Genomic DNA, 72,089 nt, shown 5'->3' on the forward strand with positions numbered 1-72,089 from the left:
TCATTACCCTGATGTTCATATTTAAAATCTGTCTATGGATAGATTTTGTCTCTTATCGCCAGAGCATCCCGCTGTCAAAACAATTCAATATCGCTCTGTTCATTGTCCTTGGCACAATCGCTTCAATTCGTTTTGTCTATTCGTCCGCTCAATTGGTGCGCTTCCATATTTGTCAGGCATTTAACTTGACCTGTCGATAAGTTTGTATGAAGCAGTTTGTCATGTGGTATCAAAATATTTCTTTTTTCTTAACATTTATAATATGGGAGCTGTTGGGTGTTTCCTACATATATATGTATGTATAATATGTAAGCAATTTTTGTTCTTGAAGATGTTGTGGTTCTTTGAGTTCAAAGTTTGGGTTATTTTTTTTTGTTCAGATTTTGCGTATTTCTTCCATTGAAGTATTTGTCATTTGCCTCACACGGAGCTACATGCCGAAGTTTTGGAACATGGTCACCTAAAGATTTCAGATCAATCAGCCCCTTTCTGTACATTCGGCTTAGTAAAAAAATAAATGTAAGGCGCGATAACCTCCGAAGAGATCTAAGGCCGAGCTTCTCTTCCAATTTGCGTCGTGCTCGTCTTGATTTTCCCTACAAATTGGCCGGACGGGACCTACATGTTTTATGCCGACTCCGAACGGCAGCTGCAAGGCAGATGAGTTTTCACTGACAGATTTTCATGGCAGAAATACACCCGGAGCGCTTGCCAAACACTGCCGAGGGCCGACCCCGCTTAGAAAAATTGTCCTCTAATTGAAAAACTTTATTTCTAAAATTTTGATGTTGCTTTGCCCGGGGTGCGAACCCAGGGCATACGGTGTGGTAGGCGGAACACGCTACCATCACACCACGGTGGCCGACATTCGGCTTAGTACTCCTTTACAAAACTTCAAAGCTTCACAGCTTCAACCCAATTGTCAACCTCCCTTCCCGAGCCGAATCCCGTTACAAATATGAATGTTTCAAACACATATTTAATAGGCGAGTACTTCCGAACGGAGGCCAACTTAAAAATCTCGTGTCTATAAAATGATAATCAAACCCTTTATACTCAATGCAGTGCTGGTCTGGCGGAATTTCCTGGTCACGGCGACTCTTGACACCTACCTTGGCATTGAATGTCATGCTGAACATATATCCCATCGATAATTCGGGCAAGGCGGCTGTCGCTAACCAGGCTTCAATAAATGATAATCAATAAGGATATGGGTTATTCCACTTCTGAAGCTCCAGCAGTTTTACCAACTTCGACTTTATTATAGTATGTATAGACAATGGTGTGACGACGGGGGAGAGAACTGAAAATACTAACTTATCTGTAGCAGCGGACTGGAGATGGGTCGATGTTTGGTTGAAATATTTGGAACTAAAATCATCTGGGCAACAGTTCGTAGAAATATACAGGGCAACTGTAACGCGTATCTCTTGCTCGAAAAGGTACAACTGAACCGGATGTAGAGAGTTCCAAGTTCTTCTGATCACCGGTGGTCTAGGGACGACACTAGACGCTGACGCTGAGCAGGCATCATATCTTGGAAAGTAGCGAGATCCTTCTGGCATGAATTGGATAGAAGGCAGAATCGCCAAGGTTCAGCTATCAATGGTGATTTTATTTTTGAAGGGTGCTGTCAATGGAACCTGTCGTAGCTGTTTGAATCATTCAGTCGCTTTGTGCTAAACAGCCCAGTTTTTGCGAGAGCTAGGAGCCGATTCCTTCCTACTCTGCGCGACTTTTACTTTTAAGCCTCAAGCCTTTGGAAAATCGTAGATGTATACTGTGCTTTTCATTCATGTATAATATTATTAATGGCTACATTGATTGTCCATATTTGCTGGAAAGGATTCGATTTAATGTCCCCCAGATATCTCTCAGAAAATCCTTTCCATTTTATTACGATTATTTCAGAACAAATTACGCTGGTAACGCTCCCATAACACGTACTATTCGGGAGCTTAACTCAATAACTAACTCCGCTGCTCTTGATTTTTCTATACAAAGGGCTGAATTTATGAATATTTTGAAGTTTGTTTTCTAGGTACACCGATTACTTTTAGGCATAAGTATTTTTTAAATTTTCATTGTATCATAGTCTGTAAGGATTAAAATTCATAGACTTAAACAAATAAATAAATAAATAAATATATTTTTGGGTGACCGAACAAGTATTTCAGCCCGGTCACACTTTCCCTTTAGGATTACTCCATTCGAAACTGGTTTTATTCGAAATTATATCGATTCTCGTAGTACGTTACCGTTGTCTTATGTGCTATCACAACGGCCCTTCATGCTGTCCATGTGAGCTTCATCGATGCAAATGCACATCATTAACGTAGATTCAGTCAGGCAAAACGTAGACCATTTTCTGCTTAGTCGCATAAGGAAACCTATGACCATCTTAACAACCTCTCGCTCTGGCAGGCAAAGTGCCAAAAGCTCAATGCGAATAGCGGAACAAATGACTGTCAAGTGAAGTGTGAAATTGAGATTGGTTTTTATTGCACTCAATTATTTTTGCTTCATTTTATTTACTAATAAAAGCGGAATAGCTGCAATAGAAAAAAAATTTACACGCTCGCATATCTAAATCGATTTCCATGGATATTAGCGTGAGGCGATACATACAAAACTATTCAATATTCATACAAAATATTACGTAAGCTTGATTTATTACGGCAAATTTTCTTATGTTCACTGCCGTTGTTTTTTTTTAAGGTCAAACTTATTATTATTCACTTTAATAGAATTCCACGCGATCAATTACAACTCAATACCAAGTTATTACTACAACGTGAAAACAAAAACAAAATACGATGAAGCGCAGCATGCCAAAGCGAGTAATGATACAACAACGCCCTTTAAAAGTAAACACAATTCAAAAACAATAACATTTACCACGTGCTAACAAAAGAATTATTTCAGCGCTTCGACAAAAATCACGTTCGTTCCTTCAGTCTTTCGTTTTTTCCGTTGAACTTAGCAAAGGCGCCAAAATAATGACTCGTGCACAGCTGGCAAACTTTTTTTTGATTAAATGCCGCTAATTGCAGCAAAAACAAATACTAAATACCAGGGAATCAAAATAATTAAAGTAAAGGGCATCAGCACCATTATATTTGTAAGAGAAGAGGGTAGACATGAACAACTCAAAGCTTGTACAAAACAATGGGCGAAATTCACCGCAAGGCAATGAAAATTATGCGATTAAAAAAAGTAAAGCATCAAAATGCTCCTAAGACACTGGCCTAAAATGCGCTGGCGAAAAATAGAATCAATAAGCGTCATTCCATAGTAATTGCTTACGATCAAGACCGAAATAAGCCTACGGAATTTTATTGTATTTAGCCGAGTTGTAAGTAAATAATTTTTCCCTGAAATTTTTTGCTGATTTATATGTAAAAATGTTTAAAGGCGAGGAAAAACTACCAACGAAAATATATTTAGAATTGGGTTGATCGACGTACTATCCACAAATTTAATAACGAAATATCCAATTTGTTTATGTCACTTACGTCACAAGGTGCATACAAAAAGCACAGTGCAAAAATGTATGCAGGAGAATATGTCTGAATAGAATCGAATCCCAAAGGACTTGCACATGGTCACTCTATCGTTGCAGATGCTAACTGATTGGAGGCCAGTGCGACCGTTATGTAATGTAGTATTCTCATGAAAATATTGCCTAACTTAGCCCAGCCTGAACAATGAAACTCAATCCGTGGATGGTGATGAAGAGTATGAACGGGCAAGCTTTAGCAATCTTGGTCTTTGCTAGCAGACTCTTCGGAGTTGATATAGCTGTTATCTAATCGTTTTAGAAGCAAAGCTAGTACATTGTGCAATTGCTTTAAAACTTCTAAATTTATTCTTCGCTTGTCATACCCATCACAAAATTGTGTCACATTTGTCACAATTTAACTAAGTTCATTTATATAGAAATTGTGATCTACTAAAGGCAAGGTCAGTGGACATAGCTCGAAGAAAAACGCCTAATCAACTAACTTGTCACACCCGCCACAATTAAACTAAGGTCATTTACATAGAGATCATGATCACGTCAGCTTATCCGGATTAACTGTTACGGCTTATCCGGTAAGATGTAACTAAATTGTCTGCGCACTACAAAAAGCCGTAACAGTTAATCGACACGGATCATGATTCATTTAGTTTTATTGATTTTTGACAGGGTATAACTGATGAACAACTTAAATTACTAACTTCTACCTGCCTCAGCTAATCGCAGAATCAAATTAGGCACGTGATGGCAGAATATCTTTTGGTATGTTTAAAGAGTTTCCTCTCATAGCCTAACCCTCTTACTGCCGCTTAACCTTAACATCTAAGTTCATATACCACTCCCCTCGTCATGGAATGTGCCATAATAAAAGTAGATAAGCAACAGTAAGCAAACAGTAAATTTCAGCCAAAAATAACGCTAGACATTTCTGATATACCAAAAACGGCGCGCGGCACGCAGGTCAAACGGTCGTCAGCCCGCTGCTTTACTCCCGCGCTCGCACACTTACCATTGAACTGCAACCAAGGCAATAATGAATTTTGTTGTCAAGCGGCTAAAAGCACTCGAGAAGTTTATAAACAAGAAAAAAAGGTTTTCCTCTCAATATTTCTTGCTACGAATTCACCATAGCGCACATTTGAAATCCGCTTTGTTAGTGGCTTATACGAATTATTGAGGCAAAGCACCAGCAACAACAAAAGGCCAACTCACCGACGACTGTGCGCTAGATCCCCAACAGCGCAGCCTTGCGCTTGTATAAATATTAGTGGTGTTGGTGGATTGTGTTGGCTGCTTTTCATGTGCAAATTCAAGTGAAATGTTTGCTTTAGCTGCTTGGCTTTCGCAACAACGGTAACTGTTTGTTTGCTTTTGATATGCGCTGATATCAGCGATGCCACTGTCATGACTACCAGTACACCAGCCCAGCTGCAGCACGTCCTTCGACCAACACCTCACTGGTTCGTTTGCGCCACTTCAGTGGCTCGCAAAAGACGCAACGTGACAAGATGGAAATCTCTGAGACGTGAGTGAGTGTGTTGTTGTTGCTGTCGTCGTTGTTGCAAAATAAATACTCGTAAATTCAATAAATACGCCGAAAATGCTTGAATACTTTAGCAAGAATAAAATATGTAGGGAAGAAAAGCCGCGGCACACAACTCCGTCAGTGCCAACTCTAACTCTTTTTATCCCAGCTCTTTGTCAGGTTTGTCGTTGCTTTTTACATAACTGTTTCTTTGTTATTTTTTTTTTTTCTCTTTTTGGCCAAACTGAGTTTTTTATTGAGTGCTCGTGGTGTTAATGGTATATAAAACGTGGAAGCGGTCAGCAAGGTCTCGCCAAGCATATGGTCTCCTACCATTCAAAACATTTGCCATAACAATAACAAAGCAATAACAATAACAATTTCAAATAATAATGGCCAATTTGAATGGCACTTAACACGGCATTGACCTAAAGTCACATTCTACATCATTTACATCTCCACGTGCATATTTCACTCATGCGTCAGCTATAAAAAGAGTTGGAGGAGTTGAGATTTTTATGAGTGCTGATATCGCTAAGTGCTGCGATTGTTTGATGAAGTTTACTTTTACCTCTAACTCTATTCAAATTGTTTGAATACACGAGAACCCTATTCGTATATTGGGTAAGCGTAGAGAAAAATCACTAGCAGGGAAGGGCCGAGTACTCGGTATCAAAAAGCTTCAGCCTAATCAAGGTCACATCTTTTATGCAAAGTCTGAATGTGCATCAGCTTCTTTCGAGCGGGGGTTGCACCAGGAGACCTCACAAAGGAGGACTTTTAAGGGAAAAGAAATAAGGCCTTTTCTACAAAGACAAGTCGAGAAAGGAATGCTCTTTGACGACGCACTATCGTCCGTTTCGTTAGGTTAAGCTATGAACTTTCTTTTAACGAAAATACAAGACTTAAACAATATTTAGAAAGCGCCAGTGCAATTTGTGTCCTCAGAGCTGGACCAGGGCATATAGAATTAGACTTATATGCGTCACACATTCCTTAGACTTGATGGTAACTGTAGAGAGGAATTTGGAGGATATACGCCTATCCGTGCTCGGAGATCCCTTTCTTAGGAAGAAATAGAAATGGTGGTGTTAAGAAGCTTACTACGAAACTTCATGCCCTACATTTTTCTAATATAATAATATGTAGAGTAATAGCACAGTTTCTATGCTGGACAGGCTGCGTAGATTGTATGTTCTCACTAGGCTCTCGGAATGCTATAGTGCGGTGGTACGTAATGAGTGGAAAAAGTTGTGCTTCCACTGCTCAGTTATATCGCCATGTCGCAGATTACTCTCGCTGAGCAGGTGTTATAGCCCCGTGGGGGTATTGCGAGTAGCTTCTCGACAGCAAGCTTTCTACGTGCACTTTCTTGGCTGCAATGTCTTAGCTGTCACAAGGAAGTTGTCCTGGAACTTGCTACCGCAAATAGTACGAATTTTTCTAATCACCATTTCTAGTTTTATACTCGACTGTAATAGAAGCTGCGAATTTCATACGAATGAAGTCTAGAGTTTTTCGACAGTAGAACCAAAAACATCTCCCTTGGGGTAATGAAGTCACAAATCATGATTTATTGGTGCGTAGACGCAACTAGACATTATTTTGGGAAAACTCGCCTTGATGCTGATCGTGGCAGGCCTCGCACTCACAGCCTCGGTGGCGTACTTGACGGCGAAGTCTCTTTCCCTCCACAAAACCAATAGCGACCATTCGCGTGGCCGCTGTACAAGAGGTCTGGGCGTTCCAGGAGCATGTCCTCAAATCAGAGTCCTTAAACGTTTGTCGTTTTAGTCATCAGAAGAAGTAAACTCATTCAAGGTTTAATACCTAATTTTTTCATTGATGGATCTCAAGTCTAGCTTTCAAAATTGGTACCGGATTTGGATTTTATATGCCTCTTACAGCAGGTCAACGGAAAGACCTAATTCACTGGGGGCAAATCTGCACAACATCCATCATCAATTCACAAAGAAATATTATTGACAGCAGAATTTTTATGTGAGCGTTTGAGTTGTAGCAGCTTGCATTTGGAAGCTTGACAGCGCTATGTGATTCCAACGTCATGCAAAAGATCTCGCACAACGTCACACAATTTGCTTGCCATCTTTTTGATTCTTTCGCATATTTATAAAACGTGTAGAATATGCCGTTATTATTTATGACTTCTGCTAATTTTACTGATTTATTACAACTGAATGATGGCGATGACTTTTCCTGAAGGTGAGTTAGGTTGAGTGCACTTAGATCTGTGGTTGAAAATAAATTTGAAATGCTGTAAAAGAATATAGATAAAATAATATAAAAAAAAAAGTCTGCTCATTTTAATGATTATTATATAATGGTTAGATATAACGGTAAAAAGATGTACATATTTCCATGGACAAGTCGTAAATGAATTTCCAATCAGTCACCATAACCTAGCACTTGACACTAATAAACTTAGTAGCAAGAAAAAAGATAAAAATTTGAACTATTGGTTCTAGAGGGTATCTGTCTTCAAGGGGCTCACTTTATTTTCGCAATTTTTGCCTACCTTACTCTACAGACTTACGGTTATATACTCCTACAATCTTCTGGCCGAAGTCCCGCATTTTACTCATTCATTCACCTTCATAAAATTGACAACTCTTCAATATTTTCTTAGAGATTTCTGTTTTCGGTAAGTAGAGTAAGCTTATCAGACAATACATGTCGATGACCAGAAATATTTAATAAAGCATTTAACGTACAATCGTTGTCCACGAAGGTTCCGGGTTTATATTTATTCTAACATCAGAAGGAATAGTTATGATTTGGAACTGGTCACCTCTCAAACTCTCAATTGCTGAGTAATACGTTGCCCAGAAATTGCAGCGTTATCAAGCGAGGCCAGGCAATCTTAGTAGAGGGGAGTGGAGTCTCAGGCGCACACCTACATACAATTTATTTATTTCCGATTTTTTTTTTCTGGGATTCGCCTTTTCTTTTCTCTTTTCGTACTTTAATACCCATGAGCAGAGCCGTAGAGAGAAAATCCGGGCCCGAGACTAAACAATTTACGGGCCCCTAAAAAAAGCCACCAATACATTTGATTAATTTGAATTAATGACGTCTCAGTCATTAATCATTATTGATGGATTACATCAAACAAAATTTTGCAACATCAACTAAATGATTTTTGGACTAAGGCTGTGTGCGAGTTGACCTAAATTTCTACCTAAATATGGAAAAAACCTAAATCACTGGAAAATGTCGGTAAGGCAGTGCAAAATAAAATTTTTGAATTTTTATGAGCATAATTTTCAACCTAAATTCAAATGTCAAATTTCAAAAACAAAAATATTGATTTTTCAACATTGTACATATATGCAAATATGTAAATGGCTCCTGCCCATTCAATTTAAGTAAATCATAGATCATAGAGCGATGATCCCTGCTGCGATTAAGGCCCGATAGATTGTACGTGATGGTGAGCTCAAATTTATTCAAGCTGATGTTGGCGACACAAGAATAGGATCTTTCCCAAATATGGACCACAATCTGAACATATTTGGCAACCAAGTGGACTAATTGGCCTGAAGAAGTTATTGGAGGAGTGCCAACATCAAAGTGTTGAATTCGAGATTGTGGAAAAGTCATTGTGCATGTGCTCCACTATGTCCGGAAATAAAGCCTTATAATACGGAGCCACTTTTTCTTGTACTGCTATCTTGGGATATGTACTTACCGCGGACCCTAATTGACCTCTTCTCTTTCTCTTGAAAGAACGTTCTGCACTATCTACAGTGACAGGTATGGTGCAAAAGATACGTAAAACAACACAAGTCTTGGGGAAAATTTTATACAGATTTGGAACATAGATGGCATTTAGCAATTCCAATGGTGGCAGACCTTTATCAATTATATATTTATATTCACCCCTATTCTGCATTTCGATTACGTTCCCGTTCTACGCTCCGCTTAAATCGAAGTTCGGTATTCTGCATTACGACGGAATCGTAACGAGAAGAGGAAGAGCAAATGATTTTTCGAAATCAGCTGTTTGTACGGAATGTGTGAACAATGGAACAAAATAAATTAAAGAAAATTTGTAAAAAACACTGAAAAACGTTAATATTTTATTATCCAAGCCATTTTGTACAAAGAAAAGGAATAGAATATATTGCCGCCGTGTTATATTTTTTTGAGTGAAGAGCTTTCATAATTGTGTGTTTTTGTTGTTCTTTTGTCCAATTCCCTGCCGTGGCCACAAAGTTTTGTTAAAACGGATTCCTGCACGAATATAGTTGACATTTTTTGAATTTTATGGATGCTTATTTCATTGCAGTGGCCTAAAATACTTTATGAAGATTTATTTATTCTTTCCGCAAGGATTGTTTACGTTTTCCCTTCAACTTTACTCCGGCAGCATGCTTTGGCATATAACTGGACCCAACAAACAGACAAATTATAGCTGTCTATTATAATGGAAGCAATAGCCTCGGCATTATTTGTGGAGTTGGAAAGCAACGCATACGAAAATGGCCAAGCGAGAATGGAAAGGCAAATATTGCGAGATTTGTGTAATCCATTTGAGAGGAGTGAATTGTAAGATATTTAACTTAAAAGTGGTAAAGTTTAATGACTTATTTTCTTATTTAGGTTCAAAAAACTTTCAACTCAATAAGGATGCTTTCAAGTATGTGTTAAATACTTTTGCGGGGCAAATACGTCCAAGGACTTCGACATCGACATGTTGTTTTTGACCTGGAAACATATAAAAAACAATCATAATCAAACCTTTTACGTTTCTCAACAAGTTTTACTTATATTTTTGCTAAAATTCTGTTATAAATTAATAAAAAAATAAAAAGAAAATATTTTTCCGCCAACCAATTTTCAACTTAGACAAACGGAACTACGATCGAAATGCAGAATACACAAAATCGAACGATTCGAAGTTGGATCGAAAGAGATTGGAACACAGAATACCAAAATCGCCAAATCGAAAAAATTACAATCCAAGTCGAAATGCAGAATAGGGCTGATTATTATATTTGCTTCGTAAATGTGTTTCAAGTGAATTGTTTCGGATTCTAGTTCTTTGAGAAACGTTCGACCTGTATTTTTCGACAATCCATGTCTTCAAATTGCCACAAAAAGGAAAACGTCTCGTTCATATTTCTCACAGCTGCATATCATTCAGTAATGCCAGTGATTACCGAATCAACGATCACCAAGAATGTATTGTTTTTATACTCAGTTGACCAGAGCTCACAGAGTATATTAAGTTTGATTGCATAACGGTTGGTTGTACAGGTATAAAAGAATCGAGATAGATATAGGCTTCCATATATCAAAATCATCAGGATCGAAAAAAAATTTGATTGAGCCATGTCCGCCCGTCCGTCTGTCCGTTAACACGATAACTTGAGTAAATTTTTAGGTATCTTGATGAAATTTGGTATGTAAGTTCCTGAGCACTCGTCTCAGATCGTTATTTAAAATGAACGATATCGGACTATAACCACGCCCACTTTTTCGATATCGAAAATTTCGAAAAACCGAAAAAGTGCAATAATTCATTACCAAAGACAGATAAAGCGATGAAATTTGGCAGGTGAGTTGAATTTATGATGCAGAATCGAAAATTAGTAAAATTTTGGACAATGGGCGTGGCACCGCCCACTTTTAAAAGAAGCAAAGCTGTAATTTGGCAGTCGTTGAAGATATCATGATGAAATTTGGCAGGAGCGTTACTCCTATTACTATATGTACGCTTAATAAAAATTAGCGAAATCGGAGAAGGACGCCCACTTTAAAAAACAAAAATTTTTTTAAAGTAAAATTTTAACAAAAAATTTAATATCTTTACAGTATATAAGTAAATTATGTCAACATTAAACTCCAGTAATGATATGGTGCAACAAAATACAAAAATAAAAGACAATTTAAAAATGGGCGTGGCTCCGCCCTTTTTCATTTAATTTGTCTAGGATAATTTTAATGCCATACGTCGAACAAAAATTTACCAATCCTTGTGAAATTTGGTAGAGGCTTAGATTCTAGGACGATAACTGTTTTCTGTGAAAAAGGGCGAAATCGGTTGAAGCCACGCCCAGTTTTTATACACAGTCAACCGACTGTCCTTCCACTCGGCCGTTAACACGATAACTTGAGCAAAAATCGATATATCTTTACTAAACTCAGTTCACGTACTTATCTGAACTCACTTTGTATTGGTGTAAAAAATGGCCGAAATCCGACTATGACCACGCCCACTTTTTCGATATCGAAAATTACGAAAAATTAAAAAAATGCCATAATTATATACCAAATACGAAAAAAGGGATGAAACATGGTAATTGTATTGTTCATTGACGCAAAATATAACTTTAGAAAAAAACTTGGTAAAATGGATGTCACACCTACCATAAAAAGTAGAAGAAAATGAAAAAGTTTTGCAGGGCGAAATCAAAAGCCCTTGGAATCTTGGAAGGAATACTGTTCGTGGTATTACATATATAAATAAATTAGCGGTACCCGACAGATGAAGTTCTGGATCACCCTGGTCCAAATTTTGGTCGATATCTCGAAAACGCCTTCACATATACAACTAAGGCCCACTCCTTTTCAAAAAAATTAATTAACACCTTTCATTTGATACCCATATCGTACAAAAAAATTCTAGAGTCACCCCTGGCCCACCTTTATGGCGATATCTCGAAAAGGCATCCACCTATAGAACTAAGGCCCACTCCCTTTTAAAATACTCATTAACACCTTACATTTGATACCCATATCGTACAAACGAATTCTAGAGTCACCCCTGGCCCACCTTTGTGGCGATATCTCGAAAAGGCGTCCACCTATAGAACTAAGGCCCACGCCCTTTTAAAATACTCATTAACACCTTTCATTTGATACCCATATCGTACAAACAAATTCTAGAGTCACCCCTGGTCCACCTTTATGGCGATATCTCGAAAAGGCGTCCACCTATAGAACTAAGGCCCACGCCCTTTAAAAATACTCATTAACACCTTTCATTTGATACCCATATTGTACAAACAAATTCTAGAGTCACCCCTGGTCCACTTTTATGGCGATATCTCGAAAAGGTGTCCACCTATATAACTAAGGCCCACGTCCTTTTAAAATACTCATTAACACCTTTCATTTGATACCCATATTGTACAAACGCATTCTAGAGTCAACCCTGGTACACTTTTATAACGATATTCCGAAAAGGCGTCCACCTATAGAACTAAGGCCCACTCCCTTTTAAAATACTCATTAACACCTTTCATTTGATACCCATATAGTACAAACAAATTCTAGAGTCACCCCTGGACCACCTTTATGGCGATATCTCGAAAAGGCGTCCACATATAGAACTAAGGCCCACGCCCTCTTAAAATACTCATTAACACCTTTCATTTTATACTCATATCGTACAAACAAATTCTAGAGTCACCCCTGATCCATCTTTATGGCGGTATCTCGAAAAGGCGTCCATCTATAGAACTTAGGCCTACGCCCTTTTAAAATACTCATTAATACCTTTCATTTGATACCCATATCGTACAAACAAATTCTAGAGTCAGGTCTGGTCCACCTTTATGGCGATATCCCTAAATGGCGTTCATCTATAGAACTATGGCCCACTTCCTCTTAAAATAGTCTTTAATACCTTCCATTTGATACACATGTCATACAAACACATTCCAGGGTTACCCTAGGTTCTTTTTACAACATGGTGATTTTCCCTTACTTTGTCTCCACAGCTCTCAACTGAGTATGTAATGTTCGGTTACACCCGAACTTAGCCTTCCTTACTTGTTAAAATCAGACTCTGGATCATCCGTAATCATCTCATTTGCATTATCTTCAAAACTTCTTTTGGGTTTTCTCCTTGGAATGTCTGGAAACTTTGGCGAGATATTCAATTGAGTAGCAACTGTTTTGCATTCGTTTAAAATTGTTTCCCATTGGTTCCTGATCAACTTCAAATCAGCTAATAAGGCATCTAGATGTCCTGGTGACTTAACTCATTTATTCATTAATTCGTATTGTAGAGTAAAATATAAATTTGAATTATCGTTGATTAATGTGAATGGTTTGAATATGATTGATTTCTTCATAATTAGTTATTATAATCTATCAAACATTCTTATATATAGACCCTTTTTTCTAAAATATTTAATTTACCAGAGATAAAACACTTCAAATCCACGGTACAATAATATAATATTGTAACGAATTTAGAGAAATTCCGCTTATTTGCAACCTTCTACTAACGTTCGTATCGCTAAACTGTTGAATAAATAACTCCAATATTCAATAATGCAAAATGGTCTTTATTAGACTACTTTGCAAATACTGCAGAATAACACATATACTTCGCAACTGATAGCGTGCTGAAATCAAAGTGATTGTCGCTGCATCAGCTGGTGCTGCTTTTATACTCTTCGATTTCCTCGTCGGCATACCTCTAGGCGTTTCTCCTTCTAGAATTTACTACTTGTTTACCAGCCATAAACTACATATGCACGTTTGTAGCTTCTCATATGCGCGTGTATATGTGAGTGATACTTCGACCGATGATTGCATACTTTTGTGAGCATCTCAGATATATGCATGTGTTTGTGCATATCTCTATGCTTCTTGTATGTACATATGTGTAGACATAATGATTGATTTGTTTATGTAGATACAAGTGACTGCTTAATATCGGCTTAAAAATGATAGTATGCCTTAGTGTTGCTAATATTCGTCACAATATCATAGTTCTGGTCAACATTTATTTCTATTTAAAAATAAAACATCTTTCAATTTCAAATGTTTTAATGGAAAAGATATAGTCTTTACGCTACAAATATTTTTGAGACACATTTGGCAAGAAAGTAATACCAATTATTTGCTCTCGCCGATAACACTGTGTGACATCCAAAAATAGCTGGGAAACGATGGCATTTTTCTGGTAAACCTTGAAGAGCTAAGCTAGACTGCATAGAAGAAATTTGCCGAACACCCCAAAAATTTTGAGTTACGGGTAAAAAACCGGGTTTTTGTACCTTTGGACACTTATGACCCCATAACTTAGTTGCTTATAAACAGATTTTCATTTTCTTTCCGGATCTTATAACAACAGATTTCGACCTTTTTAACGATGTATAAATCAATTAAGAAAACATAATAAGACTGAGAGAACTTGGTTAAAAATTCACTGAGTTATTCAACTTTTAATATAAAGTAGTGCATACAGATAGCGCCGAAATTGTTAAACCCGAAAAAAGTTAAAAAAAATGTGTTTGTTGGACAAATTCTCACACTTTTATTATGTTATCATAATTGAGTTATCCATTGATAGAAAGGTCTACATCTTTTGTTATAAGATCCGGAAAGAGAATGAAAATATGTCTATAACCAACTAAGTTATAGGGTCATAACTGTCCAAAGTTACGAAAAACCTGTTTTTACCCGTAACTTAAGATTTTAGGGGTGTCCGGCAGATTCTTAGCTCTTCAAGATCTACAAGAAAAATACCGTCATTTCCCAAGCATTTTCACTTTTGTCGTTTTTGTAACACTGTGTAATATTTTCTATTCACAACTTACAACATGTCAAATATCACTCTGGAGTACGAACAGTACAAAAGGATATATGCCTATATTTACGTGTAATACTCTTTTATGTGGTGTCACTTCGATATTTTTTTATTTTTTTACTTGTAATTGTATTTTTCATACTTTAACTTACTCACGCTTAGTTGAAAACAAAGCCTTCACTTCGATGTACCATTTCAATGTAACGATGACATACATACATCTGAATAACGGGATATTGGACGCTCGCAATTTGATTTAACGAATTTTGCAGCTGAAACGGGATAATCAGTGCACAGTCATTACCCTGCAAAAATTGTTGGATTACGTGTTCCATTTTCTTCATGTTGGAGTACTCTAACAATACTCCTTTGCAATGCGTTTGCGGACCACCATCAGCCGATCATTGCTCGTTTTTTAACGACCGTGATCACGACACGATGACGATCGAACAGAGTTGCCAAAAGTAAAATATTGCATACAAATAACTGGTAATAAAATTTTACTATGGCAACTCTGATAAAATACAACCGCGCACTGGTTTTATATATACATATTATAGTATAGAGAAACATTAGTTTCTTTATTCACGCAAATGCTAAATAACATAAAAATATTCGTAGAATAAAATATAAAAGTTGTATTGCACCTCTTCATTTACTTTCATTTTAAATTAAATTCACTTCGAGAATTCTTTCTGACACAATTCCTCTTTAGTACTTTGGCATATGATCCTCTGTGCGTGCTCCATGGAGTACTACAGTGAAAGTACTTTGGAAAGTACTCTCACGTATGTACTCTATGGAATACTCACAAACAAAACGAGAGTGTGATCACCTACTCCTCTCCTAGGACATCGCAATGTTAATTGGAGCACATTTTTTGTATGAATACATATTAGTTTTGGAACACTCCTATACTCCTAAAGGAGTATTCCTTACACTATTTATAGAGTACTCGCGTTTTTTGAAGGGTAGGTATCATTAGGCGCTTTCAGCACACTCAGCTGATTAGTGATACGTTGGAAACATGTTTGCGTCAGTTGAGTAATAGAAATTGTGTTTTATAAACAGCGTTTCGAGCCAGCTGCCAAATGAAATATTTATTCTTAAATTTTAAGGAAAAGGACTTTTCAAATTATTTTTCACACTTCACAATATTATTAAAACGAAATGCAGATATTCGTTGCTTTTGAAATTCGGCTTAAAATTTGCACATTGAACAACTAAAGACTCTCCTGAATTAAAAAAATATGTCTTAGTACCTCTAAATCGCGGCCCCCTTAGAAACCCCGGGCCCGGGGCGAATCCCACCCCCATTCCCCCACCCCCCCCCCCCCCCCCCCCATCGTCGGGCCTGCCATGAGGATTGTAATATCAGATGGACACCGGAACTTTGGAAAAGGTAGCTTCTGTACAGATCACCCTTCACGTCAAACCGCACAGAAGGGACTTTGTGTTGCTTCCAAAATGTTCAGGCCATTGGTGGCGTGTATTTATGTAATTAAATCAATAGTAATCTAGCTTACTTTAGCAAAGAATTCAAAAGAAATAATTTTTATCGACTATGATTTACCAATCAATATTACGTCGTAATTTTCAAACAAATTTTCCTTGAGAAAAGTCTTGCTTGAGACAAAATTATTCGTCGTCTTTTTTTCAAACAAATATTGCCAAATTTTCTATGGAGGATCCAAACTCAACTCTGCTGCCTTACATTCTGGAGACGTTAAGCCGAAAACCAGAACTTTGTAAAAAAAATTTAAAATACTGTTAATGCGTGAATTTTTTTATGAAAATATTTTGCAGGTGACACTTTTGATCATATCTGTAAAGAAATTGAAGACCAACTGATCGCTGATAACATCACAATCCACGGAAACGTGCGGAATGCTTTACAGCGTGCTCTTAACGTGGGACAATCTTTAGGAATCATCACATTAAGTAATGAAACTATACGTATGCCTTTTAATTTTCGCACAAGTCCAGTGAAAAATGTACCGATTAATGGCAATCAACAAATACAGCAGCCTGCAATTGGCACTGGGAACCCCGTGAAAAACACCAACGAGAGAAATATTGTACCAACCAAGGCGTCCGTAAACAAATATAATGTATGTATATTATTAGCATACATAAACAGTAATATACAAAATAGACTTATTTCAGAATCGTAAGGGACAAAATATATCTGACCTTCGGGGTGAACATCCTGACTTTATGATTAAACCCCCGACCCGTGGTCGAAGGCGCCCGCAGGGGCGCAGTTACATGAGAAGAAATACGACAGCACGAAGTTATTCGCGAGGCAGATCTGGTCGAGTTCGTAGAGGTACTCGTAGACGTGCTCGTAGCGGTTATGTCCGTCGAAACTCCAGAAGGCGCTAGTTAAATCACAAAATTTAATGTATTTTTTCGTATTTTATTTTTAGAATGTATTTAAATAATACGAGACATTTAATAAGCAAATTCTGACTGGTTTATTTAGGACAATTTATTCACTTATTTATTCTAGATACAAAAGTACATAGTAAAATAAGCATCAGTTTATCTGAAAAAGGAGTAAATAGATAACAGAAGTAACTCGCGGGACAAACTGTTTGCAAATTAACTGTGTAATACTTAGTTTGGCTCACAGCTGGTAGGTTAGGTTGAACCGGCATGTCCGTGAATACATCACAAAGACTGGATGTTGAATAATAAACTGGAAAAAACCCTACCAAAAACAAGGATCAATGATGTAAAAAAAATTCCGTTCTCTTGGCAAATACTAGAACCCCTCTAAGACTTATGCCTCTTGCTGCTTCTAGATCTGACTTCTGGTTCTCTCCTAAGAGCCAGAGTCTTAGCCTGGCAAGCACAGGGAACGAGCAGAAAACGCGACACCTGACATTGTCACCGACCAAATCATCGGCGACCTTATTTACAACAGCGCCACGGCATATGTCGACTATTTTGGAGATCCATTTGGTTGGCATTACGCTCCCTACTGTCTTACATCCAAAAATACTGGGTGCGATGTTCGCTCCACAGAACACCTACACAATGAGGCGCGAATAATCCCCATTAGGGGAGAGAAATGAAATGCTGAATAAACAGTTTCTGTTGAATACCCAGAAACATGGGCATCCCAACAGACATATGATTGAAAAGGTCACACCTCCAAGTGGCTTAAGAAGTCATCTCCGCAAGCATTATGAGGAAATATGGCACCTGATAATTCAGCCGTAAGTAGAAAAAAACAAAACAGGTCCTCAGCGATATCCACAAATAGGTGTTGGACCTCTTTGCCAGGCATTGCCCAGCGAAACCAGTTCTCAAATATAAATACTGTGAACTCGCAAAAGAGCAAAGCACTCTCCCCAGGGAGAAGCGCGTCACTCTAGCTCAACTTCGATCTGGATAATGTAACAGGTTAAACTCTTACTTATCCAGAGTCAACCCCGACATAGATAATGTTCTGATTGCATTATGTCCCCACATGACACCAACCATATCTTTAATTGCAAGGTGGAACCAACGCCTCTAAAGTCCCTCTCACTCTGGCCCACGGACTTCATACATCTGCTATTACTCACCACGCCTAATTTAAAGATATGTGACGTCAGAAGGCAGTGTCCAGACAGAATGTCCGGCATGAGTATACTTCCTTTCTTTTTAATAATAGGTGCAACTTTGTTAGTCCAAGATTGTAAGACCTACACATAATCTTCGACACTTTACAGCCCAACGATTGGACCCAAACCTTCCCTGCTTGCAGAATGGCATACAATGCAGCCGTCGGGGCTCTTTTCAGGGCTCCTGTGGTGCTAACCATGGCCATGTCGGCGGCCACCGTGGTATGATGGTAGCGGCTCCGCCTACCACACCGTATGCCCTGGGTTCACACCCTGGAAAAACCAACATCAAAATTTTAGAAATAAGGTTTTTCAATTAGAAGAAAATTATTCTAAGCGGAGTCGCGCCTCGGCAGTGTTTGGCAAGCGCTCCGAGTGTATTTCTGCCATGAAAAGCTCTCAGTGAAAACTCATCTGCCTTGCAGATGCCGTTAGGAGTAGGCATAAAACATGTAGGTCCCGTCCGGCCAATTTGTAGGGAAAACAATAGGAGCACGACGCAAATTGGAAGAGAAGCTCGGCCTTAGATCTCTTCGGAGGTTATCGCGCCTTACATTTATTTTTTTTTTTTTACAGCAATGTCTATCATTTCACACTTTCGCTACCAAGCCCACATAAGTTTGCAGCCACTGTACTGCTACTTGCAACAAATGCAAGTCCATTTCCTTATGAATTGTGCGCATAATTGCCAGAGCAGACAACAAAAACCGTGATGGTGTCAGCAGCAAAACTGAAAAAAACATGTATTCTTGTTATTCTTATTATTGTTACATTACTATTGCTTTAGTCAATTATTGCAGTTGCAACGCTTGGTATCTAATAACAAAACCGCAAGTTCGTTAATGCTGATGACGTGGCTGCCACTTACCACTTGCCACTGTGCCACAAATTCCTTGCACTGCACCGTCTCTCTTACTGTCTGATGACTTCATAAGTAGTAAAGTGTAGCCAATTGGTAGCTTTAGCAGCATCAGCATCAACAACAACACTCATCTCAAATAATAACAAATTCTGACAAATTGGCAAAGTGGTGCCACTGCAAGTGCAATCAAACGAATGTGCAACTCAGCACTTTTGTGGCAAGTCTCGTTTACTTGACTGAGATCAGTTAGTTGTTGTCTGCGATAATAATAATAATTCCAACAATCGCGAGTTTAGCAATAACTAAGCACTACACGTGTATTTATACAGACACGCATGCGCATACACACAATTACACGCTTACGAAATCACTTGAAATTCTAACATTGTTTTTAAGCTCCATTTAATTTGTTGGTAGTTTGCTTAAATGATTACTGCCTTTGTTGTTGTCGCTACTGCAATCATCCCATCTGCAACAAGAACAACCGAACGATTCACAAATTAAAGAAAGTTGCTATCGTTGCAATTGTTATTTCTGCCGCAAATAAAATCACTTACGACAAACCTAATAATTTCTGTTTCTTCTGTTTGCTGTCCGTTGGTGCCGCTCGAATCTGTCTCTCTGCTTGTCTGCTACCAACGGACAATTGCAAACTACAAGCATTTAGTGGCTGCTTAGAAGTCGTCAAGTGGTGTCGCAATCCAGTATATAATTGCTTGTTTGTGGCTGTTGCTACTGCACATAGCATTAAAGTTATTCTTATCATTGCTAATAAAGCTATTGTTGTTGTTGTTAGGATGCTAGTTAGTTGCCTTTGTGCTACTGTTTCGCCTTTTGCCGCCAGCAAAGACGTTCATCATAATTGTTGTTGCTAGTATACTACTGCTTAGTCTATTTATTTTCGTGGTACCACCAACTGTTGTCGATTCTAATGGCAGCACCCATTAGACATCCACTTACACTCAATTACGCTTACTTGATATATATATGCATGCGCAAAGTCGATTGGAGTAAATAAGATGCCTTTAGCCACACTCAATTATAGTCAGCTCATGAAACTTCTTACAATTTAGACAAAAAATTGCTATTTACTTATTCCTTAATGGTAGTACGTATATGAGTACTTAGTGTAGTTCATATTGAACACCAACTAAACAAATCTGGAGGAAAGTAAGAAACTAGTACCCCTTTTTTAATTAGTTTATTAATTAGGGCGGCCACCGTGGTGTGATGGTAGCGTGCTCCGCCTATCACATCGTATGCCCTGGGTTCAACTCCCGGGCAAAGCAACATCAAAATTTTAGAAATAAGGTTTTTCAATTAGAAGAAAATTTTTCTAAGCGGGGTCGCCCCTCGGCAGTGTCTGGCAAGCGCTCCGAGTGTATTTCTGCCATGAAAAGCTCTCAGTGAAAACTCATCTGCCCTGCGGTGCTATTGCGATTGTTCCATGGTCCGTTCATAAAAGTACTTACAGAAGGGTTACAACGAGTGGCAGTTTAGCACCATTAACAACTTGTTTCAATAGCTGAAACCTGTATACATGGATCGGAAAGCAACATTAAAGCTTAGCTGCGATAAATTCTAATTTTTAAAATGCTGAATTTTTCTTTACTTTTATAAACAGAAAATAATGTTAATAGATTGTTTATTTACACAAAAGATGTAAAGAGCTATTTTTATTTCAATTTTCATCCAAAATGCTGGGCGTATGCTGAATAATTTTTTATAAAAAAAACTTTGTCTTTTCTAGAAAAATTATTCATTCAGCCGATGCCTTTGTAGTACATTTAGACATACAATCAGCACGAATATAATATTATGTATCCGACAATGAATATTCGAAAAAGTTACAAAAGATGATGAGCTTATCGAAAACGTTCAAACTACTTTGCTTATTGCGTTGCCGTAGACTTCTTTTGTTGAATGTGTGGCACTTGTGTATCTGGATGTTGTTGTAGGGACACTGACCAAAAAACTACAGAGGTCGAAAAACGTTGTGATATGCAAATTACGCTGCAGTATTGTCTTTAGCATGAAGAAAGGAATTACCAGAAAACCAAATTATTTTTCATATTTGCATAGACATTAAGAACAACAAAACATTCAATCCATTAATAAGTTCTTGGACTAACACCTAAAACTTAAGTAATTTCCGGACGAATAGCCACTTTCAAAACTAAACCTCTGAAATTGAGAATTAGTTAAATCCACATTTGTTGTATATAAAGAAATTCAATTAACTCGAGGTACTCAATTTTTTTTTTCATATGTATATAAAATAAATAAAATTAAGAGAAACTGCTCGAAAAAAGGTATATGCTTTGAAAGGAATATCATTCGACTACCCTCCAAACGATTTGCAATTAACTGACAAATTGATTTCCAATAAATTATAAGCTCACATAAAAAATATATACATATTCAGCCCAATGTTAAAAATTGATTATTTGAAAAGAAAAAAGCTCTGCAACAAAACGACCTTCGATTTGAGCCAAAATATGCTCTACCAAGGAAACTTGCAGTAGAAACTAAAAAGTCATTCAAAATGTTTTAAATTACACTTTTGAATTTTTTCTTTTATTTAATCAATTTTATGGTCGTGTTCGACGTTGGTTGATAATCACTTCAAATGAAATGAGGAAGGTTGGTTTTACTTTGTTTATTTACTTTTTTTATACATCGCAACTGATTTATAGACTTTAGGGTAGCGAGTGAATTATGATATCAGCCCAAAGGTATCTTCATAAATTTTGCAAACATAATAATTAGAATCGACGAAAAATCAATGATTAGTTTTCTGTCTTTTGTTTTAAATTTGAATTGGATTACGTTGGTAAGATGTACTGTATATGTTTTATTAAGACTGAGTATACAACGCTGTCGTATCATATTATATTTTAAATGCAAAAGTTGAAAGCGATGATTACTTGACTTGGAATAGTGCCATCGGCATTAAGAGGCATCGGAATATTCTTTAAACGGATCTGTATTATATCGTACAACATGCATCGTTATCCTTCAATTTCCGTAGAATAAATCAGTGCACGCGCATTCTTCACGTAAGAATGTGCACGCGGTTACATATGTCATTATTGAACGTCCAGCTGTTGTTGTTTTCGTAACGATAAGATCAATGTTGATGGGCCTTTGCCTGATATAGATCCAGTACGTCCTGGTAACAAGCACCATTAAGGTACAAGCCGGACCATCTCAAGAACGATTTAATAGGACCACATTGAACTTTCTAGGCCATCCCGCCCTACCCCTTATATCCATGAGGAACTTGGGGTTGCCAGAGCCTCGTTTGCTAATAAAACGGGACTCGACACGAATAGATAGATTCAAGGGGTTGTGTAGCGCAATATATAGCTTATCCAACCCAATTGTCAACCTCACCTTCGAGCGGCGAATCCCGTTTCACTAACAGAAAAGGCTCTGGCGACCCCAAGCTCCTCATGGAACTTGGGGGTGGGTAGGGCGGGATGACCTGAAGGTTTAATGTGGCCATATAAATCGTTTCCGAGTTGGTCGGGCCAGCACCTTAATGGTGCTGTGTTACCGGAGCGTACCGGTTCTGTATCCGGCAAAGGACCATCACATCGATAACACTCTCCAAAGCCTTCGGGGAGTAGCCTTATCGCTACAACAACAACAACACGGATAGGTATGCTTGCCGTAAGACTTCTTTAATCAAACTGTTTCCATGACAGTTTCTTGTTGGGTATTGCGGTCTTCGCTACCGTCTAAGTGAACTGACTCCATAAAACAATTTTGCCACGTTTTGCAAGCTTCAAAATGGAACGACGTCACAAATACTCTCTAAATAAGTTTCTTTCACAAGACGTAGACTTTTCTGTTAGATGGCTTCCTGTTAAGAGGGTTTGAGAGTATGAATTGGTATGGACTGTAGATCGCGGCAATCCAAATAGCTCACAGTGCACCCATTTATAAGCCCAATCTTCCAGCTGAACCTTCAATCATTTTGAAAATGAAACTTCAGTTCAAAATTTTCAATCTATATCACAATGCTGGCAGCAGCTGGCCCATCCTGCAATAATAAGAAACTATAAATACGCAAATTTTTACACAACACATTACCATGAATGTAAGATATATAAAACAGTGGCACATTAAAAAATTAGTATGCGGTTTTTCAGGAGTTTATGTTGTTGAAGCAGTATTTGTGTTTTACAAAGCGTGTTGTCGAGACATTCTCTTAGTTCTTGTTTTTAGATGGAAGTATTAATTTTTGATCAGTTTAGTTTTAGTTTTTTTTTATTAGTTCATGAGATTTATTTTATTTGTATTTCATAGCATCAAGTATAAGTCTTAAACTTTATATGGCAAGAGTTGTTTGCGTTTGCATTTACAGCTTTTTTGGTATTGTAATGAAAATCTTATTTTAACTAAATAAGCGGATATGACTAGCTAAATATCCAGATGGGGAACTAAAAACGATATTGCGAATTTACGGTCATATAAATAGAATAAACTCAAAAACTTCACTTAATTCAAAATAGAAAATTATCAAGTAATTGGGCCGTAAAAACTAGTGAACACTTTTTTCAATAGCAATCGCTTGAGTTTTCAATGAAACTCTTAAGCGATTACTATCTAAATTTGACTTCTCTAGTTTTATGCATATGGCCCATCGTTAACAAAATATGACAAAGAAAACAACTTAAATTACGCTTTCAGTTTTTGGCAAAAAAATCTTTGGGTTTGGTTTTTTTTTTTTTTTTTGGTATCTTTTAGAAAGGATATAATAAAAATAATTAAGCTTCAAAAGATTTATGGTAGGTAAATACGGTGAACCGCAAACTAGGAAAACCTAATTATAAATAATGTACGTGAGTTGAAATCATAAAATAGGCTTCAACATAATGCCTCTACTTGCAAAATACAATGTGGCAGATATTAAAATGGCACATACAATGAAAAAGTTCAATAGCAGCCATTTAGTATTCACTAAGCTACGTCGCCATCATTTATGCTTCATATACATAGTAACAATTGTATCCAAAATATTCTCGACCGACTGTTGCTCCTCGCGGAATGTCTCCATAGCTTTAGCCGGCACAATCCAATTGAGAAACTCCTCCACATTTTGACGCATGCGTTCGATGGCTGGTAGCTCCTGATCTTCGCATGCTTTGCGATTTGCCAACTTAAGTGATGCCACTACCACATTATCAATCAAACGCTTCTCGTAACCTAATTGTTTCAACTTTTGCTGCGATGAGATCTTTTTTAGCAATAAAGCCATAAGAAAACGTAAATGTGATAGGGTTTGCATATCATTATTTTTGGAATTTTGTTGCTCGACATCAACATCGCATCTGTCACATTGACGCATATGCGCTTGAAGCTCAACTTTAACTTTGAAGAATTGTTGACAGCCTTCACACATATAGGGGTTGATTTGTCTATGAATTTTCTTCATGTGAGTCTTGAGATGTGCCAATTGTGAGAAGGCGACCACGTCCTCGCAAATCAAACATTGGAATGGTTTCTCACCAGTGTGCTTGCGTATATGCAGCTTGAGTACGCTCGAATGAGCATAAGTTTGCCAGCAAATCTGTGGGTGAGATAAGGAAAATCTTTAGATGAAAACAAGACGAGTTCGTGTCCTAAGTCTTTTGTTAGCACAATACTTACTTTACATTGATACGGCCGCTCGCCAGTGTGCATGCGCATATGAACATTATATTGCGATTTCTGCATAAAATACAAATTACACACTTCACAAACGTGCGTCTTCACATTCGTGTGCGCCTTCATGTGCTTGGCCAAATTATCATCTTCTATAGTCTTCTTACAAATCTCACAATCAAATTGACCCAACTTGTAATGTAATTCGTTGATGTGAGCTCTGAGCGCTGGCTCATTTGGGAAATGTTCTTTGCATATTTCGCAATAGTGATCCATGTGAGCGCGCAAATTGGAGGGTGTTGAAAATGCGGTACAACATTTATCACAAACATGCTGTTTAGTGCTACCCTTATGATGGCTTATAATGTGTTGTTGTAGCTGCAGATAGGAAAAAATAAAGAAGAGAGCGTCAATAAAAGTGTTATTTTTGCAAGTATTTTAGGGCAAATTAGAAGAGAACAAATTTTGCACATACCTGACCGCCGCGAGCAAAACGTTTCTCACACATTGTGCACGCGTAGGGCTTCTCGCCTGAATGCAAACGCATATGTAACCGCAAACGCTCTTTCAAAGCAAACATTTTCGGGCATTGCGGACAGGTGAATTGACGTTGACCTTCATGTGCGGCTGTGATGTGATTCCTTAGATTAACCGCTTGACGATAGCATTTACCGCATTGCTCACATTTGTAGGGACGCTCGTCAGAGTGTATGAGCAGGTGACGTCTCAAATCATTATTACCACGAAATTCCTTATTACAGACATGACAAACATAAGATTTACGCAAACGTTTGACATCCAAGGATAAGGCTGTTGGTACAGTGAGTGACACTGTGTCTAAAACCGCGTTTGTTATATCCGCTGAATCGATAGCAGATTGCGTAACTTCTGTTTCAGAGAATGCTGAATCAGCGCATGAAATTGATTGTTCAGAGATAGCTGTTGTAATAATTGCTGAATTGTCTACTATTTGTATGGGATCAATTATCGCCACTGTTTCAGCATACGGTAACTGTACTTGTAAATCTTCCAATTGTTTCGATGAAAATGATTCGACCGCAGCTGGATTAACTATTATTACCGTTACAGCAGAATTCGTTGCTGATTCATGCTCAAAGTCTACTTCTGCGTTCGCCAGTTGCTCTGCTGTATATGCTGAATTGATTTCGACTGCTGCTGAATCGAGATTTACGATAACTGTATCTACCTCCTTGACAGCTGAATCGCTCTCGTCATTCGCTGAATTTGCGGAATTGCAAACCTTCTGTTTTTTCGTCCTTGGCGTAGCATCGGCAGCTGCTGTTTTACTTTTTCGCGCGCGTTTTGTTGCCTTTTCAATACTAAAACGACGTTGCGTCTGCTTCTGCTTTGTAGTTAGTAATGTTTCCTCGGCGTCATGGCACTCTGCGCCAACAGCAGGTGGCGAGGAGAGCGAAATTCCACTATCAATGTGCAGCGATGAGACATCCTCTTTGGAGACAGAACGACTACTATGTACCATTTTTTGTGGTTGTTGAGGTTTAAGAAAATTTTAAATTTTAGTAAACTTGTTTTATTAATTTCTAGTTTTTTTTTTATATATAAAGCACCGACACCAGGAGCTTTAACTGTGCTCTATAGCCGATTTTTCATACACTGGTTATTTAAATTAATTAGTAATTTTTTTTTCTTGTAGAAAATACTTATTATGTTAGAATAGTTTTAACTTATTTATATTATTTTCAAGCACTTAAATTTTAAGTTCGCTTCACCAAGAAATGTTTAGTGTCTTAATATACATAAATTTATATTTATTCACTTCAGTCAATACTTATTTTAAAACCAACACCAAAAGTATTTCTATGCTTTTTTCATGCGCCAATCCGATTTTATTTAAGCATTTGCTGTATATTTATCTTTCTATTTTGTGAAAATCTTTTTGCAGGCATTTTTTTGTTTTTTGTATTTTATTATAGAGTGGATGGTGTTTGGGTGATTAGTGTTAATTTTTTTCATTTTCATGTTTTTTTTCGCTTTTCATTAGAACGATTCGAAATTGCTGTAAAAAAGAGAACGAGAGAGAAAGAGAAATATTGTAATTTACGCTTTAATATATTTACATATGTGCATATGTAAGTACGTTGATATGAATAATTGGATGTGCACAAATGACATGCGGCGTACAGCAAGCAGCAGGGCGCCGGAGGGCAGGTGGCTAACTACCTTCTCGAATTGCTATTGAAATCAGAACAAAACCTCGATGTTTTAATTTTTAGTTTTTTTTTTTTTTTTTGTATTGGTCGCCTGTTGCCCGTTGCCAGCTTTTGTCGCTGAATTAATTTGTGCACATTATAATTTGTAGTGGAGCACAGAGCAGATACGCCAACAATAACAACAACAATAATAACTAGACTACACCACATCAGACGTTCGATAATGACGAGGGAATACTCAACTGAATGATGAACTGAACTCAACTGAACTGAAAACAACTGAATTTCTGAATTATACAACAATTACAAACAAAAATGGGCATTAAGGTGCGTCTGATAACGAAGCTTTGTTCTAGAAAGCTGGGTTCAATCTAGAAAACATGAAAATTTCAGGCAGGTGCAGGAGCTCATCCGGTACATTTAGAACTATGTGGACCGCCATGGTGTGGCCGTAGCGTGCCCCGCCTAATACACCGAGGGTCCTGGATTCATGTGCCAGGCAAAGTATCACAAAATTCAATCGGAAAAACGTTTTTCTAAGCGGTGTCGCCCCTCGGCAGTGGTTTGGCAAATTTTCCGAGTGTATTTCTGGCATAAAAAGCTTCTCAATAAAAGTGTGTGAGCAGAGAGTGTTGTGGAATAGGAGTGGAAGTGGGAGCGGGAGTGGTAGTGAGAATGATTGTGGGTGTTAGAATAAGAATGAGACAAAGAAAATGAAATTGAGAGTGGGAGTGACATAAAGAAAGTGAGAAAAAGGGAAAATGGAAACTAGATAGCCTATATTCTAGCCGGACGTTACATATATTAAATTTTCTTTATTAACGCTTCACGGTGTTTTTGGTGACCTAGTGAGCAATTCCAAGCAGAGACTTCCTTCGTGGCTTAACCGAAAATTTTGTCCATACAATTATGGCGCATCCTAATATGTATTTGGTGAGGCAGCAAAGTTGGCAGCTAAACAGCAGCAGCGTCACCCGACAATTGGATTGATATGAATTGAAAAGCGAGTGGCGACATATTGAGAGCCCTGAGGTTGGGCGGAGGTTACAGTAAAAAGTAAAAAATCCAATTTTTTGACAAAAACCACAACAACAAAACTTAAAACACAGTAATGAGAATTGAAACAAACAAAAATACAGCTGTGTCAACATTTATAAATTGTTGCTATTTTGCTTACGTTGAACTTTAAAAATTTCGTTCCACGAAATACTAAACTGAAATTCAAATAAATAAAAAGAAATAAATACAACAAAAAAAGTAAGGAAAAAAAGTTAGGAAAATGAGCGTTGAAACGTGTGAGATAACAAAAAATAATAATAGCAACAACAGGCGCTGTGATGCACACACAACCTTAAATGTCATTTCGATAAACAACTGACCGCGTGTTTGCATTGAAGTTCGTTTTCAAAGTCTTTTGTTTGCAATGCACCAACATACATTCACACAACTACAGTTAACTCATGAAAAATAGAAATTATGATGAAACAACTTTAAACGAAAAACAAAAACAGCTACGAACATTTCACAAAACAATTAAATAAATATCGTTGAATAACAAAGCAATAAAACTAAATATTTGACTTTAACGATAACGAGGCGGGGTGTGTGTGTGTATGTTCTATGGTGTAGCATGTGTATGAAGAACATACATACATACATACACACATAACTGATAATGCAAAAAAGGTTAAACAAACACTAGCTGACTGATAAGGCTGGGCATTGAATAAAGTACGTACCTACTCATAAAAACTTTCAAATACACAATGAAGACGATATCAAAAAAATATGTATGTGGCGAGCGTTTAGATAATGACACGGCGGCATTCCGCTGTTAAGCAGCCTAATTGAAATGTTTTTTGTTTTTTTTTTTATCTAAATATTATATGCACACATACATACATATGTATGTACAGCTTATATGCATATGTATAACTACGCGATAAGATAAGGTAATCGCATTAAACACAGTTGCAACACAAAGTAATTCAAGTGATTTAATTGTGATTTTGCGGTCACAGTAGAACGAGAAAGTGTGTTAGAGCACTCGCTCCACTTCATTAAGTGACTCATTCACTTTTAGGGCATGTGGGAGTGTTTGAAAAACGCAAATGTATATATGTGACCCGGCCTATGAAAAGGTGGCTTATGACTCAAAAAAGAAATTGCGAGTAACAGCTGTTAAAAATGCATTTCTTCAGTTTCTTAGTAGTTTTCTTTTTTTTTTTTTTTTTTTGAGTCATAAGCCACCTTTTCATAGGCCTGGTCACATGTGTACATTTCAAAAAGTAGTTAAAATCGATTTAGTTTTTGTGCGAATTTGTGGTGATGGGGCAATGGTTTGGAAACAACTGAATGCAGAATGAAGTTCTGCATAAGCCCACACCATGCAAAAAGCTAAATAATGTTTAGAAAGGTCCTCGCCAACTGCCAGAAAACAATTCAATAAATTGACAAAAAAAATTAATTGTTGACAATTTGCTGTAGCCATAATTTGGTTGTAAGTGCAACGAATAAAATTTTTTTTACAGCAGTATAAATAGGCTTTTTGACCATTATTTGCTTAGTGCAAAGCTAAATTAAACTCCACTATTTCGGCTCACTGTGGTGTGATGGTAGCGTGCTCCGCCTACCACACCGTATGCCTTGGGTTTACACCCCGGGCAAAGTAACATCAAGATTTTAGAAATAAGATTTTTCAATTAGAAGAAAATTTTTCTAAGCAGGGTCGCCCCTCAGCAGTATTTGGCAAGCGCTCCGGGTCTATTTCTGCCATGAAAAGCTCTCAGTGAAAACTCATCTGCCTTGCAGATGCCGTTCGGAGTCGGCATAAAACATGTAGCCCCGTCCGGCCGATTTGTAGGGAAAATCAATAGGAGCACGACGCAAATTGGAAGAGAAGCTCGGCCTTAGATCTCTTCGGAGGTTATCACGCCTTACATTTATTTATTTTTTAATTTTTTTATTTCGGCTTAACATTTCGCTAAGCACCTTAGCTTCTTCAGGAGCGAAACTGAATTTATTTAGTAATTAAAATAAAAATTTTTTTGATTATATAAATTTTTCGTTTAACTTTAAGTTATTCATCACATTTTAAATTTTTTCTATACATTTATTATTATTTAATGTTTTATATTTAAAATTTTTTTTTTATTAACTTGTTTTTTTTTTTTTTTGTATTAAATGTATTAAAATTTGTTATTAAAAATAAATTTAAGTGCCATACTTTTTGAAGTTTTTTTTTTATTTTTTACGTTTTTGTCTCAGGAATTATTCTTAAAAATTTACTACATTTTTGGAGTTTCTAATTTTTTTTTTTCTAGTTTTTTTTTTTTTTTGTATTTGGAAATATTTTTATGATTTACTTTAGCTCTTTTGTTTCATTCTTTTTTTATTTAATTGAATAATAATTTTCATATTTTTTTTTATATTTTTCTTTATTATCATTTTAGTATTTTTGCTTGTAATTTTTTATTTTTTTCATTTCCTTCTAAAAAAAATTCAATTTCAAATTTTATATAGTTTTTGGTTCTTTGTTTTTTATTTACTGCTGTTTTTAGTTATTAGTTCTTCAATTCTTTAGATCTTTTAGTTTTAGCGGCTTATATTTCTTTAAAACTTTAAAAATATTTATTTTTAAATGTTTTGATATTGGTTTTTTGTCAGTAAACTTTTCGATGGATTTTATTTTTTGAATTCATAGAAAATCTAAGAATTAAATTTCTTGCGTTAAATTTTTTCTTCACTTTTTCCTCGTTTTCTAATTTTTCTTAAATAATAAAATAATGTATTAATTTTTCCGTATATTTCTATTTATTCTTATGCTTCTCCGTGTTTTTCTCATTAATTGCTGCACATTAAATTTTCTTTAGGTTTCTTTTTTAGAAGCATTTGACATTATTCCAGTTTAAAGTTTTTTTAATTTTCTTATAACTTAAAAAAAAATTTATTTTAATTTTGTTACAACTTTAATATTTGTCGATATTTCCATTTTATTTAACTTATTATGCTTTCTCCTCTTTAATTTTTAAATTCATATAAACAAAAGGGCTATGAATGTGGCTTTATTTTTTGTATCTAATTAATTTTTTTTAATATTTTTTTTTAATTTCGTTTTTTATTTTTATAACTGTAAGTTTTATTTATTTAATTCTTATTAGTTGTAATAATAATTTTTTTCTAGTTTCAATTTTTTTCTTATATCTTAGTTTTTTAATTTCTTAGAAAATGTTTCCGTTTCTTTTTTTTTTACTTAAATTTGGGTTTTGTGATTTTTTAATTTTTATAAGGTCTTATAATTTAAACAAAAATAAAATTTAATATCTTAAATTTTTTTTTCTTTAATTCTTCTCATTTTTGTTTATATATACAATGAGGTCTTTATAAGCGAATTTAGGGTTGAGACCAAGGTTTTTTTCACAAAAAAAAATATCTAAGGTTCCCTTATTCTTCCGTACGTAAAGAAATTAGCTAGTGTAAATTTTATTTGGATAAAAAATAATTTAAAATATTATCGAAATCAATTCTTGCAATGGAAAGTTATACACGTCGGTTTCGCAAACTGAACGCATGCAACAGATTTTTTTTTTTAGCTATTTGAAATTGTTCTTGTTACTGCTTATGATTTCCAACATCCAATGAGCTCACAGTTTTTACTTTATTTTAAGTAATTTTATTAATTACCTGTCGTATACTCAAATCAACAGTTAGTCCAAATACAGCAGCAAAAATCGATACCGGAAATAAAACTTAAAATTGTTTACATCAAATCACATCTTACTGGACATTACTAGCAGCGCAGAAGATTCTGATTGTATTGCAAATCAGTCACATTATTTGTCAGCTGTGCTCAAACTAAAGCAAGCACCTCAAAATTAGACGCGCAGAATCGCAACTTTCCCAACACAGACCAACAGTTGAATAGTGCACCACTAAGATGGGATTTGGGTAAGCGCGGTAAAGGCGACGCGGTCTAGCAATTGCAATTGATTTCGAGGAAATGAACAACCAAAATGTGGAGCAGAGCGCTAACCACCAACACAAAGTAAGCAGACGTCGTAAAAAATATGAAAAACCAACAAAATTGTAACGAATTAGAATAAATTGCAAAACAGCCAAGCGCAAAAGTCATCAGCACTGTTGTTGTTGCACTGTCAGGGTGAAAAAATTTGAATTTCAACGCGAGTTAATAAAAACACAAAACGAAATTGAATTATAAACACGCGCGAAAGTGTAGACGCGAAAAAAATGCCAATTTTTATTTTAAAAAAATCGTGCACAGCGCGACAAAAAGCATTAAATCAGCGAGCGACTATCGAAATCCAACTGAATTGGAGTGAATGGAAAAAACAGATTTTTTCAAGAATATAAACACAACCCCGACGACATCACAAGCGCGGGCTCCAGAGCCGTTGAGGAAAATTTAATTTAATGAAATTTTGTAAAGCAAAGGAGAGCACAACGCAGTGGCTGTCTGGCTGGCGGTCGGTCACCAATACTCAGACCCAAAAGCAATAACAATAATGTAGCAGCTCATCGCTAAAACACTTTTGGTTGGTTACTCAGTGTTGGTGACAGCTGGAAATTGAAATTACGAAAAAAAAAACAAAAAAAAAAAAAAAACAAAACAAAAAAAAAAAAACATACCCCGACAAAGTCAATAATATTACGACTAATGTGTGTTTGTGTGCGTGCGCAGTGAGCTAGGAAGTCGTTACGACAGCGGCGTTGCGGGAAGCAAAACTGTTTTGCTGATAAACCCAATTCCAACGCGAAAAACAACAAAGAACATTTTATGTAAAAATAAAAATTTTTAATATATAAACGACAGCGAAATGCAATCTATTGCGCTTAAAAACACACACACAAACGTATCTATACATTTAAAAAATGTGTTTGTGTAAATAAATATTAATGTATGTATAATTGAACGAAGTGCAGCAAAGCACACACATGTGGACAACAGATGTTGCAACGACGTCTGCTCGAGCGATGTCAGTGCCGATGAACACCATTTCAAAAAATGTTTTCTGAATATATTTCCAAGTACAATATGATTTGTATGAGAAAAGAGTAAAACTTGAAAGATTATTGTAGTGATAAGATCACAACTCAGTTCATAGTTCAGTGAGGATCGAATTCATATTCGACCGCGATACTTTAAAGAATATTTCATTACATCTTTAATACAGTGGTGCACAAGTTGCACTTCAAAATTCAATAGTGAACAGATTTCGTTATCGCAGGTTTGGTTATTGTTGTAGCAGCGCTTTGGCCCATCCAATAATTAGTAGACGGGTTCAAGTTCGTTGCTTAACTCTTCTGTTTTCACGAAACTTATGGCGACTTAAACCTAATTAGCTGAAAAGGTGTATATTATTACATATAATTAATATTAGGTTTTAATATATAGTCGTCTTCAAAAATGCTCGACGTTTTGCATGGCTTAGTCATGTTATGCCCCGAAGGTATGTATAATTATCGCAACAATTTTAACAGCAAAGTCCCTTGGTAATTCTTCCGATGAACTTACGCTACCGCCCATCAGTTAAATGACTGAGTATCGTACAGACCCGGCAAAGCCCTGAGATTAGAAATGCCAGAACGCCTGCATCATCTGCATAGTGAGGCGAAAATTATCAACATAAAAGAGCGTAATAGTTGATGCCTTAAATATCCACTTAATTGTTATTGTTGTTATTATAGTGATAAAGACAGATTTTGAAGATTGTTATCAATGTTGATCGTCGTTTGCCGGGCAAGAACCATTAAGGTAAAAGCCCGACCATCTCGCAAACAATTTAATCTGAATACATTGAACCCTCTGGGCCATCCCGCTCTACCTCTATGAGGAACTCGTGTGACATCGCCAACCATATTATCGATTTTGAGTATGTATTACACGGCTAAAAATTTAACTAAAACGAGCCTGACCCGTGCGCATCTTGCGCAACCAATATAAAGGTCTCTTATCAAATATCAACAGAAATCAGCTGTTCTATTAACTTGCAGCTTGCGCTGCCATCTAGCGGATAATAGCAACCGCCGCCAATCAATTAAAACTTACAGCTTGCGCTGCTATCTAGCGTACAATAGCAACTGCCGGTAATGCAGTGCAAATATTCACAATAGTGCCATAGTACAAATAGACTTCTTTGTGTGCTCACAATCGTTTATTTTTAACAAATTATTTTAATAAAGTATATCTAAACAAAAGCACTACGACCAAAATTGCCCCAAACTCTCTAATAGCCCGAATCTCCATCTTTACAACCAAAACTTTATTAATAGATTTGGATTCCAAATAAGAGCGAAAAGGGGACCCGTACATAAAAACAGCAAACAAGAAATAATATATATGATTTTTTGTGTCCAATCGCGACCAAAATTTTTTTGAAGAAAAACTAGATGAAAATCCAATAAAAGGAAACTGATACAGCTTTGATAAAAAATTGAGAACTACGGATTGAAACATCAAATTAAGAATTAAAGTTGTTCGCCTAAGTTTTTCGATTTCATGTGATTTATAAGCCTAAAAATTTAGCAACGATAGCCCACACGCTTTCAAGTTACAGAATTATGAAAGACCACGTTGGTCTTTTCTCGTCTAGAGAAAAAATATGTCTGTCGTTGTTGTTGTAGCAGTATGTGTAATCGAATCCTTTTTCGATCGATAGCTTTTGTTGGGTATGAACATATGTACTACATCTGCTCAGATATGAGCATTTTATAGAAAATATTACTTACTTACTTAATTGGGGCTTAACCGTCTAAACGGTTATGTCCGTCCAACAAGGCGCGCCAGTCGCTCCTTCGCTCCGCCAACCGGCGCCAATTGGTCACACCAAGGGAGTTTAAATCGTTTTCCACCTGGTCCTTCCAACGGAGTGGGGGCCGCCCTCTTACCTCTGCTTCCATAGGCGGGTTCCGATAGAAACACTTTCTTGCCCGGAGCATCATCTTTCATTCGCATAACATGGCCTAGCCAGGGCAGCCGCTGCGTTTTAATTCGCTGAACTATGTTGATATCTGCGTATAGCTCGTACAGCTCCATAAATCTTTCGAAGAACACTCTCAAAGGCGCTATAGAAAATATATATATACGCTAAAATAGAGTGCAAGCACCCACTGTGCAAACTCGTCGATGCCGCTGCAACTGTTGTGAGGTTGTTGAAATTAAATAATAATTTTGAAAAGCAACAACAAAGCAATCATTGTGCCACATTACAAAAGCAAATACAAAAAGCATTATGAGACGCGCTGGCGCAACGCTTCATCAGCTTAGCATCCTAAGTAACAGTAATAAAGTCAGTTGTTCGACTTTTTTTTTTTCAGTATACATATAAATGTATGAATGTTAACTGTGGTATGAATCACACAAAATACATACAAACAAATGTACTTACGACTCCTTCAAGCTGTACAACATTTAACTAAGCAATATGTATTTTTCACATCAAATCCAATTCTTAGAAGCAACAGCAGTTGCCAAGTTAAAGTGTAATTAAACTATGTATAAGTAATTTAAGTCAATGAAAGCAAAAAAGAATACGCATAAACATATCCGATGAAAGTACGCTTCATTGGCTCCTCTCCCATTCAAATTGCCTTTCCGTTGCGGTAATTTATGGGAAATGCGCGAATGTGTACATTGAAACTTTAGTCTGGTCGTCAATAATAGAAACAGCTGCATTTTGTATTTCACTGCTCAGCAAGAGTTTTGTATCACTACACAAAGCCACACCCACATACACAGATGCCAACACACGTGTGGCATTCACAAATCAATTTGAAGATGTATGTGCTTAGGGCAAAAATCCTCAGTGGCAAGAGCAAAGGTTTGCCCTCTTGCATTGGAGGCTATCAATGTATATATGGCTCAAGTGGGAAAATGCTGAAAGGGGTAAAATATGTACATTTTTATGATTGCAAGCAAATGTAATGTGAAACATTCCTTACAACGACTTATGCCACTGAACTTTGAGTTGCGGCCAGCTACTGTTTGTGTAGTTTTGTTAACAATGCATTAATTTGAGAATTACAAAGGAATCCGTTTTTAAACGTATTGAACTTATGTATGTATTTATAAGTATTCATAAAATATGTAGACGATTTGCATTTCAACACATTTTTCAACATCGTCTAAAAATAAAAATGATAAATTTTGTATTTCATTCTACGGTCAAGTATAATTTGAGCTAACATTAGGATACTCTAAATTACCATATGACCCTGTTTTTTAAAGTGCGATCTTATGTTCATATTTACATGTAAGTATAGAAATTTTATCAAATATGCACATATGTATATGTAAATACTTAGAATTGTGACACCATATGATGCGTTAAAGTACGTCAGTGCTACGGAAGCGAGTTTACTGAAACCGTATTCAGAATCGGAGTTTTCAAATTTGCCTTATCGGGTTAACCATAAGAAGACTAGTATAAAATAATATAAATAAAGTGATGAGATTTTCCTATAGTGAAAAACTTTCCTAATAATTGAGAGAACGTAAAAAGATATTTGTCTCATAACTATCACACAATTTCAAAGCAAATGCACTTGTACACCGATTTAATCAATAACTTCGATCCATAACATTCGGAGACGCTATTCGGAATCAGAAGCTGTGAGGTTTCAGAATCAGATCGAAGCTCCGTAACATCCCTTGTAGGTTGTAACTAGTAAATATATAAAAATAATTTAATGCACAAACGTGACTTTTTGCAACTATAAATAGCGCATAAAAAAGTTGACAAAAGAAATGTTTACAAATAAAATATCACGTTTTCTGCAAAACGAGCATGACAAGTCTCAAAACTTCTTTGATGTTCAGCTTTTACTTAGATTTCAACAATTGACAATCAAAATGGCATCTTCTTGCAAGCGAAGCGTTTAGCGTGAGAGCTAAATGATACCAAACAATCTAAACTTTGTCTGAATCAGCATTACAATAATCTGAATGACTTTACTTTTCCCTGTCGTTTACTAACCCTTTGTTTCTTTAAATCACTATTTATCTCAATCTCCCAATATCGCTGTCTCTACTGTGGTACTACGTTTTTAGTATTTTCCCCCACATGAAATCTTCCTCACGAGGTCAGCTAATGATATTTTTTAGATATTCATTAAGGTTGGACTACGTAGCGATTTAAGAACCCGTACATCTTATTAATATCATATAAATGTCTTTGTAACCAATTATTTTGCTATTTGATTCAAGGACATCACTCCATTTTTTTTTCATTACCAGACCAACCAATCGGATTAAATAACGGAAATTACCCAGATGAATATCTGTCCAAGGATTTATTTCATTTCATTTTTCATTTCATTTATTTATTGACAGTATTAGCATAATAAGATCTTGTATGCTCTTTATTTATGGTTTTGAAACACTATAAAAAAAGAATTTTTTATAACAACAACAACAAGAATTATAGCATTGACTCATATCTAACTGAATAAAAGTCTTCTATGTAAATTTAAACTTTGCAGTAAATTATTTATTCATGAAATACGCATTCAATACAAAGAAGTCATGACAATGTTAAATAAACAAAAATAAGGTAAACAAAAATAGATATTCAGCCCAATTCTAAACCAAAATTCCGTGCGAGTTTTTTCCCTTCTCCCATTCCTCGTATTCTAAATAAAAATTCCTTGTGAGTTTTTTCACTTCTCCCTTTCCTCCTATTCTAAACAATGTTCGAAAAAGCGGAAAACGGTTATGGGAGAAAAGTAGGTATTATGAATGTGAGGGAGAGGGAGATTTCTCTACCATTTCATAGGAGTTTTTTCACTAGTTAAATTAAAGGGAATGCATCAAAATAGTTAAAGGAAATTGGTTCTTTTAAGAAAGAACACTTATTTGTACAAACTTGTGCTAAAATATGTATTTACATTATACCCCAATATTCTCACTGTTAATACAATATTCTCACTGTGGACAACAACCACAATATTTATTTTAAGTCGAAAAGTATATCATAAGCAACGGTAGAGCTCTTGGTATACATATTTGATGCAGCCATCCAGAAATTGTGCAAGGATTTTTTAATAAGGCTTAAATAGATTTTGGCATATGAAGAAGTAGGAATTCAACTCAACTTGGCCGCCAGAAAATTGCTTTGCTGAACGAAAGCCGGCAACTCCGGCAGATTTGTGTTATGCGGCCGTCTTCTTCTTATGTTCCGCTGTTGATGTTGCTGTGGCACCAATTCATTATTAATTTCAGTGAATACCACATGAAATGCAATTAATACTGTGCATTGTTTATATTTTATTTCTTAATTTCCAACAAATTTGCAACAATAATTAAACTTTTCAATTTTTTAAACAAAATAAGCAATGTGCAACGAAATTTCAATTGACAAAACAGCTGACTTCGAAAATTCGAAATTCCTATTCCCCAATTATTGTTCTCCCTAGGAGAACAGAATTGGAGGAATTTTTCCGCGGGAATAAAAAAATCCGCGAGAACAAAATTCCGCGAGAATATTTAGAATTGGTCTGATTGTATTGAATATTGCATACCAGCAAATATACAATGAATGTAAAATTAAGTTTGTAGCATTGTAAAAAATGGAATCTGATTTGCTATTAATATGAACTGAATACCACAAAAGGTTTAGCTAATTTAATTAGAAAGCAAGAAGTATATAAATGAACAATGTAAAAAATAACGAGAGCAATAGAAAATGTTACGAACTACATATGTATAACCAGACTTGTGATACATATGTATATGTTTTAGTATAAGACTGCATATATGTATGTAGTTTACCCTTGTTTTGCATATTATGTATGTCTGTGCTCAACGCATAAATTTGCCGGTTGTTGTAGTTGTTCCAGCGATAAGGTCCCCGAAGGCTTTGGGGAGTGTTATCGATGCTGATGGTCCTTTGCCGAATGCAGATCCGATGCGTTCCGGTACCAAGCCCGACCATCTCGGGAACAATTTGGTATTACCACATGCGAGCTTCTAGGCCATCCCGCCATCCCTCCTCCCAGATCCATGAGGAGTTTGGGGTCGCCAGACTCGGCTGTTAATGAAACAGGATTCGCCACGGATATATGAGGTTGACAATAGGGTTGGAGAAGCTATAGATTGCGCTACACAACCCCTTGAATCTATTTGGTATTTTAGTAGTCTCTTACGGCAGGCATACATACCGCGAGTATATTCTATTCCCCTAACCCGCTGGGAGAAATTTGTCGGTAGTTATGTTTCATAAGCGGTGTCTATAAAAATGAGTAAGTAAAAACCTTAAATGCTGATAAGAAAGAAGACCAGAGCCGACATTTTGAACATACATTAGCGAAAACAAAGGGCTTTTTTGATTACGAAAAATTTGTAGCTCTTAGTAATAGCTTAAGTCAACAAAATCGCAATTTTTTTACTGTAGCTGTGTTATAGTATGTTTGAAGCACATGAAGGTGGCTTTTTCCTAACTCTCATGTACATAGACCTGGTACCATTATGTCAGTTTAAATCTAGAACTATACTAATTTGCTTGTATGCCTATTTTAACAATGAATAAAGGATGCTTATAACTGCTGTTTGTTATACAGTCCCATAGATCATGAATACACAATATACTTTGCTATCGAGTTGGCCAACTAAAGATCTACGGTAAACGTGCATTATGAGCAATAACGTATTTCGAAAGTCGTGTAAACAAGCATGAAATAAAACGAAAGCAATAAAGTAAACGCACCCTTCTTTGAGGGTTGTTTCTGGAGCAGCTGGAGATAAGGTTCAAGGGTAAAGTTTGCTACCCGTTGAAGTCTTTCGATTTTAGGTACATACGAATTATTTTTGAAAATATGTTTATTAAATATGAAAATCAAAGTAAAAATTGTGCTTTTAACGTGTTTTGGGGAGGCTAAAATAATCTTAAGGCACTTGGCTATAGATTTTCACCACAGCTATTCTAGTATATTTGAATACATTTCTTGATCTAGGCTACATACATACATATATGTATGTATGTATGCTGGTTTAATAAAATAGGTAGTTATTTATATAAAGTAAATACCTAGCAAACAATTAAAAAGTTCTGTTTAACGATGTTTCATAGTTTTTATTAGTATTTAAACTCAAATATTCCCCAACACCATGAAAGTTACTAAACTAAGCTTTCGAACTGAAAATTTGTATACCAAATTGTATTCCGACACCACGCTGTGTAGTGTAGCAAAAAAGACTAAGCAAAATCCTTCAACTTACCATCAGACAGCAATCAACGAGCCTTTCGCAACCAGCAACCCCCAAACATGCAGCCTCTCAAGTGTCGCACAGAAGCAGAGATATCAATGCCACTTTTCAGCATTGCAAATTCACATTCAAAAATGAAATATTTCATACGAAATGAAGCAAACTTTATTACGAATGGAATAAATAGATATTTGCAAAATCTAATCAGATTGTGTTTATCATTTGGGCGAGCACACAAAGCTTTCATTGTTCTCTGCTGCCTCGATTTTTCACAACGCCGCCAGCCGATTTTGCACTCATCACAAGGGGTGCAATATCCGCCCACAATGAGTATTTCATTATTTTCAACAACTTCTTAATTATACTTCGGACATATTCATGTCAGTTTTAGCGTAGACCAATGTATTTTTGTACAATTTTACTTCAATTAAAATTAATTAAAAGAATTTTCTTACTTCACTCTATGTTGTTTTTTGCCTTCTTCGTTTGACCGTTGGCATAGATGAATAGATTTGCAACTCTTTGTTTCGAGAGAGCGCTGTCAAAATGCACATTTTTTATAACATTTATCAATGATGCCACTCCAAAGAAAAATGAATAGATCTGAAAATGGGGATTTTTGACATACATTTCGGCGATTATAGTTTCAATCATTTAATAAAATGATAGTCGTAAAATATTTATTTCTTTAAACTTATTTTACAATAATACGACTAGTTAGAGTTAAATATAAACAAATCTAAGTAAAATTTGCATTTCGATTAAATTAATTAGTCAAATATTGTACCGCATGTAACTCGCAGTGGAAACCATATATTCTTTTGAAATTTCAGTAAATCGGACATATGATATAATAGTTAACATCATTTAATAGATGGGGTTTATCCTACATGTTCACGTTCCAGGTTCTGTGATCAAAATGGACTGGTTGCATTGGTAGTTCATATTTACAAAACCTGTTTTTGGTGATAACTTTTAAATGCGAAATAATATTTACCCTCCGCCTTCGAACTAATAATATTTACACTAAAAAAAGTATTTTTATCCTTTTCCCATAATTTTTGAACGCTATTCTACAGTTGTCGGTCAAACTAAAGTTTACCGAAATTGTTGGCCCGTTTTTCGTTTTGGCTGGCCCATTTTTTATTCTGGCACCCGCTTCAGCTGGCGCGAGGGATTTATGTGTGATTGTTGCCAGCAATAACTAGAAGATAAATCCTTCGTGAGAGCGAAAATATGAGAGCGTAAACAAAAGATTCGTATCAATCTAATCTATGCCGTTGGTGAGGTTTTGCACGAGTGCGTTGTTGCTTTTTTTCGTTAATTTGCTGTTTGCTCATTTGGACGTGTGTTTTTGTATTTATGTTATGGGCATTGTAAATTTTACCAAGTAGCGCAACTAACAGCTGATCGGTGAAAATTCGCACATTCACACGCACAGTTCACGACTCAGTTTCAAAACAAAACTTTCGATTATTTAATTCAAATTTTAAAGTGGGATAATCCTTACAAATTTATGTATACAGAATATATATGGCGTTTTTGTTGTTATTAAAACAATAGTTTTATTTATATATAAGCTTTTATCATTTTTTTTTAACTTTGAAAAATCTCCGAACACCATTCCTTCATTATATGACATTCGACTGCCTAGTCCACTGCCTTCCACTCTATTCGCAACATAACCTCTACTTAAGCTGCCAAACTATATAGTAAACAATGGTTTGGGTGGGTTATGAGAATTGCATGACGGAACGATACAAGGTGGCAGCATGGGGCAGCTGATTATAAACTTTTTTTATTTGATACATCAACTTCCGGCGCGTACGATTTTGACATTGGTCCATCGAATTTACAAAAACAAAGTACATGGATTTTTTATTTATGTTTGTAGGTATGTCACCATGCTGCCACCTTGTATCTTACCTATGTAAATACAAAGCTCTGTTGCAATAACATTATTACCTCCGTACAGCCGGAAACCAAAAAGAAATGTCAAAATTGCGAGGGCTGCCCAACAGCTGCAAAAACAACAGATTTCAACGAAATTCTTGAGGCAAAAAACATTAGGGAGCTCCAAAAAAAATTTTTTTTTGAATATAGAAGATACTCAGTACCATCAAAAATGGCAAGTGACTTAAAAAGAGTCCTTAAATGAGCCGGGTTTTATTTCAATTGATTCAATGCGTGTAATCCAAATTATATATTTATTGTCTCCAATCCATAAATATGTGTGTATGATCATCCCTCAGGTTGCGATTCAGCTATAATGACAGCAAGCAAATGTCATTTAGGAACATGAATGTCAAACACCGCAATTGCCATATTAGCAAAATATACAGTGCATCCAACTATCACATAGCTATACCTCAAGATGAGGTTTGACAAAGACTACCAAGATTTCAAAACTTTTTTTTGAAAATGATATATGTAATTCCTATATTGCTAATAGAAAATGCTCGCAATGTGTTTTGAATTCGAAATCAAAACAAGACAGCCTATAATATGTTTGTGATTTTAGCAGCGTAAGTGTGACAAGAAAAAATTTAAATTTAAGTACATTCGATTACTTACTTAATTGGCGCTTAACCGTCTAAACGGTTATGGCCGTCCAACAAGGCGCGCCAGTCGCTCCTTCGCTCCGCCAACCGGCACCAATTGGTCACACCAAGGGAATTTAAATCGTTTTCTACCTGGTCCTTCCAACGGAGTGGAGGCTGCCTCTACCTCTGCTTCCATGGGCGGGTTCCGATAGAAACACTTTCTTGGCCGGAGCATCATCTTTCATTTGCATAACATGGCCTGGCCAGCGCAGCCGCTGCGTTTTAATTCGCTGGACTATGCTGATGTCTGCGTATAGCTCGTACAGCTCATCATTAAATCTTCTCGGTACTCGCCATCGCCAACGCGTAAATCTTTCGAAGAACTTTTCTCTCGAACACTCCCAAAGCCGCTTGTTTGAGCGACTGTCGTAGTCGCCAACAGCCAACCCTTCTATTTAATAGAAATTAGTCTTAGAAAACTTGAATATTGAATTTATTTGCATATGTACCTTTTACGTATTAGTACGCATTCTGAATTATTTGCACGTACAAATACGTAATATCCTATATTACGTATATATTCTTTATTAAATTTAAGTATTTGAAATGTTTGTATTGTACGCTAACACGCAAGCGTATTTCACTTCTCTGGCAACCCCAACAATGGGTTGACAGATGGTACTATGTACATACATACATTTATTATTGTTTTTTTGACTTTTTGATTTTTTTATACATTCGAAACTTTTACTCATTGTTTACTATATAGTTTGGCAGCTTAAGTAGAGGTTATGTTGCGAATAGAGTGGAAGGCAGTGGACTAGGCAGTCGAATGTCATATAATGAAGGAATGGTGTTCGGAGATTTTTCAAAGTTAAAAAAAAAATGATAAAAGCTTATATATAAATAAAAATATTGTTTTAATAACAACAAAAACGCCATATATATTCTGTATACATAAATTTGTAAGGATTATCCCACTTTAAAATTTGAATTAAATAATCTAAAGTTTTGTTTTGAAACTGAGTCGTGAACTGTGCGTGTGAATGTGCGAATTTTCACCGATCAGCTGTTAGTTGCGCTACTTGGTAAAATTTACAATGCTTTTACTCTATCCCGTGTGCATAGTGTACCTATACAAGTGTGTTCTCTAAGCGATAAACGTCAAAACTACAAACAGCCTTGCTCACCTGATGGAAATCTCAGGTCTAGAGTCGCATTTTTGGTCTCAACGAGAACATTTTTGACTACCAATCGTATCGACTTTTTCAATTTTTCAATCATTCGGCGCATTCGGTAATGGTATCCATTTTGAATTCGCTGTCATTCCGAATCCAGCGAGTGCCTGTCAGAATGCTTGACAGATAAGTCAACACACTTGTACTTGTACACTATGCCCGTGCATAGTGTACAAGTACAAGTGTGTTGACTTATCTGTCAAGCATTCTGACAGGCACTCGCTGGATTCGGAATGACAGCGAATTCAAAATGGATACCATTACCGAGTGCGCCGAATGATTGAAAAATTGAAAAAGTCGATACGATTGGTAGTCAAAAATGTTGTCGTTGAGACCAAAAATGCGACTCTAGACCTGAGATTTCCATCAGGTGAGCGAGGCTGTTTGTAGTTTTGACGTTTATCGCTTAGTGAACACACTTGGTATAGGTACACTATGTGCCCGTGTGTGAGGAATAAAATTGTAAAATCGCTTGAATTTAAGAAAAAGCCTGTATTTTTCGCCAAGTGATTTTAATTAGGCATTCCCGGCAAGTTCAACACTCTAAAACCAAAACTCAAAACCACTATCTGGTAAAATCCATCTGAAAAAAAAAACAACGTAATCCAAAGGTATTTAAACTCTGTGGACATACCTCCACCACTGACAAGTTCTCGGGAGAAATTGTCCAATAATCAACCGTCACCACCACATCATCGCCATTACCGCGGCAGCCGTGTCCATCAGCTACATCCCACAGCAGAAAAAAAAGGAAGGTAAATTTTGTATTGCCAGCTCCCCAGAACACCGCTTCATCTGCTGTTGTCATGGTCCATGCTTCTGCCCCATGTAGCAGGACGGGTACGATAAGTGATTTGTAGAGAATGACTTTCGTTCGCCGAGAGAGGACTTCACTTTGCTTACCTAGTCCAAAGTAGCATTTATTAGGAAGATTGATTCTTCGCTGGATTTCAGTGCTGATGTTGTTGCTAGTGTTGATGCTGGTTACCAAATAAACGAAGTCTTACTATTTCGAAATTATGGCTGCCAACAGCAGCGTGGTTGCCAAGGCGCATATGCGCTGACTCTTTGCTCGAGGACAGCAGGTACTTCGTTTTCTCCTCATTCACCATCAAAACCATCTTATTGCTTCTTTTTACAGATTGGAGTAAGCAGAACTAACTGCGCGGGTGTTTAGGCCGTTGATATCAATGCCATCAGCATATTCCAGTAATTGCCCGTTTTTATAGAATATTGTTCCAGTGCGGTTAAGTTATGCAGCTAGTATAATTTTCTCCAGTATCAAATTAAACAAATCGCACGAAACCGCTGAAACTTCGTTTAGTTTCGAACGGCTCGGAGAGGTCCTTCCCAATTCTGACTGAGCTGATGGTGTTGCTCAACGTCATTTTGCACAGCCGTATAAGTTTTGCGGGGAAACCAAGTTCAGATACAGCGGCATATAGGCAGCTCATTTTCGTACTGTCGAAGGCGGCTTTAAAGTCGACGAAGAGGTCATGTATGTCGATTCTCTTTTCACGGGTTTTTTTTCCAAGATTTGGCGCATTGTGAAAATCTGGTCGATGATAGATTTACCAGGTCTGAAGCCGCACTGATAAAGTGAAATCAGCCGGTTCACGGTGGGCTTCAATCTTTCGCACAATACACTTGAAAGGACCTTATATGCGATATTAAGAAGGCTGATTCCACGATAGTTGGTGAATTTCGCAGTATCCCCCTTCTTGTGGACTGGGCAAAGAACACTTAGACTCCAATCGTCGGGCATGCACTCGTCCGCCCATATTTTGCTAAGAAGCTGTTGCATGCGCCTTACCAACTCCTCGCCGCCGTACTTGAATAGCTCCGCAGGCAATCCATCAGCGCCCACGGCCTTGTTGTTTTTCAATCTGTATATTCGATTATTGAATACAAAAACAAAAACGTTTAAACAGCAATATATCGGCACTCTGATGTTTGGGAATGTACCTAGCCTTTTGTAGCAATATAGGAGTATTACATATATTGTGTAAATGGTCTAGCATAATTCATTGCAAGCTTACGTGATATATTTTTGATATTAACACTTTGGAAACGTTCTGCATACATTTACCGTTGAAATAAAATTAGTTCGGTCCCAGGATGTAAACCTTTTTGACTTGGACTTTGTAATTTGGTCTGCCAAAGCCTAAATAATAGTGAATTAAATTTAGGTAAGAAAAATACATTTTAAGATTTAAAAAGTAAGAGGTCTAATATATAAATTCTTCTGTCACGGTTTTAGAGGCTGAACTCCTCCGAAACGGCTGAACCGATTCTCATGAAATTTTGTGAGCATATTGGGTAGGTCTGAGAATTGGCCAACGTCTACCTATTTTTTCGCTACGTGTCTATGGTCTTGAGTACAAAACGTGGACCCGGGTACCCCTAGAATGTGTTTATACAATATGGATATCAAATGAAAGCTGTTGATGAGTGCTATAGTACAGGATAAGTTTCATACAACTGGGAGGCTAGGGTCTCGAGATATAGCCCAAAAAGTGGACCCGAGTACCCCTAGAATGTGTTTAAAGAATATGGATATCAGATGAAAGCTGTTCATGAGTGCTATAGTACAGGATAATTTTCATACAACTGGGAGGCTAGGGTCTCGAGGTATAGCCCAAAACGTGGACCCGGGTACCCCTAGAATATGTTTGCACAATATGGATATCAAATGAAAGCTGTTGATGTATGCTATAGTACAGGATAATTTTCATACAACTGGGAGGCTAGGGTCTCGAGATATAGCCCAAAACGTGGACCCGGGTACCCCTAGAATGTGTTATACAATATGGATATCAAATGAAACCTTTTGATGAGTGCTATAGTACAGGATAATCTTCATACAACTGGGAGGCTAGGGTCTCGAGATATAGCCCAAAACGTGGACCCGGGTACCCCTAGAATGTGTTTATACAATATGGATATCAAATGAAAGTTGTTGATGAGTGCTATAGTACAGGATAATTTTCATACAACTGGGAGGCTAGGGTCTCGAGATATAGCCCAAAACGTGGACCCGGATACTCGTAGAATGTGTTTTTACATTATGGGTATCAAATTGAAGCTGTTGATGTGTGCTTTAGTACAGAGTAAATTTTACACCGCTGGGTGACTACGGTCTCGAGATATAGCCCAAAACCTGGACCCGGGTACCCCTAGAATGTGTTTGCACAATATGGATATCAAATGAAAACTGTTGATGTATGCTATAGTACAAGATAACTTTCATACAACTGGGAGGCTAGGGTCTCGAGATATAGCCCAAAACGTGGACCCGGGTACACCTAGTATGTGTTATACAATATGGATATCAAATGAAACCTTTTGATGAGTGCTATAGTACAGGATAATTTTTATACAACTGGGAGGCTAGGGTCTCGAGATATAGCCCAAAACGTGGACCCGGATACCCCTAGAATGTGTTATACAATATGGATATTAAATGAAAACTGTTGATGAGTGCTATAGTACAGGATAATTTTCATACAACTGGAAGGCTAGGGTCGAGATATAGCCCAAAACGTGGACGCGGATACACGTAGAATGTGTTTTTACATTATGGGTATCAAATTGAAGCTGTTGATGTGTGCTTTAGTACAGAGTAAATTTTACACCGCTGGGTGACTACGGTCTCGAGATATAGGCCAAAACATGGACCCGGATACACCTAGAATGTGTTTTTATATTATGGGTATCAAATTGAAGCTGTTGATGTGTTGTTGTTGTTGTTGTTGTAGCAATGGTCGCCCCACCTAATAGCCGCGACCGATCACAAATTGTCATCAATATCCTCTAACGGGAGTCCAAGGAAACTTGCCATTTCAACAGGGGTGGACCATAAGGAAAGGGGTGTTAGAGGCGTTGGTTCCACATTACAATTAAAGAGATGGTTGGTGTCATGTGGGGACACATTGCAAGCAGGGCATACATTTTGTATGTCGGGGTTGATTCTGGATAGGTAAGAGTTTAACCTGTTACAGTATCCAGAACGAAGTTGAGCAAGAGTGACACGCGTTTCCCTGGGGAGTATGCGTTCCTCTTCTGCGAGTTCTGGATATTTTTCTTCAAGTACTGGATTCACCGGGCAATTCCCGACATAAAGGTCCGACGCCTGTCTATGGAGTTCACCAAGGACCTGCTTGTGTTTTTCCGCTTCATACGGCTAGGTTCTCAGGTGCCGTATTTCCTAAAAATGCTTACGGAGATGACTCCTTAGGCCCCTAGGCGGTGCTGGTTCGTCAATCAGATGTCTGTTGGGATGCCAAGGTTTCTGGGTATTCAACAGAAACTGTTTGGTCAGCATCTCATTTCTCTCCCTGATGGGGAGTATTCTCGCCTCATTATGCAGATGGTGTTCTGGGGACATAAGAAGACAGCCCGTGGCGATTCTGAGAGCAGTATTTTGGCAGGCCTGTAGTTTCTTCCAGTGGTTGGTTTTTAGGCTTGGCGACCATATGGGTGACGCGTAGCACGTAATCGGCTGGCTAATTGCTTTGTATGTGGTCAAGAGCGTTTCTTTATCTTTTCCCCAGGTACTGCCAGCAAGGGATTTGAGGATTTTATTACGGCTCTGAATTCTTGGAACAATTGCGGTTGCGTGCGCACCAAAATGTAGATCCTGATCAAACGTCACACCCAAGATTTTGGGGTGTAGGACAGTCGGTAGCGTAGTGCCATCGACGTGGATGTTCAATATGGTCGACATTTGGGGCGTCCATGTTGTAAATAAGGTCGCGGAAGATTTAGTCGGTGACAATGCCAGGTTTCGCGAGGCGAAAAAACTGGAGAGATCAGGGAGATAGCCGTTTATTTTATTGCATAGATCGTCGATCTTTGGGCCTGGGCCTGTGGCCATTATTGTGCAGTCATCGGCGTAGGAAACGATTGTGACTCCTTCCGGTGGTGAAAGTAGCTTAGATATGTAGAAATTAAACAAAAGCGGGGATAGGACACCACCCTGTGGCACCCCTTGTTTAATTCTCCTTTGTTTTGATGTTTCGTTTCTGAATTGCACCGATGCCTGCCGACCACCCAGATAATTTGCGGTCCACCTTTTAAGACATGGGGGAAGGGTAGACCCTTCCAGGTCTTGCAGTAACGAGGCATGGTTGACCGTATCAAAAGCTTTTGATAGGTCTAACGCTACGAGTACTGTTCTATGGTGGGGTTATTGATTCAAACCGCAATTTATCTGGGTGCTAATGACATTTAGCGCGGAGGTAGTGCTATGGAGTTTTCTGAAGCCATGCTGATGAGGGGCTAGCTGCAAATGTGCTTGGAAATAAAGGAGCAAAATGGCTTCAAGCGTCTTTGCCACTGACGATAGGAGAGATATCGGACGATATGACTCACCTACGTTAGCTGGTTTCCCAGGCTTTAGTAGCGGGACCACCTTGGCCATTTTCCATTTTTCGGGTATGACAAAGGTGGAAAGAGACAGGTTGAAGACATGAAACCCTCTTTCCCTAGGTTTTTAAGCATCGGCATGGCTATGCCGTCTGGGCCCACTGCTTTGGATGGTTTAGCGCGACCAATGGCGTCCTCAACCTCTCTAGCGGTGATGGTAATTGGTGACGCGCTGAGTTTGTGTTTATGTGCGTGTCTATTGGCTCTCCGTCTATCTTTGTCGACCGTAGGATGCATTATATATTGTCGGCAGAAAGCGCTCGCGCATTTTTTCGCATCCGACAGCACCTTATCGCCAAAGGCGATGGAAACTTTGTCTTTGTGCTTAGTCGGATTCGATAGGGACTTTACGGTGGACCAAAGTTTACCTACACCGGTAGAGAGGTTACAACCTCTTAGGTGCTCTTCCCATTTCGCCCGCTTGTGTTCGTCCACAAGCAATCTGATGCGTTTGTTTATATCCCTTATTTGGGGGTCGCCTGGATCAAGCTGTCTTATAAGGTCGCGTTCCCTCGCTAAGCTCGCGGCCTCCGCCGGGAAGTGGGCCGGATTTCGGGAATTCTCCCGGCGGGAATGAAATGTGCCGAGGCGGATTCAATGACTTTACGGAAGGCACGCTCCCCTTGGCGGGCATCAGTCGGGATAGGGAGGGCAGCAAAGCTGCTGTCTGTTGCAGATTTATATTCTTCCCACTTTCCTTTTTTGAAGTTAATGAAAGTGCGTTTTTCGGTGACGATGAAGTCGGCGGTACGCTCGAACGAAATAAGTATGGGCAGGTGGTCGGATGCCAATGTTACCATCGGCTGCCAGTTGACGCAGTTTACGAGTTCTGCGCTCACGATTGAAATATCTGGCGAGCTATGACAGCTTCCTACCATACGTCTGGGGGCGTCTCCGTTTATTGTGCAGAACGTCGTTTCGTCTATTTGATCCGCCAACATCTCACCCCTACTGTCCGCCCGCAAGTTTGAATGCCGTAGGTCGTGATGGGCATTGAAATCGCCTAAGATAATGCGATTGTTGCCAGTGAGTAAGGCCTCGATATTAGGGCGGTATCCACTGGGGCAACAGGTGACAGGAGGGATGTAGATGTTGATGATTTCTAGATTTGCATCGCCTGACCGCCTGATTTGCATCCGCTTCCCAAGGCAGTCGGTTCTATGTACCGGAGCGACTCGGGATTTTTCCCGACCAAGGACTGTCATTTCAGTGTGACCCCATTTAATTTGTTTCGTCCCTGTTGATGTGTGCTATAATACAGAGTAAGTTTTACACCGCTGAGTGACTACGACCTCGAGAAAACATGGACCCGGATACCCCTAAATGTGTGTGTATTATGGATATCAAATGAAAGCTTTTGCTGAGAGCTCTAAAGTTCATTGTGATAATCGATTTAGTCGCATAAACCTAGCAAAACTGATAAATATGCATGCGAAGCCGAAATAAAGACAAGAATTAATAATACCCACATACCTATTTACATACGTCCTATTCGATTTGCCAGAAATTGCGTATATAAATGTGCCTATATTAGTATTTACGATGCTTTTTTCCGGGAAGTATACCAGAGACGGACTGGGACTGGGATTATGACTAGGACAGGGACTGAGACTCGGAGTGGGACTGGGACTGAGACTCGGAATGAGACTGGAACAAAATACGTACCACCCTCTGGGACTGGCAATAAGAAATGAAGAAGAAGGATAAAAACTTGAGAGAAGAGAAAATAGAGGAGACTGAGAAAGAGATAGAAGGAGACGAAGACGGAGATGAAGCGAAAAAGACGTAGGGTGGAGTTAATAAAAAGATTAGGAAAAAGTGTAGAGGGGTAGGGCAGAGTTAGACGGAAAAAGCTTATTAAAATAACTGCAGATAGGCCAATTTTAGTGCAGAACAACGTCTGCCGGGTCTGCTAGTATTTTAGATAAATATATTTTACGTTGATTGTAGAGCATTACAAAATAACTTTCTCGACGAAAACAAGTCCAATTCAATATAACTATTTAAAAAATTCATTTTAGGACTTAAAAATTAAGATTTATATTATATAAAAAAACAGATGAATATAACTATTCCAAAACTACTCAGAAAAAAAAAATAAATTTAATGATGATTTATCTGTGGCTTTGAAAACACACTAAACACATTGCTTCTTCACACTGTTCACAATGTGTGTCTTTAGGGATCTCTAGATGTCGATGGTCGCATCATATCAACAACATCAGGATTCACGCCTGTACACATCGGAGACTCAACAAACGTCAACCGATCTCCTCCAACAGGCCCCCATGTTCGACTATTTATCAATTTTGTAAGAGGAACTTCTTCGTCAGGATCTTCATTCAAGTCCATTGATATGTCTTCATCACTATCATCGAAATCTTCGTCATCAGATTCTGAATCAGAACTTTCAGAGTCTGGCTCAAAGTCATTATCAACAAATGAATCCTGATTTTTCGAGCTCGGCAATAATGTCATCACGTGTTAAAAGTTTTCTAGACATCTTAAATTAAATCTGTAAAACATTTAAATGAAAATTGTATTAATTAAATACGTATCAAATATTAAAGCGGTAAAAGTCTAGTTGAGGGGTCGACTGCTAATACGCTACCAAAAGTATCGAGTGAGGTGTCAAAAGACGCGTATTATTCTCGAGAACAATAATCCGAAGGCGGAAAAGAAAAGTTTTATCTCTGTCTGGAGATATTTGCAGTTGAAGTTGGCGATTTCCATGTGGTTGTGGTTGTTGTTGTTGTATTCGTACCCACAAAAAAAATTGTGCATCACAATGGCGGTAGCCACAGAAAGGTGTTCTGCGCAAAAATACTATGGATCCGACCCTAGGTTTCGGAGGTACCCGCGGGTCTTTTTTCGGTTTTTCGTTAATATCTTTTGAATGCGTTAAAGGTTTTATTTTCCGCCTTCGGATTATTAATACTGATGTCAAGACGCGTCGTTTGACACCTCTCTCGATATTTTTGGTAGCGTATTAGCAGTCGAACCCTCAACTAGACTATTACCCAAATTTTTTACTTTTATTGAATAAACGAGAAGCTAATAGTTAACTTTCACTTTAACTTTATTTTTAACTTTAACTTTCATTTTAACTTTAACATTCACTTTAACTTTAACCTTAACTTTCACTTTAACTTTAACATTCACTTTAACTTTAACTTTGACTTTAACTTTAACCTTAACTTTAACTTTCACTTTAAATTTAACTTTAACTTTATGATAGAGATCCAATTTTATGTATTTGGCCTGTTGCTAACACCGAACCTTTTTCGAACCTTTTCGTCCTTTTCGAACCTTTTTTGACAAATATCCGTTACGGTTTTTTTTTTTTTTTATTTAGTCGCCAAGCCCGCGATAAAATCTATGCAATAGCTTAAAAACTACACATGTAATACAATCGAGAATGATCAAAGAATTGTTCATTGTGGTTCTATCCACAACGGAATTATTGCAAGTTCATTTCAGGTAGAGTCCCATAAGGGTTTGATTAGTGATATACAATTTTCTTCGACCTCAGAGCTGGGTCCCATTTTTGGCCAACAGTGTATTTTGAGTCGGCCTCTATCGTTACATATTCGAGAACGGGCTTAGTTGTCTATCGAATTTTCTTCAAACTAATACCTAATTTCATTTTTTTTTTTTTTTTGAAAAGAATTACCATAAAAAGACGAAGCAACGAATCATCATTCTATGATAGTAGGCTATTTATTCATTTTGACAAAAATAATTAATTTCTTAAACATACTAAAAGGCATTACTTGATTAAAAAAGTTGACATTTAAATGATTTGGTAACGATGTAGTTTTATATTAATAGAATATAAAAACCTACATGCTTATAAATGTTATTGTATCTTACCAAAAATGTATTTACATGTTTTATTTTTATTTAGGTACATATTTCTATGCATATATTTATACTCATATATATAGAGTAATGAAATTGAATGTATAGCTAATAAAAAAAAGTATGGATTCAAGCAAATTGAAATTAAATGTATCGATAAAAAACGCTTATATTACAAAAATGAGCCATCGATCCTCTTATTTCTAATTTGAGTGCGTACAAAGTGCTCTTCTATCATGCATCAGAAGATAATTTAAGCCCTCATAGCGGGTAATTCGAAACGGCAGCCGAGATAGTATACCACGAAGAGCGACTCGGTGTCGAAAAGTATTTTGATATTGACTGTTGTTGTTGTTGTTGTAGCGATAAGGACACTCCCCGAAGGTTTCGGGGAGTATTATCGATGTTGATGGCCTTTTGCCGGATGCAGATCCGGTACGTTTCTGTAATAAGCACCATTAAGGTACTAGCCCGACAATTTCGGGAACGATTTAGTATGACCACATGAAAATTCTAAGCCAAAGCGCCCTCCCGCCTGAGCCTCAGCTGCTAAAGAAACAGGATTTGCCACCGATAGGTGAGGGTTGCGCTACGACAGGCGTACCCGCCGCAGGTATATTCTAAGCCCCCTAACCCACACTTGATGTTGACTGTTTTTGTTGTTACTTTGTTTAAATTTTTATGATCGTTGTCCCGTCGCTTTAGGCGGGGACCTTCGGTTAGTTAAGCCGCCTCTCTTCCTCTATACCATGTGAGCCGCCATATATTTTTCTCTGACATTTGCTTATTTGATCTTTTGGTGGTTCATTTTGACCATATGCGCATAGAGTCGTGAGGTGGAATTGAACGTTTTACGGCAAACATCACATGTCAATTTTTCAATAGTATGCATTTCCATTGTATGCTTGTTTATTTGTGGATAAGTTGCAAAAGTTTGTTCACAATATTTGCAACGAAATTTTTGTCCCGTTTCCTGTTTTAAATGCTCTTTGCGTATATGTTTTCCCATTAAAGTTATATTATTTCCTTCAAAATGTTTGCATAGCTTGCACTTGAAAGGTTTATGTTCCTCATGACGCAGTAAGTGCCATCTCATATTTCTACTTCGACAAGTCACAGCACATGTCTTGCATTCATATACACCATCTCTTACCACTGTTACTTTTTCTTGAACTTTATCTTGATAATCATGTTCGTCATCCAAGTGCTCTACCCATTCATCATAATTTTCAAATATTTCTTTGCAAATGGGACAGCTATGCTCTACATGACGTCGTATTGTTTCGGCGCGTCGAAGTTTTTGCAATCCAATTTTCTTATGGGCTCTTCTAAAATGTCTCAAATATTCAGGACGTCCCGTAAAACGTACATCACACAAACGGCAACGCAAGAATTCTGGTATGGGCATATGTTTTATGCGATGTTTAAGTAGAACTCCATACGAGTGTTCCGTATTAAATCGTTTGTTACACGTGTTACACAAATAGCAGAGTTGACCTTCCCTATTAATGACGGTTTTCATATTCAGTACCGATATAGAACGGAAATTGTGCACAATGTCCGTATGGGCATTCCATTTTTTAATATTACCGCAGGTAACGCCACATTGCGGACATAAGTAAATGAGGAAAGCCTCTAAATTGTAATAGTTCCTTTGACAGTTTGATGTTGAAGGCTGATTGTCCTCATCACCTGAACCAATATCTAGGAGATCTACAAACTTTTTCTCTTTTACATCTACATCCCCATTATATCCGTTGGAGTCGTCATTATATACTGGCATGTAATCACAATAGTTTTCATCATCGTCATCCAAATCAATAATTCCCTGCAAAGTATCTGTTACTGGCGCATTTGGTGTTAATCTGTACTTTTTGGCAGATACTAGAATTATGTCACTATGAATAACAGGTTGCTCGGGTAATTTATCAATGGCTTCAACGCTAACATTCGTGGCACCGGGAATGTCAGTTTCAACAATAGCAGACGCTATTATTTCTTCAGTATAACCCTGTGGTTCTGATTTGACTGTCTCCATGGGATCACACATTTGGCCAAACATTTCACAATCAGCATCTTCATCGTCATTTTCTTCAACTTCGAAAGCGTCGTTGTCAGAATCACTTAGCAATTCGATAACGTCATTTTGTTGATATGCGCCGGGTTCTATTTTTGACTGGTCAAAAACTTGATCAGCTACTGCCATAAGCGCCCTCCCTACAGCGGATTTTTGTTCCTCATCGAATGCAACAACTCTCACATCCATTGCGTACTTATTCTGTTGGTTTCGGGTTTCAGAAATCAGACTTGTGAAATCGCACGCGTTGGTTTACCTGTTTTTCTCAATTGAAAAGCTTTTAGCATTTTTACTTAATCTATTTATTTATGTTTACTCATTCAGCACACAAATGTTTCTATGGTTTCTGCATATTCTCCAAAAATGCTGGTAAACTTATAAAAACAAAGAACAAATTATTACTTTGCTTTGACATTTTTCACGGCACATCTTAGAGCTGGAAGGAATATCGATAGCCTTTCGATAGTATCAAATTGTAAGTACTATTGTGAATTCGTGCAAGTGGTGAATATTTGATAAAAACGTTCACAATAGTAAACAGCCTGGACCACCTGTTCAATCGCTGTTCGATTACTTAAATCATTTGTTCAATAGTAGCCGTGTTTTTTTTTACGCGCTTATAAAGGCGGTGGCACAATGACATTTTTCATATAGATGCGTTTAACACAAGCTTATGCATTCCAATAACATCGCCACAATCAACCAAGATGTTGCGTTTGTAAATATGAAGGAACTTCAGACGTGGCAATTGAAGTTTATTACGCCTTGCCCATTCACATACAAAATTTCGCGAAGCACTGGTATAAACATTATCCCCTTACAACAAAGGTACTTGCTAACATATTTTGTGTCGTATTCATTTATTATATTACAGTTTTTACCTGCGAAAAATGTTAGAAAATTTACCAACCATTGGGAAAAATAATTTCACTTGCAAAATGTGTCAACACCCTTAACCAAAACAAATGTCACATTCTTCTTCTTATGCTTGGTTGTAACAAAATTTGGGAGATGGCTACTTTTCAATATCAGATGGCGACAGTGTCGCTCATTCTACCGTTCTCCATAAAAATGCGTGCAATCTACTCATAATGCATAAGCTTGTGTTAAACTCATCTATATGAAAAAGTGCTTATGTCCGGGGCTTTAAGTTTCGTTCCCGCGTGAAAAAACGCCTATCCTCGCTTAGATAATGCTTAGGAGACAGCAACAGGGTTACCGAAAAGCGGAGACACAACCCTCTGTTGTATTTCGGTGTATATCATATAGCTGAATCAGTTGTGATAAATAGTGGACACTCACAGAATACATAGAATTAATGCAGAGGGTGAAACATAGACGGTGTCTATGGGCCCATTTGTGGAGAGGCAAAAAAATCGCCCATTGCTCTGTGAAAATCATATTCTAGGGATCAAAATAGGAAACCTTGCCGAAGGAACCATACCTCTAAAACGAATTCTCATGTCCCCCAATTTGGGTCGAACTTTTGGGTAGGGGCAAATTTTGAAAAATCGCATTTTGACCCATTTAGAGAGCTCCAATCGAGTCCAAATGTATGACCGACCCCCACTAACTTTGGAGGCGCGACCCACCGATGCCAGTGGCACACCCCCAGGAACCCCCCTGGGGGTTCACCATACAAACATTTCAAAATTGCCGGTTTTGCACTTTACATGAAAAAATCAGCGAAACGCCTATGTTTTTTCTTTTTGGAGTTTATTTTTCTCTTTAAAAATTTATTTAGTTAGAACATATGTAAATGTAAAATGAATTTAACATAGTAATAGAAAAGAAATTAAAAAAAATTATTAGAAATTAGCGTTTTTACAACCCTTTTAAAACCAAGGCATCACTGTGATGCATTTGCATTTCGTAAACATAGATGCGTGGGTTTTTTATTCAACCGATTTAAAAAATGAAGGTATCACTGTGACACAATGACTCCCGCTTTATTACCTCGTCTCGTAGGCCATATATAACGCAACAGTTTTTGTGAATGCATTAAGCGGGAGTGATTGGTGCCGTATGTCTTATCGCTGTAGTCGTATCCCTAACGTAATCAGCTATTTATCGTTACGACGGTAAACGAAAAACCAATTGGTTGGCTACGATACGGTTACGACCTTAGCGGCACCAATAATCGATTGCATTGTTTCCCATAAGGTTGGTCGAATCAGCTGTTATAAGGTTACCGATAAAGCACTAATGTCTCCAGCTTTAAGTCCATTCGAAAACCCAATGAGTCATATACCCAAGTATGATGTTACTGTTTTTGGTGTGTCTACTGATTTAACTGATCTTAATTTATCAACCCATCTGGATATCTTGAGATATTATTTTTACTTAAGCGAACGTGCTGTTATGGAATCGCATTTTCGGTGGAAGCAGTAAGGAAGGCGGTCGGCATGATGTGGTGGTGCATAGTGGCTAGTCATTGTCGGCTGGGGCGGTTCCTTGCCAGCCTTACTGTTCCTGCGCCATAAACAGAAAAAAAGTTCCTATCATGCCTATCAAAACTAAAAGCTGTCAAATTCAAAAAAACCTGACAGAAGCGCAGAGACCGACTCAAAACGCTTATCAATACAAAATAAAACAACATCCGGCCGAACCGGATGTCACGGACAGACCGTTAAAACATTCAAAATTTAAAATTCAAAAAGAAAATAAATCTAACGCAAAAAAAATTACAGAACCGGACACGGCCGGTTACTAATGCTGAAATGCAAAAAAAAAAAACGCTGAAAATTAAAATAAGAAAAACAAAAAGGGCCGAATATAACTTGGGGGTGCCGCGTGTGTTGTTGCGACGCCTGGTGCATATCCCACCCTCAAAATCTATGGCCACCGACGCACCAAAAATTTCGGTGGCCCCTTACCTGGTAACCCTAAGTGCCTTCTAAATAAACAAGGAAGTAAGCATTCCCATTTAAAATTACAAATTTATTCAAAATTCATTATTAATATGTTGTTGTTAAACCTTTTCTTTGAAAAATCATTGGATTATCAGCTAAATTTCTAATATAAACTATACTCTCTAACAACAAAGGTATTCAAATTAATTTGCTTATATTTTGTTAACCAAAAATATATATAATGTTCTGTTTTGGTTTCGATCATAAGGGGTTGGTGGTTGTGTTGGGTGTTGGTGTTGTTGGTTGCGAGTGTATATAAGTTACATATATACATTCATTTCATTTCCTTTTTATTGAGCATTTTTCTTATACCTATCTATAATAAGCAAGTTACAATAGCAAAATAAAAATAAAAAAGTTTAACATTATGAAGTATAAATTAACGAATGCATAATATGTGTATGAGACCGTGTAGATATAAGAAAAAGGTAAGACATTTTTTATGTTAAGCTTAACATAGTGACAAATGTCATATCTATCAAAAATATTGAAACATTAGTGCAGTGGGGTGACTGCTAAATATAGAAATTAAGTTATAATTTTTTAAAACCTACATACGATTTTTAGCCTAATCACAAGATCCTACAATTGGAAAAGCTAAAAGTAAGTAAAAGAAAAAATAATGGTGTAGGTATATAAAATAAAGTAAAGAAAGTTACTACTATTATTTGCTTTTAGTCTCTGTTAATAAGCTGCTTATTGAATAGGTCGTAGCAAAACTTCGATTTCATTATGTGAGAAACTCAGAAGAAAGGATTTCACACATTTTGTAAATTGTAGAATATTCCTCATGGCCCGAATTTCGGAGGGTAGTATGTTGAAGAGTTTCCTGGATACAATTGTATAAAACTTTGTTGAGCGTGTGGTTCTGGAAGGAGGAACAATAACTGTAGGATGAAAGTTTATCCTAAGGTTATAAGTTTCCGACCTCATACTCTGCAGATAACCACACCTAATGAAAAAGATTTTTAAAACTTTAAAATAATAAAGGTCCCTTATTGGAAGAATCCTTAGACCTCTAAAAAGCTCTCTTGAGGGATGCAGTCGATTTACACTAGATATTTTTACATACTTGTTCTATACACATACTATTTTAGTGTTATATAGTTTAGCCCCTTATTCATTTTGGCCTTAAAGTACATTGTTACAATAATCACCTATTATTTGCTTTTTTTTTTTCACTTACAAAAATTATTATGTTGTTATTGTAGAACTTATTTTTGAGTGTAACAAAATATCAAATTGGTATAATGCTAATGCGCATAGTATAATGATAATAATATGTAATGTGTATTAAGAAAAGTGGTTACAAAAGCAATAAAGATGAAATTGCGATAGCAATATGTATTACGTGCACGTATATTACTTTCGTCTTGTTGTTCGAAAGATATTGCCCGCAATAGGGATTCATATGTATATATATATATATATATATATATATATTGCATTTGTATGATATAAGAAAAAAATTAAATTGAAATCCTTTTGCCAATTCGTGCCTAATCGACGAATGGCTGCTGTCGCAAAAAAAATTTTCTTTGAATGTATGGTTGAGCTCCAAAAATGGAACGCTAAAACTTTTCAAATGCTACAGACCGCTTTTCTTATGACTAAAAACTCATAGACTTTAACCAAAAAAATGCAAAACCCAGTTAGCGGACAAAATATTACCAACGCCGACTACGGACAACTTCCGGAAAAAAAAAACCCAAATCTACAAAAAAACTAAGTGCGTTCAGAACTGCCTCACCGGGTGAATACAAAAATCCGGATAACTGACGTGAAGTCTCGTGACGCCTTCGACTACTGCCCCCAATGGCCAGTCCGGACAACCTGATCCGTCAACCATTCCACCGCAACGCAGGAGGCTGCTTCTGTGGCTGCCCACCTCGGACTGGTGGAATGGTCAACTTCACACGTTGCCCGAACTGACCACTGAGACCAGCGCCTCAGGTGCCACGTTGGGCGCCATCTGTTATGGCGCCCTCAGAAACTGTCATCGCGACAGTGCCTCGGACGCCAAAACGTTGGGCGCCATCTGTTATGGAATCGCATTTTCAGTGGAAGCAGTAAGGAAGGCGGTCGGCATGATGTGGTGGTGCACAGTGGCTAGTCATTGTCGGCTGGGGCGAGTCCTTGCCAACCTTACTGTTCCTGCGCCATAAACAGAAAAAAAGTTCCTATCATGCCTATCAAAACTAAAAGCTGTCAAATTCAAAAAAGCCTGACAGAAGCGCAGAGACCGACTCAAAACGCTTATTAATACAAAATAAAACAACATCCGGCCGAACCGGATGTCACGGACAGACCGTTAAAACATTCAAAATTTAAAATTAAAAAAAAAAATAAATCTAACGCAAAAAAAATTACCGAACCGGACACGGCCGGTTACTAACGCTGAAATGCAAAAAAAAAAAATGCTGAAAATTAAAATAAGAAAAACAAAAAGGGCTGAATATAACTTGGGGGCGCCGCGGGTGTTGTTGCGACGCCCGGTGCATATCCCACCCTCAAAAGCCGTGGCCACCGACGCACCTAAAAAAGTGCCTTCTAAATAAACAAGGAAGTCAGCATTCCCATTTAAAATTACAAATTTATTCAAAATTCATTATTAATATGTTGTTGTTAAACCTTTTCTTTGAAAAATCATTGGATTATCAGCTAAATTTCTAATATAAACTATGCTTTCTAACAACAAAGGTATTCAAATTAGTTTGCTTATATTTTGTTAACCAAAAATATATATAAAGTTCTGTTTTGGTTACGATCATAAGGGGTTGATGGTTGTGTTTGGTGTTGGCGTTGTTGGTTGCGAGTGTATATAAGTTACATCCATACATACTTGTTCTATACACATACTATTTTAGTGTTATATAGTTTAGCCCCTTATTCATTTTGGCCTTAAAATACATTGTTACAATAATCACCTATTATTTACTTTTTTTTTTTTCACTTACAAAAATTATTATGTTGTTATTGTAGAACTTATTTTTGAGTGTAACAAAATATTAAATTGGTATAATGCTAATGTGCATAGTATAATGATAATAATATGTAATGTGTATTAAGAAAATTGGTTACAAAAGCAATAAAGATGAAATTGCGATAGCAATATGTATTACGTGCACGTATATTACTTTCGTCTTGTTGTTCGAAAGATTTTGCCCGCAATAGGGATTCATATGTATATATATATATATATATATTGCATTTGTATGATATAAGAAAAAAATTAAATTGAAATCCTTTTGCCAATTCGTGCCTAATCGACGAATGGCTGCTGTCGCAAAAAAAAATTTTCTTTAAATTTATGGTTGAGCTCCAAAAATGGAACGCTAAAACTTTTCAAATGCTACATACCGCTTTTCTTATGACTAAAAACTCATAGAGCTAACTTCAATCATTTTGAAGCAAGAAAAATTATCATTAAAATGAAGAAAAGGAGATGTATGCTCCTTGTTGTATAGCCAACAATTTCGAGTATTCAATAATACAATTTGACACAAAAAAATCGACCCCTGTTAATTAATTCAACCGGACTGTATAGAACCCTCTAAGTACCACTTAGAAGTTTCTTAACTACCCTGCAAAAACGCTCTCGTCACTCCACGTCATTTGACTAGCTATTTTACAGTCATAGGTTATATTCATAGTTATATTTGACTGGGCGTGGGTAAGTTTGTAGGGTAATTATATCTAAAGTTATACTTTGCTGGTACTTACATGGCCGTCTGAGTACGTACTATGGGTCTCTGCCGGCGTGGTTACCGGTGATGTTGTTGATGCTGGTGAAGGTGTCGCTGCCGTCGGTTATGGCGCGCGGTCTTGGGCGCGCTGTGTTGGTACTGTTGGTGGTTGTTGCGCTCTGGTTCGAGGTAATCGAATGAACCTGGCGGCGATAAAGCTTCGTGCTGACCTTCACGATCTGGATGACTTGGTAATTTTGGCGTTAGTTGTATTAAGCGGCAACCTACTGCTGGCCCTGGAGGCGGAATTGGTGTCGGACGCTTTTCCGAAGGTGGTAGTGTACTTCGTAAACGTAGAGAAAGGAATTTATCTTCGGATACCAAGGGTTTCTCATCAAGAATTAGTTTAGTGCCGCCCGAATCCGAATCGGAATCACTAGAACTTTCCTCACTAGGTGCAACCGTGAAACGCCGACCTACTTCAACTGGATATTCTATACGTTGAGCTTGTGTCAACACAACACACCCGTTGTAAAGTTTATTACCACCCAAAATAGACGAGTAGAAACTAGATTTGTCGGAATGAACTCTGTCGGTACTTTGCGCTATCGACTCTTACCTAGTTTCTGGGCATTTACCTGTTTGTTCTTCTAGTAGTTGGGTTAAGGAATCGTCCTGCAATTCCTCGTTGCAGTCTTTTGGTTCTTCAACAATACTCGCTTGAACACGTGCACAGCCGGCTAGGGTGTTTTGCGATTAGTTGAATATAAGTGGGGATGTGCAGTTGATGTAGCAATAATGTTAATGAAGCAGTATAGGTGCTTGACGCCTTTGCTGTTGAAGTTGTGCCAATAGATGTTACACGATCCTTTGTATAATCGCCGGGCCGCCAAAAATTAGGCTCCAGCAAACCACAACAACCGGAAACTCATGGCAATTTTCGCTCGTTGTGGTTTCTCAGTTTTTCAGATTTCTTCTTGCTTTGTAATGCCGGAAACTCATGGCAATTTTCGCTCGTTGTGGTTTCTCAATTTTTCAGACTTCTTGCTTTGTCATGCCGGAAACTCATGGCAATTTTCGCTAGTGATCGCCGGTCTGTTTTTTTTTTGTTTTCGATACTTTTGTATCGCAACTTTCGCCCCATCGCCAGTCACTAGGTGTGTTCGCGCGAACACGCTCCCAAGTCAACCGTAACCGTAGACCATAACAGCAGACCGTAACAAACCTGCTTCGCTTCGAAGACCTGACGATGAAACGAACAGGAAACCGGATCCTCTGTGGGAAGCCACTGCCAGGGGCCTCCCATGCCAATCAACGTGGGGCACAACTCACCCCTGAGATAAGACTCTCAAAGTCCTACTACGAAGCTAGCCGGGCAACATAGGTCCATCAAAAAAAAAGGTTAAGTCAAGTTGGGAATTATTTCTGTTTCCTACTTTAAAGGGCTTTGCGGCAATTAGACATTTGTTATGGAGAACTCGCCAAAACTCCGAAAGATTATTTCTAGTGGTTATCGCCCCCGCAGAAAGGCAAAACAAAAAAAGGTGTAGACAATTTGATATGGAGAACTCGTCCAAACTCCGAAAGGCTAGTGGTTATCGCCCCCACAGAAGGCAAAAAAAAAATATTTGGGTAGACATTTCGATAAAGGAGAACTCGTCCAAACTCCGAAAGGCTAGTGGGTATCGCCCCCACAGAAGGCCAAAAAAAAAATATTTTGGTAGTCAATGGGACGGTGGCATCCCATTCCCCGAAGGCACTCGGGCTACAAAAAAAGAAAAAAAAAACAAACTCATTCATTCTTGTCCCTAGTGCTCCCAACCGCAACGCATAAGGGGGTCTTAGGAACCTGCCTCTGGGACTGGTTGGGGCCACTAGGGTCAATGTCCTACACACACAGGTTGGTCCCAACACACCCAGCCGCAACGCAGAGGCGGTCTCTGAGGACGCGCTAGTGGGACTGGCTGGGGGTGCTGAGGCCTCCCGTTCATTCACCCGGGACACCCCTCCTGCCTCCGCCGCAATGGGTGGAGCGGATTCAATGCCCGCTCCCCAGACTGGTGGGACAGGAAGAGGTGCCACTTTGAATCCCAGCTCAACCCGTCACAATCCAGGTGGTATTCTGCGGTACCACCTGAGACGTGGCTGAGCTGGGGTCCGACAATTCGCTCACACACTCACACCAGACAACACAAATTCGGCAAAAAAAAAAAATTAAAAAAAAAAAACTATTAACTTTAAGCAAAAAAAAATTCAAAACCCAGTTAGCGGACAAAATATTACCAACGCCTACTACGGTCAACTTCCGGAAAAAAAAAACCCCCAAGTCTACAAAAAAACTAAGTGCGTTCAGCACTGCCTCACCGGGTGAATACAAAAATCCGGATAACTGACGTGAAGTCTCGTGACGCCTTCGACTACTGCCCCTAATGACCAGTCCGGACAACCTGATCCGTCAACAATTCCACCGCAACGCAGGTGGCTGCCCACCTTGGACTGGTGGAATGGCCAACTTCACACGTTGCCCGAACTGACCACTGAGACCAGCGCCTCAGGTGCCACGTTGGGCGCCATCTGTTATGGCGCCCTCAGCAACTGTCATCGCGACAGTGCCTCGGACGCCAAAACGTTGGGCGCCATCTGTTATGGAATCGCATTTTCGGTGGAAGCAGTAAGGAAGGCGGTCGGCATGATGTGGTGGTGCTCAGTGGCTAGTCATTGTCGGCTGGGGCGGGTCCTTGCCAACCTTACTGTTCCTGCGCCATAAACAGAAAAAAAGTTCCTATCATGCCTATCAAAACTAAAAGCTGTCAAATTCAAAAAAACCTGACCATCACAACTGCCGGAAGCTCATGGCAATTTTCGCTCGTTGTGGTTTCTCAATTTTTCAGACTTCTTCTTGCTTTGTCATGCCGGAAACTCATGGCAATTTTCGCTAGTTGTGGTTTCTCAATTTTTCAGACTTCTTGCTTTGTCATGCCGGAAACTCGTGGCAATTTTCACTAGTGATCGCCGGTCTGTTTTTTTTTTGTTTTCGATACTTTTGTATCGCAACTTTCGCCCCATCGCCAGTCACTAGGTGTGTTCGCGTGAACACGCTCCCAAGTCAACCGTAACCGTAGACCATAACAGCAGACCGTAACAGTGCTAAAACAGAACAAAAAAAGTTTTCCCATAATTCATTTATTATTCAAGTACAAGATAAGTTGATTGGAATTTGGGAAAATCTTGGTATGGAAATAATGCTGAAAAAAAGTGTATTTAATAAATAGAATAAATTGCTTGACAAGTATCACGAGCAAATCAAGAGAAGAAACGACACCCAACAATTTACAAAGTATGTAAAATCTCTGGAAACTATTTTTTACATTGGAACATGTAAATGCGATTTGAAGGCAGCTCCATGTGCATGCGGCTGGGTTCCCGAACGCCTCAAAGAGTTCATGCACGATCAACATAATCAGAGAAGACTTACAATGGATGCATTTATGATGGAAACTGAATAGCAAGGAGCAACGTCTATGTCATCAATGCCAACATACCAAAATCCCGATGATTCAACATACGCACCGCTACCGGTTCAAGAAGATATGGATAAAAGCACAAGTTCACAATACACAGAGAGATACGATTGTTTTAATTTTGCCTTGGAATGTGACAGATTTGGTGTGCCTGACAGAGTAGCATCAACATTGGGAACCGCTCTTTTGCAAGATTTTAAAATTAAAGATAAGCGTGGGAAACCTCTCATCATGGATAAATCGAAAGTTCGAAATAAGAAAAGTAAGAAATAAATTTCTTAAGAGAAGAAAAAGATATAATTATAAATAAATAATAAATATTATTATAAATAAATAAATAAAAATAAAGAAAAAACATAGCCATTTAGCTGATTTTTTCATGTAAAGTGCAAAACCGGCGATTTTTTGAAATGTTTGTATGGTGAACCCCCAGGGGGGTTTCAGGGGGTGTGACACTGGCATTGGTGGGTCGGGCCTCCAAAGTTAGTGGGGGTCGGTCATACATTGGGACTCGATTGGAGCACTCTAAATGGATCAAAGTGGGATTTTCCAAAATTTGCCCCTACCCAAATTGGGGGACACCAGAATTCGTTTTAGAGGTATGGTTCCTTCGGCAAAGTTTCTTATTTTGATCCCTAGAATACGATTTTCACAGAGCAATGAGCGATTTTTAAATCGACCCGCCTTAATAGACACATATTTCAGTTACATCTGAGTATAATGCGCATTGAAATTTAGTAGGACAAATTTTATGCGCAGCAATTTCAGAGGTATATTTAAAGTTTGACGCTTAGCAGTCAATATAAAGTTTAAGCGTAAACGTATATAGATGTGAAAAAAACACAGCTAGTGTTTATTAAACATATTTGTAGACAACAGTTTTGTATTGCATTATTTACATATTTTAAAATGTGCGTAGCTTATATTTGCTCTTCAACTTTCCCAACATAAAACGCATAACACTTTGGAATGTCTAAGTGTATTAATTAAACACATATCAAATGTTAAAGGAAGCAAAGTCCCGTTCTCAGGAAACATGTTAGAAAACTACACTTTGTAATAGAATCGAGAATAGTCAGAGAATTATTGCAAGTTCATTTCAGGTAGAGTCCCATAAGGATTTGATTAGTGATATATAATTTTCTTCGGCTTCAGAGGTGGGTCCCATTTTTGGTCACCAGTGTATCTTGAGTCGTCCTCTATTGTTACATATTCAAGATCGGGATTAGTTGTCTATTGAATCTTCTTCAAACCAATACCTAATTTATTTTTTTTTTTTTGAAAAGATTAACATAAAAACACGAAGCAACGAATCATCGTTCTATGATAATAGGATAATACGCTATTTATTCATTTTGACAAAAATAATTAATTTCTTAAACATACTAAAGGGCATTACTTGATTAAAAAAGTTGGTGTTTAAATGATTTGGTAACGATGTAGTTTTATATTAATGGAATATAAAAACCTACAGCTTAAAATGTTATTGTATCTTACCAAAAATGTATTTACATGTTTTGTTTTTATTTAGGTACATATTTCTATGCATATATCATATGTTTATACTCATATATAAAGTAATGAAATTGAATGTTTAACTAATAAAAAATGATGGATTCAAGCAAATTGAAATTAAATGTATCGATAAAAAACGCTTATATTACAAAATGAGCCATAGATCCTCTTATTTCTAATTTGAGTGCGTACAAAGTGATCTTCTATCATGCATTAGAAGATAATTTAAGCCCTAATAACGGGTTATTCGAAACGGCAGCCGAGATAGTATACCACGAAGAGCGACTCGGTTTCGAAAAGTATTTTGATTTTGAAATTTGTTCTTGTAGCGATAAGGACACCCGAAACCTTCAATAGTGATAGTCTTTTGCCGGATGCAAATCCGGTACGTTTCTGTAACAAGCACCATTAAGGTACGAGCCCGACAATTTCTCTTCTCTTAGTATGACCACATGAAACATGATTGGCTATAGTGCCCTGCCGCCAGAGCCTCAGCTGCTAAAGAAACGCTGCACAACCCCTTGAATAAATTTGGTATTTTAGTCGCCCTTACGACAGGCGTACCTGCCGCGGGTATATTCTAATCCCCCTAACGCGCATGTCTTGTATAACTTGATGTTGTCTCATTTTTGCTTTGCTACCATTTTTATGATCGCTGTCCCGTCGCTTTAGGCGGGGACCTTCGGTTAGTTAAGCCGTCTCTCTTCCTCTATACCATGTGAGCCGCCATACCTATTTCTGAGATATTTGCTTATTTGATCTTTTGGTGGTTCATTTTGACCATATGCACATAGAGTTGTGAGGTGGAATTGAACGTTTTACTGCAAAAATCACATGTCAATTTTTCAATAGTATGCATTTCCATTGTATGCCTGTTTATTTGTGGATAAGTTGCAAAAGTTTGATCACAATATTTGCAAGGAAATTTTGGTCCCGTATCCTGTTTTAAATGCTCTCTTCGTATATGTCTTTCCATTACAGTTATACTATTTCCATCAAAATTTTGGCATAGCTTGCACTTGAAAGGTTTATGTTCCTCATGAAGCAGTAAGTGCCATGTCATATTTCTACTTAGACAAGTCACAGCGCATGTCTTGCATTCATATACACCATCTCTTATCACCGTTACTTTTTCTTGCAGTTTATCTTGCCAATCGTGTTTGCCATCCAAGTGCTCTACCCATTCATCATAATCTTCAAATATTTCTTTGCATATGGGACAGCTATGCTCTACATGACGTCGTCGTATTGCTTCGTTGCGTCGCAATTTTCGCAATGCAATTTCCTTATGGGCCTTTCTAAAATGGCTCAAATAATGAGGACGTCCGGAAAAACGTAAATCACACAAACGGCAACGCAAGAAGTGTGGTATGGGCATATGTGTTATGCGATGTTTAAGTAGAACTCCAGACCCGCGTTCCGTATTAAATCGTTTATTACACGTGTTACAGAAATAGCAGAGTTGACCTTCCTTATTAATGACGGTTTTCATATTCAGTTCCGATATAGAACGGAAGTTGTGCACAATGTCCGTATGGGCATTCCATTTTTTAATATTACCGCAGGTAACGCCACATTGCGGACATAAATAAATGAGGAAAGCATCTAAATTGTAATAGTTCCTTTGAGAGTTTGATGTTGAAGGCTGATTGTCCTCATCATCTGAACCAATATCTGGTAGATCTACAAGCTTTTTCTCTTTTACATCTACATCCCCATTATCTCCGTTGGAAGCGTCATTATATACTCGAATATAATCACAATGGTTTTCATCATCGTCATCCAAATCAATAATTCCCTGCAAATTATCTGTAACTGGCGCATTTGGTGTTAATCTGTACTTTTTGGCAGATACTACAATTATGTCACTATGAATAACAGGTTGCTCGGGTAATTCATCATTGGCTTCAACGCAAACATTCGTGGCATCGGGAATGTCAGTTTCAACAATAGCAGACGCTATTATTTTTTCAGTATAAAGCTGTGGTTCTGATTTGACCATCTCCATGTGATCACACATTTGCACAAACATTTCCCTATCGGCATCTTCATCGCCATTTTCTTCAACTTCGACGGCGTCGTTGTCAGAAACACTTAGCAATTCGATACCTTCATTTTGTTGATATGCGCCTGGTTCTATTTTTGACTGGTTACAACCTTGATTAGCTACTGCCATAAGCGCCCTCCCTATAGCGGATTTTTGTTCCTCATTGAATGCAACCACTCCCAATTCCATTGCGTACTTGTTGTGTGGTTTCGAGTTTCAGAAATCAGAATTGAAAAATTGCACGCGATGGCCTACCTGTTTTTCTGAATTGAAAAGCTTTTAGTATTTTTACTTAATCTATTTATTTATGTTTACTCACCCAGCGTACACATGTTTCTATGGTTTCTGCATATTCTCAAAAAATTATGATAACAAACTTTTTTTTATTACTTTTTGTTTGTGATACTCCTGCCATAGATTAGATTGATACGAATCTTTTGCTTACGCTCTCATATTTTCGCTCTCACGAGGGATTTATCTTCTAGTTGTTGCTGGCAACAATCACAGATAAATCCCTCGCGCCAGCTGAAGCGTGTGCCAGAACAAAAAATGTGCCAGCCAAAACGAAAAACGTGCCAAAAATTTTGGTAAACTTTAGTTTGACTCATAACTGTTGAATAGCGTTCAAAAATTACGGGAAAAAGGATAAAAATACTTGTTTTGGTGTAAGTATTATTAGTTCGAAGGCGGAGGGTAAATATTATTTCCCATTCAAAAGTTATCACTAAAAACAGGTTTTGTAAATATGAACTCCCGATGCAACCAGTCCATTTTGATCACAGAACCTGGAACGCCAGACATGTAGGATAAGCCCTATCCATTAAATAATGTTAACTATTATATCATAGGTCCGATTTACTGAAATTTCAAAAGAATATATGGTTTTCACTAATTAATTTAATCGAAATGTTAGTTTTACTTAGATTTGTTTATAATTAACTCTAACTAGTCGTATTATTGTAAAATAACTTTAAGGAAATAAATATTTTACGACTATCATTTTATTAAATGATTGAAACTATAATCGCCGAAATGTATGTCAAAAATCCCCATTTTCAGATCTATTCATTTTTGTTTGGAGTGGCATCATTGATAAATGTTATAAAAAATGTGCATTTTGACAGCGCTCTCTCGAAACAAAGAGTTGCAAATCCATTCATCTATGCTCCTGCTTTTATTCGGAGTGAAATGGCTAATCGTTACTTAAACCATTGTACAGGTCTACAAGTAGGATATGTAGCAGCACGCACACACACAGCCACGCACACCTGATAAAATGCTTGTTCTTGTTCGTTTTTTTTTTTTGTTGATGCTATTTGGCACCAGTGTTGCCAGGTTAGCCTTTTCGAGGCTAGATTTAGCCTTTTTTTTTTGCCTCGAAATTTTGGGTTTTGGCTTCGTGACTTTTTTCTAGCCTTTTTTACTCCGAATGTATTTTTAAAAATTTCTAAAATAAAATAATTTGAATAATTCCTGTGAACACCTAATACCTAATAATATGAGTTCTCTGCAAAAGATTAATTCTTTTTCTGCTGAAAATTCGTAGAAAATTTCAAAGCCAAATGTATTTTCTTACTTTGAAAAAGAGAAGTATAGTTATTCTTCAAGTAAAATAGCATTAATAGAGCTGCAGTGGCGAAAACTTATAACTATACAATGGAAAAATGTACACTCCACCATGGAATTTTGGTCGGAAGTACGAGAACATAAAAATGCATCAAACGAACCTCCATTTTTAGATCTTGTCGCATTGAAAGAATTTTTAGTGGCATGAAAATTCTGAAAACTAAATTAAGGAACAAACTAAAAATGAATATGTTTAGTGCGCTGCTTAATATTATATGCTCATTAAAACGCTTATCTAAATGTTGTAATGACTTTGAAATTACCGATGATCTCATATCTATGGTAAATAGCCAGACTTAAGCTCTTCTGATTCTTCAGACGTGGAATATTTTATATAAATAATTAGTTTGTAATAGTTTTTTTTATGTATATACACATATGCAATCATTTAAAGTAATTCCATGTGCTAGTCAAGGAAAATGTTCGTGATATGTTTTGAAGCAGAAAGTTATTCTTAAGTTATGTTTATAAGTTTTTATTTACAAATGTGTAAACTAAAATATAAAAAAAATTTTATGAATTAACCAAAAAATTTCTGGCCTTTTTTTAGCTTCTTTTTTTTCTAAATTTAGCATTTTCTAATCTTTTTTTTTGCCAATCTAGCTTCTTTTTTTGCATCACCTGGCAACACTGTTTGGCACTGTTGTACTTCTTAGGTCCAAGAAAAGTGTACTAGCTGCTAACAAAAACGGAGTAAAATTTTTATTGTAAAATTACAAAGAAATATCCTCCTTATTTACTTTCATACGAACACTTAATTACATCTCTCCTTAAAATCCATATGTTTTGGACAATTTTAATTAAAAAGAACAGTACCCAAAGTAATCGGTCGCAGCTGTTAGGTGGGGCGAAGCACTGCTACAACAACAACAATAAGGCTTTGCACGTCTTTGAAAGAGATTAATCATTACTTTCCCTTTATCTGGATTCAAGAGGTTGATAAGGACAATACAAAGATTCATAGCTGTCCAAGGATAATCCTGTTTCAAATACCTATGCATGCACATTTCATATATACAATTTTACATTGGGTTAATCTCCAGATGTGGTGTGAAAGTGGTGCAATGAAAATGATTGTTTCAATTAGACTTGAAAGCATCACTAAATATGACACTAGCACGTCTTAATTAATATTATTTCCAGCCCAACAATAAGGTTCTAGAACTTTCCCTTTTGGCACATTTGAGTGCACCTTAGCTATAAAAAGCTCATTAGTTTTCTAACTCCACAACACAATATAAAACATATCGGAGTGTACAATAGTTAAGATTTATTATTTAAAACTAGAATCTTAAAATTAGGTTCATAAACTCTCTGTACACCATTTCGCAAAGTAACCATCAGAAAGCAAGTTTTTTCATTAGCAAATACATTTGTTGATCAACTTCGAACCCGTGCAAATTGTTGGCATCACCCTGTAAACGCATCAACAATCCACCGAAAGAAACGTACGCTGATAATCGCGATGATGCTTCGTTATG

The 72,089-nt window shown here is 37.3% G+C and overlaps 4 protein-coding genes and 2 long non-coding RNA genes across 9 annotated transcripts in view; 2 read left to right on the forward strand and 4 right to left on the reverse strand.

Moving 5' to 3' along the window:
* Positions 1-16,226: 16,226 nt before the first annotated feature.
* LOC137233643 (uncharacterized) lies at positions 16,227-17,057 on the forward strand. The gene is made up of 3 exons (XR_010947519.1): positions 16,227-16,364; positions 16,423-16,727; positions 16,783-17,057. It is a non-coding gene; the product is annotated as an uncharacterized lncRNA (long non-coding RNA).
* Positions 17,058-23,349: 6,292 nt separating this feature from the next.
* On the reverse strand, positions 23,350-40,651 carry LOC137253692 (uncharacterized). 3 transcript variants are annotated; one of them, XM_067791065.1, is made up of 4 exons: positions 40,611-40,651; positions 25,220-26,782; positions 24,751-25,122; positions 23,350-24,670 (listed from the first exon to the last, which is right to left on the reverse strand). In XM_067791065.1, the coding sequence occupies exons 2-4, from the start codon at positions 26,243-26,245 to the stop codon at positions 24,077-24,079; spliced, it is 1,992 nt and encodes a 663-aa protein (XP_067647166.1). In that variant the 5' UTR covers positions 26,246-26,782; positions 40,611-40,651; the 3' UTR covers positions 23,350-24,076. The 3 variants fall into 3 exon arrangements, with proteins under 3 accessions (XP_067647166.1, XP_067647165.1, XP_067647167.1); XM_067791064.1 differs by having other exon boundaries at positions 40,168-40,645; XM_067791066.1 differs by lacking the exon at positions 40,611-40,651 and adding an exon at positions 31,620-32,493.
* Positions 40,652-44,382: 3,731 nt separating this feature from the next.
* LOC137251862 (uncharacterized) lies at positions 44,383-46,890 on the forward strand. Its single transcript, XR_010953378.1, has 3 exons — positions 44,383-45,021; positions 45,078-46,125; positions 46,197-46,890. It is a non-coding gene; the product is annotated as an uncharacterized lncRNA (long non-coding RNA).
* Positions 46,891-53,061: 6,171 nt separating this feature from the next.
* LOC137233724 (zinc finger protein 778-like) lies at positions 53,062-55,764 on the reverse strand. Its single transcript, XM_067757031.1, has one exon. The coding sequence runs from the start codon at positions 55,488-55,490 to the stop codon at positions 54,009-54,011; it is 1,482 nt and encodes a 493-aa protein (XP_067613132.1). The 5' UTR covers positions 55,491-55,764; the 3' UTR covers positions 53,062-54,008.
* Positions 55,765-66,741: 10,977 nt separating this feature from the next.
* On the reverse strand, positions 66,742-69,398 carry LOC137254040 (zinc finger protein 660-like). 2 transcript variants are annotated; one of them, XM_067791718.1, is made up of 2 exons: positions 69,302-69,395; positions 66,742-69,237 (listed from the first exon to the last, which is right to left on the reverse strand). In XM_067791718.1, exon 2 carries the CDS (start codon positions 69,169-69,171, stop codon positions 67,687-67,689), a length of 1,485 nt encoding a protein of 494 aa, XP_067647819.1. In that variant the 5' UTR covers positions 69,172-69,237; positions 69,302-69,395; the 3' UTR covers positions 66,742-67,686. The 2 variants fall into 2 exon arrangements, with proteins under 2 accessions (XP_067647819.1, XP_067647818.1); XM_067791717.1 differs by having other exon boundaries at positions 66,743-69,245; positions 69,302-69,398.
* Positions 69,399-71,858: 2,460 nt separating this feature from the next.
* Polr2H (DNA-directed RNA polymerases I, II, and III subunit Rpb8) overlaps positions 71,859-72,089 on the reverse strand; it is a 760-nt gene continuing 529 nt past the window's right edge. The window contains exon 2 of the mRNA XM_067787638.1: positions 71,859-72,089. This exon is cut by the window's right edge and continues 339 nt beyond it. Within this exon, the coding sequence (XP_067643739.1) occupies positions 71,949-72,089 (141 nt within the window). The 3' untranslated portion in view covers positions 71,859-71,948.

Source organism: Eurosta solidaginis, chromosome 5 (assembly GCF_040869045.1).
Source record: "Eurosta solidaginis isolate ZX-2024a chromosome 5, ASM4086904v1, whole genome shotgun sequence".
In the NCBI taxonomy this organism is placed as follows: domain Eukaryota; kingdom Metazoa; phylum Arthropoda; class Insecta; order Diptera; family Tephritidae; genus Eurosta; species Eurosta solidaginis.

Coding starts and splice junctions, on each gene's coding strand:
- LOC137253692 (XM_067791065.1), bottom strand. CDS start 26,245: ATGGTACATAGTAGTCGTTCTGTCTCCAAAGAGGATGTCTCATCGCTG. Junction 25,123..25,219: donor GTTTTGCTCGCGGCGGTCAG/GTATGTGCAAAA, acceptor TCCTATCTGCAG/CTACAACAACACATTATAAG. Junction 24,671..24,750: donor AGCGGCCGTATCAATGTAAA/GTAAGTATTGTG, acceptor TCTCACCCACAG/ATTTGCTGGCAAACTTATGC.
- LOC137233724 (XM_067757031.1), bottom strand. CDS start 55,490: ATGGATGTGAGAGTTGTTGCATTCGATGAGGAACAAAAATCCGCTGTA.
- LOC137254040 (XM_067791718.1), bottom strand. CDS start 69,171: ATGGAATTGGGAGTGGTTGCATTCAATGAGGAACAAAAATCCGCTATA.